The sequence below is a fragment of the Diadema antillarum genome, unplaced genomic scaffold (genome assembly GCF_040938485.1).
Source record: "Diadema antillarum isolate AM-2024a unplaced genomic scaffold, OU_Dant_1.0 seq00000455_RagTag, whole genome shotgun sequence".
Lineage (NCBI taxonomy): Eukaryota > Metazoa > Echinodermata > Echinoidea > Diadematoida > Diadematidae > Diadema > Diadema antillarum.
Genome location: NW_027271427.1, coordinates 565150 through 637238, shown reverse-complemented (window position 1 = coordinate 637238; position 72089 = coordinate 565150). Strand labels below are relative to the sequence as shown.

The following is a 72089-nucleotide window of genomic DNA, read 5'->3' as shown; positions in this document are numbered from 1 at the left end:
GAACAAAATAAACATTACCTCCCACGGGGATGAGATGTCATTTCCCGAGACACCAGCAACCGCTTTAGCCGTATAAACTCGATCTTGAAGTGCATTTTCTCGCGCTAAAAAGGTGTCTGTAAATTTATCAAAACTAAAACACACAGCCCAAATAAAGCTGTAAACAGCAATTCAACTGATTTGCGTTACTGCCACATGTAAATATAAATGTACATGTATTATATGATATACATGAACATGTATAATTATAGTGGTAACATTATGCCGATGAACAGGACGTTTGTTTATGTCATGTTTGGAACGTATTATGGGTGACACAATGATGACAAAATAATGATGTCGCAGGTTCCCGGATATATCAGCTTTATTGGTGTGCAAAATCCGCTGGAATTATGTATAGGAATAAACAGACGGAGGGGTATGGGATAGGATGGAATATGAAGTGAGATAACAAGCTATGGAATAAATAAAATGAAAATTGGAATGGACGCGATTGAGCCTAACAATTCTGAAACATATTTCAAGATTACAAAATATGTATTGATGGAAGATGCATCTCAAGAAGACACAATATAGCACCTTTTGACGATTATATAATAATGAAATGATGGAGGATATACCTAAAGTAAACAACATATAACACAGTGTAACCAACCAGCGGAAATAAACTTCATGTTTCTTTGTGTAATTGACTAAGTACAGTGTACTTGATTGGCAGATGGGCATGATGGGTGTGTGTTATTTTATTTTTTATTATATTTTTATATATTATATATATATATATATTTTTTTTTTCTTTGTGGTGAGGCTAACTGTTAGTTCGTATAGATTAAGCTTTCGGCCCGAATCCCTCGACGGGGTCTGACACTAAAAATACAATGTCTTGTGACAGTGATATTTTCAGTAACGTCTACGCAACAAGTATGCCATTCATAGTGTATATAATAATTAAAAAAAAAAAGATGAAGAACACACGCATTCGGATAGTGTAATGTAGAAAGTCATACTTGCATGTTGTGATGACCTGCGTTGGGTTAGGCTATTGGCCATCCGTGGCGTGTGGTTAAGCTGATAAGTGTCTGCTTTGTGTTGTGTTAGGGTGGAGAGAGAGAGAGAGAGAGAGAGAGAGAGTGTGTGTATGTGTGTGTGTGTATGTGTGTGTTATATACAGCATATATATATATATATATATATATATATATATATACACACACTTGGTGATTCTATCCTTCTATGAAGTGCTCGATATCCTCAAAGGTATAGCTTTAGACAGAAGTATTGGAACAAGTTCACTCGGTTGAATCTGCTGTCAACCGAGTGAACTTGTTCCAATACTTCTGTCTATATATGAAGAGTTTGTTTGCAAAAACCGACAAGTCCATTTGTGAGAATTTTGAAGTATGGTCTCTGTCATAAAGTACAAAATAATACCTTTGAAATGATATATTGGTCACTACACATAAAAGTAAATTTTTGAAGTTATGGTAAAAGGAAGCACACATTTTCTTATTATTCTCTTTATTTTTCTTGACCTTTAATCGCAAATATCTCCATTTGGCAAATATGGACTTAACGGTTTTTGCGAACAAACTCTTCATATATATATATATATATATATATATATATATATATATATATATATATGCACTTGCCTAAATGGACCTATACATATATCAATATAGGGACCTAAACAAGCTCAGCTTTTTAGGAGGTCCGTCACATTTCATGTTTGTAAAATTGTCTTCTCTTATATTCTTTGTCAACGACGCTATGTCTCGTCTTATGTTCAATCGATTGTATCATGTTATTTGAGTTTGAGATGTGGAACAATAAAATTAAATCAATCAAAGGTCAGCGAATAAAAAAAATACATGTGCCCGCTGAATCTAGTTACGCCTACCGCTCCTCTAAACTTACGTCTATATGAGGATTGTATTTTATATTTGACATTACTACTGAACAATGCAAAAGACACATTCGAAATAATAACACACATAGGGAAACATAAAATGTGGCTATGCACATCATGTGATTTGTTTATTTTGTATTTCCACTAAGCTAATAATCATTATCAATCACTAATCATTCATGACATTAAAGTGAAAGAAATGATAACGTATTGAAATGTCAAAAGCACAATTAAGATATACAGTCATGTACGTGTAAAGGAAAAATTATTTACACATGTTCTGTAAAGAATGCAAGGGGCTGTTTCTTAATTCATCCAAACGGAAACAGATACACACATGCACACGCGGTTTTATTTGCCACTTAAACTTACATCAAAGAAGTAAAACCAAGAGAGCAAGAACTTAATTTGATGGCCTATAGGCTGACTTTAATTCACATGTTGCATTAACAAAAATTATGAAGAGTTACAACTTACAAGATTCCTTTTTTTCCAAATAGATGGATAGTATTACACACTGCATGATATTTCCAGATAAAGTACATGACTATGTACATGTATTGTATGCGCTGTAATCAATCATACCGAGAATATAGAGATTGCTGATTCAAATTAAAGATCTTTGATCAGCATTCAGTAATGTACACTGACAAGTGTGAGTCTTACTTCCAAAAGAGACTTGAGCGTGGCTGTTTTTACAGCTGAGGTTTCAGTGATTGTATGGATAGCTATACACAATACCATAAACACAGTAAATAGACTGGTAGACTGATTATGTATACAGAAGTCAAAGACAAAACAAGAACACACTGGCTGCATTCTTGGTTTACAAAATATAGAAAAAATCATTGAACAATATAAAAAAAAACTGAATCGGTTAAATCAAAACCAGTTGACCACAACATAATTATGTGCAAAAGATGTATTACTACATGCTACTACGGTATACTCCATTGGATAATGGGATTATACAGTTTCAATTTTCCCCAACATACGATCAAAGTGAAATGCACTCAATAATGTAATCTACACAAATAATATGCGCGATATATCAGGAAACTATTCTCCTGTTACAATGTACAATGGTTACAGTATGACGACAAAAAAAGACCACGTGATACTCAGTACAGTAACCTATATTCGCATAGGAGGGAAATTCGTAAAATGCTATTCCAGTTTGTTAACGTATGTTGATAAACAGTCATGACTATACGTTTGATTGAAATTCCTTACACGGGATCAAGTCCGTCATTGGAAGGCGTCCTGTGTGTTTCCATCCAGGGTATAATAAGGCACTTCATAGTCACGTCTTTGTCAAGCTATAAAAACACGTTCCTGCCCCTCCATCAGATATCGAATTTGCATTGATTGTATCACAGTGGCTACCATATAAAAATGGGTGAACAAACCACAGTGTATACTGCACATTAGTTGAATGTTAGCATCGTTCCCTCGTGGTGTCATCCTATATCGTAGAGGGAATTAGCTGGAGCACTCATGTTTAGACAATGAGCTTGGAGATTTCGTATATGTATTGGGGGAAATGTATTGAATTGCACTATCTACTTTTAATTCAGTCATTCCACTGTTCCCTAGTAAAATAATTGTTCTACATGACTATAATGGCACAAAAATCCGATTATTATGCATTTAATGATAAAATACGTTTGTATACGAATGATCATACAATGGCTATTTTACATGCTATCAACACAAAGCTATAACACACAGAATAGAAATCTATAATGCACTATACTACAAACGTGTAGAAAATATTCAATCAAGTATACAACATACAAAAATTATGTTTCATAATTGTTTTCGGCTGAGATATTATTGACGTTTGATGCCATTCATCAACATTGTTTTTATTTACAATTTGGAATCATGCAAAAATACACTACAATAAGCCTCACGTGATGGTAGAAGTTAGGCTATGTGTTTACATTGGTTACATTGCTTAAAATCTGATTAAATAATGTTTCACCCTTATGAGGATTTTCACAAACCATTTTGACTCACAAGCAATTCACCAAATCAAAATTCGTTTACATTCTTCATTCTGTAATATACCTCGTTAACAACACACGGAGAGATATTTTCAGCATGATGTACAACAGCGCTAAAACATCAAAATTAGTCACATCATACATCAAATTTAAGTCACATCATATTTACATAATGCAATTACAACATAGTCCTCACCTAAACAAGAAGGAAATAACAGCATTAATCATAATTTCACAAGCACACTTCTGTTTAAATTTCTAGTAAGAAAGTAATCAAGTGCAACGTTTCCATTCCTTCCTACAAAAATAATTATCTTCTCTAAAAAAGTTCATGTTAACGATTTCAAAAGTACAATGCATCATCTCTGATATTCTATCACAGCCTGAAATATGAAATCTACACATACACCATGCAAATAAAACTATTATATTGAATATGAACAAGAGAGCATTGCTAGCTATGGTTTTTTACCAAATGAAGTCCGCATCAATCAGTCCTAATTCACAGACAATTCACATTTGCATTACGTCTTTCCTTTGTCCTCCTATTCGGCGGACTTCTATATTCATACTCATATCGCTAAATGACCACAAATAGAAATGTGTTGACCGCCTAACGATGCATTATGTATCACAAGCTAGTAAATTAGACAAAGAACAACATATTCATTCCATGTTACAATGGTGTTACGATTAGCTGCACTTTCGAGTTGCTCTGTTGTCATATTCTTCATGTTCATCACGTTATACATTTTCTCTCACCACATTCCCCTTGCTGTCTAAAGAGAGAGGAAGTCATACAAATTAGATAACAAATTACGTTCAAAACCTTAACAGAAAATTGTTCTATTTACACATTTTGATATAAAAATTACAAAATGTTTCCACTATACATGTATATGAGTATACCGAATAGACAATAAGAAGGTAATTACAACTTGCAAAAAGACCGCATTCCACCTTTCACTTCAATTTCAACTGATATATAGTCATTGCAGATTGATATCAGTTACTGAAATCTATTGTTTTCACTTTTGAATCATACAAAATACATTATATCAACATCATGAAAGTGGAAAACATATTCAAAAAACCCTAGGCATAATCATGCTTACATTGTGTAGAAGAATGTGAAATTCTAGGGGCTATAATTTCTCAGTGTTTGATTATCAGCTTAGTGAGTCAGAACTTTAACCAAAATCTGTAGATCACAATTTACAAGTGTCAGCCACATCACCAGTTTGACTTTATAAAATACACTGTCTAGTGCAAAAACCTACATTTACTTGCACCAAAGGGGGAGATATTCTAAACATATTCAATGGTGTCTTTAACTTGACACATGTTCAGTTGTAACTATATAACATTATTTGCATAACAAAGAGAAATAGCAAAACATATTATACATGTACAAGTGACTCAAATAGACCATAATGAAATGATCTCCAATTTCATGCATAATGCATTAGACACTTTGGATTGACAGAGCAGCAGAGATGTGAGAGAGTCATTATTAACACAAACAGTGAGATTACGTACAGTGTACCTCCAATAATCACATGCAGCCACTTTCAATATCCATCCATTCATCCAAATAACACACAGTACAGTAATAAGTGCATTGAAATAAACATTTCTGTAGAAGTAGAGATATCGGTATATTGTAATGAATGATTGTTTATGTATTGCGGCCATGACGCTTTTAGAAATTTACACCTATACTTAAGTATAAGTCTGAGTTTTACTTTCAAATAACACTTGAGCATAGCTGTTTTAACTAGTGAGTTTTCAGTGATTGTATGAATAGCTATGCACAATACCATAAACACAGTAAATAGACTGGTAGACTGATTATGTATACAGAAGTCATAGACAAAACAAGAACACATTGGCTACATTCTTGGTTTACAAAATATAGAGAAAGTCATAAAACAATAATATCACGGGAAAAAAAAACTGATTCGGTTAATAATCAAAACCAGTTGACACAACATATATGATCAAAAGATTTATTACTACGAGCTACTACGCTACATTCTCTTGAATAATGGGAGTATGCATTTTCATCGTTTTCACAACATACGATCAAAGTGACTACATGTATAAATGTACTCAATTTGTAATACCCAAATATGCGCGATACATATATAAGGACATAATATCTCCTGTTACAATGAAAAATGGTTACAGTATGTCGATAAAAAGTGATAAATTCAGTCATATTCGCATACAAGGGAAATTCCTAAAATGCTAACCAGTTTGTTGAAGTATACTGATAAACAGTCATAATGAACGTGTTTGAGTTAAATTCTTTATACGGGATTAAGTCCGTCTTTGCAGGGCGTCCTGTGTGTTTCTATCCATGGCATAATAAGGCATGCACTTCATATTCATACGTTTGTCAAACTATTAAAACACCCTCCTGCCCCTCCATCAGATATCGAGCTTGAATTGAATGTATCACCATGGCTACTATAAAATAGTGGTTGAACAAACCATACACATTGGTTTAATATCCGCATCGTTCACTCATGGTGTCATCCCACACGTATATCGTAGAGATGCTACGAAGGTAATTAGCTGGAGCAGTCTTGTTTAATGAGCTTAGCGATTGCGTATTACTACATGTACTGGGAAAATGTATTATTGAATTGTATTATTTACTCTTGATTTAGTCATTCTACTGTTCCCTATTGAAATAATTATTACACATGACTATGACTGAAAAAAACCCCGATTATAATGCGTTCAATGATAGAACTTTTTTATATACGAATGAGCATACAATGGCTATTTTAGATGCTATCAACACAAAGCGATGAACATGCAAAATAGAAATCTATAGTGTACTACTTTACAAACGTGTAGAAAATTATTCAATCAATTACAGCAATATATATACAAAAAGGATGTTTCATTCTGTTTTCGGCTGAGATATAATCATTGACATTTGATATCACTTATCAACATTGTTTTTGTTTACAATTTAGAATCATGTAAAATACACTACAATGAACCTCATGTGATGGAACAAGGTAGGCTAAGTTTACATTGGATACATTGCTTAAATTCATTTGATAATTGCTTACCCTTGTGAAGATTTTCACAAAACACTTTAACTCATAACAAGTAATTTACAACATCAAAATTCATTTACATTTTTTTGATATACCTCTTTAAACTAGCAGACACAAGGAGAGATATTTTCAACATGATGTCCGATTGTTCTATAACATCAAACTACACGTAACTTCACATTTACATAATATACAACACAGTCCTCGCCTGTACAAGAAGGAAATGACGGCATTAATCATTATTTCCATAACACATTCTGCTTAAATTTCTAGGAAGACTGTAATAAAGTGCAACGTTTCCATTCTATCCTTCAAGTACAATTATCTTCTCTTGCTAAAAGCTCATGGTAACGATTTAACGAGTACAATGCATCACCTCTGATATTCTATCACAGCCAGAAATATGAAATCTACGAAAAAAATATGAAAAAAATGTGTTATTAAAAGTAAGCAAGAGGACATTACGAGCTCTGGGTTTTACCAAATGAATTCAGGATCAGTCAGCTGTCCTAGAAGTCACAAACACTAAGTTCACATTTGCATTACGTCTTTCCTGTGTCCTCCTATTCGACGGACTTCTAAATTCAATCCCATATCGCTAAATGATCACAAATAAAAATGTGTATACCGCCAAATGATACATGTATGTATCACAACCTGGTATTATACAAAGAAGAATAACTTAATTCCATGTTACAATGGTGTTACGATTACCTCCACTTCAGAGTTGGTATTATTGTCGCATACTTCAATTTCTTGCACTTTCTATTACCACATTTCCCTCTTGCTGTCGTTGAGAGAGAGAAAGTTATACAAATTGTATTACAAATTACATTCACTCAAGCGACATTAATCAAAATCTTTTACAGTAGATTAATATGCTATTTACACATTTTGATGTAAACTTACAAACTACTTCCACTATATATGATAACAACGCATAGACAATGAGAAGACAATAACAACTTCCGAAAAGAGCATGTTTCACTTCTCAGCTCAGTTTTTACTGATACATATTCATTGCAGATTAATATCAGTTATTGATATTTTTAGTTTTGAATCATACAAAATGCATTATATCAACATCATGAAAATGGAAAACCTATTCAAATAACCCTAGGCATATCATGCTTACATTGTGTAGAAGAATGTGAAATTCTATGGGCTATAATTTCTCAGTGTTTGCTTATCAGCTTCGTGCGTCAGAACTTTCACCAAAATTTACCATATTAACTTTATAAGACCCACTGTCTGATAACTATTGTGCAAAACATACAATTACTTGTACCAAAGAAGAAGATATTCCTAACATATGCAATAGTGTCTTTAACTTGCCATTTAGATTATGCATAACTATAGTATTATTTGCACACACAAAAAAATAACGAAACACATTACTCAAAATAGACCATAGTCAAATGATCTCCAATTCCATGCATAATGCATTAGACACTCTGGATTGACAGAGCAGCAGAGATGTGAGAGAGTGGCAAGATTCTGTCTACGTCGTTGATTTTCACCATCACGACTACGGGAGCTCTGAATCTTTGGATTGTAGCAAAATGAAAATGATTAGAGGTGTTCCAACATGTTATAACAGTATGCACATATATAAAAACAACAACAAACAAACAAACAAACAAACAAACTTAAAAGTCTGCATACAATTTGTAGCCAGTAGCGGATCCAAAGGGGCGCACCTGGCACGCTCCACCTCTGTGTTTGTTGTTAAATCTACAGAAATAAAAAGAAAAGAAAATGAAATGAAACCCGGAAGTAGCATCAGATAAAATTGTTTGCGCCCCCAACCCCCACCCCCTCTACGTAATGCCTGGATCCACCCCCTGTATATCTGAGATTGGAGCACAATTTTGTATACAATTTCACCCACAATCTCCATAAATTTTTGTCTAGCAATCTTATTAGCAGAATTTGCATTGGGGTTAAAATCAGAGACTAATGAACCCAAGGGCTGAATAAACGGACAATACAAAGAGATTCAAAATATGGTCTGCAGGGGGAAAGAATTAAGTCTTCTTTGAGAACCTATGATCTATTGAGGGCATTCAGGGCTTTTTACAAATTGTCTTTATGTGGATGCTTCATAGATCATACCTAAACCTGATGGTGAGCCCTGAATGATTTCTAGCGGGCGCGCGCACACACAGACACACACACACACACACACACACAGACACACACACACACACACACACACACACACACACACGGATTCGCTTGGTTACGTTAGAATTTAGACTGAATACAGCAGCACAAAGCAAACACATAAATATTCTAAATTTGTTTGATATCCCACTTGCACCTGTATTTTTCTGATGCAGTACTGAATTGCATGGTGATGACAGTTAGTCTGCGATATCAACATTAGATGAAAGCACCTGAGTCATTGTATCCTGAAGTCTGACTTCTTTATCAATATTTTTATTAATGCTGACACTTTCTACTCAGCAGTTACAGAAGACATTGAAAAAAAAAATCATTTGGGCAATTCCATGAGATTGGTGTCATGGGGTGAAAAAATAAATTGTTACGTTGAAACTTGCCACCTATTTTATCTTGTTCAGTATACGTCTGGGCATGTGGAACAGCCATTTTTTACACTAATATACCTCCAGAATGGCAGATATTACACTTTAAAGTCAAATTACATTTTCATTGAGAATTGCATTGGAAATGTACTTGAATGATTAAGTTGAATCCATAGAATATAAAAGAATGGTATGTAATTGATTTGTTGATTTTTATGATGTATTGGGTATCAGTTACTAGTTGTCAGTGAGGAAAAAATGATCCGTATCCCCATGAATTGGTAGAATGCATACTGCCAAACTGCTAAAACTAATGTAACATGAGTAACGAAAATACTCAAATAGTTTCATATCTTAATATTCCCTTGGATTTAAAATGTGCCAATGGAAATTCTCTTCATACTGCCTCTACCTAATATGAAAAATGGTGAAAGAGTTGTGTACATGCAGTTGTATTATAATGAGAGAGGTTCAAAAATTGTAACGTGAGTAACAATGTAACGTGAGTAACAAGGGTGTAGCGTGAGTAACGACAAAAAAATCACGAAATACAAATATATTTCTACACCAATGACAGCAAAATTTTTTTGTGTGTGACTTGAGTAAGCTGAGGGAGCATAAAGAGAGTATGGTCTTGTAAATAACCTTACATGACCTTGCTTGAATTGGTTGTTATCTAATAGGCTAAACACAATTGCTATCCAAAGAAAATCTTGATTGGCAAACTAAACAAACCAGATGTGGCTAATAATCATGGAAATCATTATTTTTTTGATAAGTTCTAAGCCTTACATTATATCGTTTCAGATATCAGCTATGGATAACTTTAAATCCCTTTTAGAGCCAACTTGATTTTTTTTTAATGCTTAAGGTTGTAATTTGTACAATTTGGGAAATTGGTTAGTGGAGCAATCATAAGACAAATGGGAATTAATGTTGCATCTCGATGCAATTTACAAATGAATTGTAAGCATAATAGATTAACAAAAATCTGTTATATCTGATGTAACTTTGAGCAAGAGTTGGCATTGTCTCTTTTTACAATGCCATTTTCATTTTTTTTTGAGTGGGGGGGGGTTAACAATAATCATTTTCTGGCAGTTGGTAAATACACATACAGTTTTGTACATGTGTGTCTAAGACATTTACGAGAATTGTCAGTGTTACAGCTTTTTATACATTATTCTCTGGGATTATCAACCCCAAATAATGACAATTGCTTAACTACAATAACCTACTCAAAGTTAGAATTCACCATTACCAGAAGATACAATAATATTTTTGGGTTAAGAGGTAGATCAGTTATTAAGACTGTACATAGCAGGGCTGCCAACCTAGAGTGAGAATTTGGAGTGTAGTGTGAGTAAGCAAGCGACTAATCGAAGTGACAGTGGTGGGGAGGGGGTTGGGGATGGTGTGGAAGGGGGTTGTCTCCCCTCCCCCCTTTTCACTGGAGTGAACTTCATCAATTTTGCATTTTAACTGGTGGATTTGGTGGATACTCTAGTAAAGATTTCAACACATGCCATAGAGAAGATTTGCCTGTGGGAAAATCTCGAAAGTTTGGGCATGGGCATAATTGCATGTTCGGATAATCAGGAATTTTAGGGACATTACTTTTTTTTCTTTTTACATGCTGTTTTGGGGGTTAAGTGTGAGAATTCTTTTATCAGAGATAGTTAATATTTGATGAATTGCGTGAGTCTCATGCTAATTGCACGAGAGTTGGCAGCCCTGACATAGAGAGGAAAGTCCACACTGGTAACAGTAGCTGGATGAAATTTGTAGACATATGTACTGTACATATTTCTAAAGTAGTTTACAATTCATGAAATCAAGTGTTCCACTCATGATTAAAACTACTTACATTTAAGTTCCTGTGAAAGGGAATAGAAGGATAATATTTTAATTCACTGCATGAACTAGTATCTACTACTTTATATGTGACAGTGCACCTCAAAACAAACAAAAAGTCGCCAGACATGAATTTTTAGTTAAGACCATATTCTAAAAGAGCAGACTTTAAGCTTTAAAATGATGTATAACTAAAATCAAATGGACTCTCCTAACCTATCTTAATATTGGAAAGAAAGCACAACCTCAGAAAAAGTGTGAACTGAGAAAAGAGGCTCTGAAGTACAGTGTCTATTCAAGCGCTTAATCTTTACCAAACCGTGCTGGCTGTGCGATGAATGGGACAAAAAACAGGAAGTAAACCACTGGAGTAACAACAATGAAGAGATTATCAGATTAAACTGAAATTAAGCATGCCTCATTAACACAATCTGTCCACAATTAATGCCAACTTTCAAAGCAGTAGCACTATCCTTTCAAAAGTCATTAGAGTTGAAAGTGAAGAGTGTGGACAAGGTTTTTCAGAAATGAAAAAGGGATTCTGAAGACACACCTAATCACACTATTCTATCAAAAATGTTCGAGATAAACTGCTAAAAAACACACTTTCCTGCCCGTTTTATGATACCAAATTTTAGCATAATGTAAAAGAAGACCTGCTCTATCAGAAAATATGAAAAAGTCAAGTTCGGCTATGTTGACCCATTTCACTTGTTTTCAGTCCTCACGCAAAATCAGTGTGTGCGACTTTATGTTCGTTTTGAGGTGCACGGTCACATTATTTTCTTGCATTCGGTTTATAGTGGTTACTCGGATTCTGATAAAAGTAAAGTATGCGGAATATATGACCGTATGATAGTGGGAAAAGTATAAAAGAGTGCCAATATTGTTTTATTTTAGGGACAAAATATCTGTAAAGGTTAGATATATCAAAAGTATTTAGTTTCCAGCTAATTCTCGTGGTCAGTTATGTGGTAGTGATTATGAGCTAATATGTAACATGAGTAACGTGTAACGTGAGTAACGACGATTTTGCTATCGCTGTCAAATATTTCCAATGCTCTCAAAATTTTGACCCCCTATATTTGAGTACCCCAACATGAGTTATATAAATCATACAACAGTTGTTTGAAATACTGCACAGTATGAGGACACTTTTTGAATAAAAGCATGTTGGCTTTTTATGTCGTCCCAAAAAGTGTAACGTGAGTAACGAAAGTATTTTGTCTTTATTTCCGGTATGGATGTGGTTAGCAAAATTCTATTAATATTGCATGGTAGACTAAGGACTTGTGCATCTATTGTACAACAGAGAGTATGTCAAACCTTCCAGTATAAAAAATATGACAATTACAATATGCAGAGACGCCTAAAAAGTGTAACGTGAGTAACGTGGAATTGCCCATTTGCATAAAGCTCTCTATGATTTTTTTTTTTTTTTGTGACAACACATTAAAAAACAAATCCTCAAATAGACCAAAGTTTTAGCTGGCACATGTCATGACTAAAACAATTTGTGCTCTTTTTTTTTTTTACTGTATGCCCGAGTACACAAATGCACACACACAAACATGTAACTGAGTATCTGAATATAAGAATGACCCAAGTTCATGGAAGGCTATTTCGAGTAAACTTTAAAAAAGAAAAAAAAAAAAAACCTTCATATCTTTTCTATTTGTCCAATAATATTCTATTCAACTGTGATGGAAAGGCAACATTGTATATACAAATTAGAACATATACAATTATCATTATGGCAATTAACATTTACATTAATTGTGGAGAGGTCACTTCGTGCGATACAGGATAGGCTGCTATATGAGATGAGAGAAGCGATGAGAGAGGGCGCTATATTAATATAAAATTTCACTCATTCATTTCAGGCACTTCCGGGGGTAATTAGGATTTATCACTCATACACAAGATGAATCCATGCATAAGCTACAATTTCCCATGTCAAACTGAATTTGACCAAAAATTGCACTTGGGTCGTTCTTATATACAGGTCTTCACTTGCATGCATACACATTTACATTTAGGGGAGTGGTTTTGTGAATATCTAAATCAGTTTGCCTGAAGGACGCAGATATGATGAGGAAAAATAGTTCGAAGATGATGATAAATACAGATTGCACAGAATTGCATTTGGTATAATACTACATCTACAGAGCGTATAGAAAAAAGTAGTCACCCAGCTTGGGAGGGCTCCCATTTCATAATTGTCACCAATCGAGAGTGCAGTGGTGGTTGTGGAGAAAGAAGAAGTCTTCCTCTTACCTGGGGGTGTTTCATAAAGCTGTTCGTAAAGTTACGAACAACTTACGAGTGACTGGTGATCAGTTCTTGTGCTGAATTATGGAAATTCTGATAAATGTAGCACATCAGAACTGATCACCAGTCGCTCGTAAGTTGTTCGTAACTTTACGAACAGCTTTATGAAACAGGGCCCAGGTTATGTTGACAAATGCCTTGAGTGACTGAGCACATGAACTTTAGAGACAACAATGACAAATTGCACTTTTCCAAGTTTGAGTGTCACATGAAGGAATAATGAAGTCTCATTTATGAATAGATGAGATCTGTCAATAAAAGTTACCAAATTAACAGGCCGGCCTGTATGAATGCCGGCCTGAACCGGTTCTAAACTTTTATGGTCCATAACCTCCAACATGGCCACCGTTATTGATAACTTGGTCACTCTCACAAAGGCTAACTCATTATCCATTATCTCTCTTCATATTTAAGACATGGTTTGTGCGGCAAGGTATAAGTTGAATATGAACAGAGAAAAATGGACTGTGTTGGTTGGCCTAAGTGGGAGTAACGACGTTATTGGACAGGTGGCCATGTTAAAGGTTGTGGACCACAAAAATAAAAACATGTTAGAAGGAACACTAAACACAAACCTGCATTCGGACAGGCAGGCCTGTTTACTTGGTAACTTTCATTGACAGATCTCATCCATTCAGTGAGACTTGCATTGTTTTTTCATGTGGCACTCAAACTTGGAAAAAGAGCAATTTGTCATTATTGGCTTTAAAGGTCATGTGCTCGTCATGCATGACATTTGTCAACATAGTTAGGTATCAATGGAAAGAGGAAGAATTCCTCTTTCCTCACAATTAACATTATGCTCTCCATAACTGACACGTATGAAATGGTAGCCGTCCAAAGTTGGATTAACTTTTTTATATACACATTGTATATTTGCTGGGATGCATACTTGGTTCTCCGTGCTCAACTGAAATGAGAAGCCTCCCTTCTGCGTTGACTTCTCTGCAGAATGGGTCAAGATCCTCAGATGTATCACACCTGATCAGCCTGAAGTAAGACAAACAAAGAAACAAACAACAAAAGCAATGTGTACATTGATCCGTGTGATGCTGGGTATTTATGATAAGCAAACAGTATCTACATGTAGCCAGCGAGTCAATATTGATGCGCTCGTTTAACTGCTTCGTAACAATACATGCATCACAAACATATATCAATATTCAATGGCAATCCCTCTTCGTTCATGTATGCTCTTTTCTTTCTTGTTTGTTACAACATTTTTTTTTAATGCGAAAACCAATCTCTTCCCAAAAAGACGAACAAAAGTTCACACCTTTCCAGCTATATGTGTCTTGATTAAAGGAATCCTATTCTAAAGGAACACATGCACCATTGCGTTTTCTCTGTATTTTTTTTTTTACTTCCTAAAATATATGTGAGAATGTAATATGAATTCTGACTTCTTACACCCTATATATTCCCTTGATCGTTTCTCAACAGAAAGTGACATACTCCATTCAAAATGAAGTAACACAGAATTCTCTGGAGCATAATACATAAAATTTGTGTTTAATTTTCAGATCAGATTTCAAAAGTGGAATTGATATCTATCATATCAAGTGATATCCAACGAAGCAGGTTTGTGCAAATGGAAATGGTTTGAGGAATACAACTTTAACAAAGATATATCACGTATACATATTTCTTGGAAATTGACAAATTGATATCATTTGCGTAATGCATGCTCTGTATTTCATTTCACCCTTCTGTGGGATGGAAAGTAATTACAGTTGAAGTCAAGTGAATAAACTGCATGAAAGTAAGCTTGAGATACTAGGTTTTATTAAAACTTACGATACATGCTTGAGATGAGGGTAAGAGCTCAGAGATCTGATCAACTCCTTGGCTTTTTCATTGCCCACATATAACTCGTCCGTCACAGACAGCCTAATTACTGTAGGTGGTGCGAGTAAGGAATGGCTTAAGTAACCGTTGCTTAGAAACTCTGATATGTCACCCTGCAGGTTGAGCTCTAAGTTGTGAGAATAGAGCGGCCACGCATTGTCTATAGGGAAGGAAGAGCTTCCTTCTTCTATGTAAACAGAGACCTTCTCCACATTGGGGCACAGGGAGACCACATTTAACTGATTGAGAAGTGAGAGGGATTTGAGATCTCCACCAAGATGAACGATAGGACTCCTCACTAAGCCACTCTGAAGAAAAGTAAGGAAAAAAGATGAGAAGAATGGATGCGTTTACATGCACTCACTGCTGCTTTAGTCACAGGTCTCATAATGAGATGACAGTTAGAACGATTTTTTGAATTGTATACATTTATAGTCGTAAATTTTGTCATTTCAAAGAAAATGTGAAGAAAACAATGTAAGCATTGCATACATCCCTAGCCTATTCGAATCGTATCAATTCGATTCGACGCAAACAAAATTGCATGCTCCCATAAAACTTATGTCACAATTGTTTGTGTCTACACCTCGAACTAAAAATGACAAGAAATTACAACCTTTACCCACAGTGCTTAAATAGTCATAGGAAAACAAAGCAAATTACGGTCTATAAAAACATGTATATTATACAAAATGCCAGTTATCTTCACCATCCTAACAGTGATACATGCGGGTTGTATGAGAGGCATCATCGATCATTATTTTCTCACTCTATCAATCCTGCTTTATTCTGTTTGGTCGCTCATCTATCAATGCAGTAGACATGCTTTGGTGTTATAACATATTGTAAACACGCACAAAGAAATACACAGATATGTTAATAATATATCACATTCAATTCAAGAGAGAACTTTATTTGGCTTGCTATATCTACATATCCCCCTCCACTTTTTTTTCAGTAGGTCTAGATACTGTAGACATAAAGTGCCCAAATAACAACATTTTTCAGCTGCAGCCCAATGTCACTGAAATCTTACATTGTAACTAGGAAGAGTGTAGTATGACAAATAACTGACTACATAGTTTTTGCCTATCCTTGATAATTACCTGCAAATCAAATGAGATTCACAGAAAACGTTGGAGGAAGACCTAACAGTGAACTGTTTATCATTTTTATAAAAGAAAAAGTATGAAAAGTATAAGTTATGAAAGTGGGGATACCACGTTACCAATCCTTCCCAACCTGACCTTCTCATTCCCTTATTGAGGAATTTCGCAAGTATATCCGCAAATGATCACGAAATGGGCACTCATGTTTCAAATACTATGAATAACAAATCATTCAGATCCACATAGAATTCTTCAATGTGATAATACATGTATTTGCAAACTCTTTTGTTTTCAGCGCTGTGCTTGAATAGCAAAAAATGGAATATTCATACAATCCAGACATCCTGCATTTCCCGTCATAAATACTTCTGTATGAAGTGCACATACAATCTTTCAAACACATATTTACGTAATAAAACGTATTTAATGGGTAGTAATTGTCATTAAATTCCTTGTAATGACTGTCTGTTCCTGCTCTATATTCATCTCACCCTTTGCACACCAGCGTTATATGGATGGTTATCACAAAAGAGAAATGATTCCTTTCTTCCTCACTAATGACAGTATATTGCCTTCATCACAGAATTTATATTTGTTAAAAGTCAAAGGTAAACACATCTATTTTCCTGATCTTTGTTAAGGCGCATGGGAGCAGCATTGATATATACGTAGATAAAGTCCCGTTTTGGAAAAGTGCATGCAAGATTCTAGTTGTCGTTTTTAAGGAAGAAGAGAAAGAGAGAAAATTCTAGAACAAACCTCATTTTCAGCTTTTTCCTTGTTGCTTCCAAGACGTGATATGGAAATCTGAAGTTCAAGCTAAAGTAGCAAAATCATTGTTCTCACATTAACAGCAGTCAAATTAAAATACCGTCAGCTAAAGTATATATATAATGTTGATTTTATCACAACCAGACAATCAAAATATTATAAACAGTGTTGCAATACCTGATAGATTGAGCAACAACTCTGTTTAGGGAAAAGGTGAAGATGGAGCAGGGAAAGGAAGAGACAAATAAGAGGAAAGAGAAGAAGAGATACGAACAGCTACCGAGTGGGATGGAAGGTCGACGAACATCTCCTTACATTACCATTGTAGTAGCAAAAAAAAATGAGGACAAATAACATAATCAGGCAATAAGGAATAACATTGGCACTTGAATCTCATTATCTGAACCAATCATTTATATATAATATAAAAGTTAATTTAGACCCCCCACTTTAATTCATGCACTTTTACAGAAAGCAGCTAACCTTCAAGTAAACTGATGCTGAAATACCATACGCTGAAGTATTTAAGTAGTAAAGACTATTACATTATACAACAAAGCACACATGAATATCACTGCTGTATCAAACTAGCTTGAGTGGCCTTCTTGGCGATGGCTAACTATGAATCTATTTCGCTATGTCCCTTCTTGGGAAAATCACAGAATCTAGCTTAGTAAACTACATTTGACAATACTCTCTTGCACCTATCAGTGTCGAAAGTGAAGTATGGTGGGCAACAAATAAGCTTGCATGATTCTGTCAATAGTGCCAGGGTATTGTGTACAATTACTCAGACACGACTAGACGCGCGTCTTGGTACTGATTTAGTAGCATTCAATCCGTTGGGAAGCATTCAATCCTACAAATACCTAGGTGTCACAATTACCAATGACCTGAGTTGGGGTGTACACACACAGAAAACCCAGGCTAAGGCCTCCAGAACCCTTGGCATCATTCGGAGAACTCTAGACAAATGTGACAAGAAGGTGAAGGTAGCTGCATACAACCAACTAGTCAGACCTCAGCTTGAGTACGCAACCTGCACCTGGAACCCACATACCCAGAAAGACAGCCAGATTTTAGAAAACATCCAGCGCCAAGCAGCCAGGTTCGTGTTCCATGATTACTCAAGGGAATCCAGTGTCACCCCTATGCTCTCTTCTCTCGGCCGGGATACACTACAGCATCGTCGCATCCTCCATCAAAGCGAGATGTTGTACAAGATCCACTATGGTTTTGTCAACATAGCCATGCCAGAAGAAATCAGGATAGCACAAAATAACACAAGGAACCACAACCTGTCATATCTCCAACCATACTCCAGAGTCAACTGCCACCTCTACAGTTTTTACCCAGAGCCATAAGAATTTGGAACACTCTCCCTGCCAAAGTAGTAAAATCAGGTACTTTGATGACCTTTAGGAGTGCAGCCCTCCCTGTCATTAGACAGATGGCGCCGCCCCCTACTCTTAAGATGCTGTAATGAGAGGCACACCCGCACCAAGGAGGTACAAGAGAATGGAGTCACAACTGTCGTATTTCCTTTGAAGTCACGTTTGATGCCGCCACTCGAAAGTATTTGAAGCATGTGGCAAACTGGATCTGCCGCGCAGATAGGAAGACAATTGACTCATGTCTCATTGCATAATCATCAGCCACTTTCTAACGAAAATATGTCTTTGTGATGGTAATTACTTTTCGCCATCCCTACTTATAAAAGATAGGTGGTATATAGTGGTAAAGACACGGGGATGCGCGAATAGAAATTGCGCAAAAAATGATGAAATGAAAATGAAAATTACTCGACTGGCCGTGCCCGGCCACTAATCTGATATATCTATTAATATACACTGTAAAAACATCGGTGTTAGATTTAACACCACGGGTGTTAAATCTAACACCGATCAAACTTCAATAAAGGACCACACCCACAGGTGTTAAAATGCACTGTGATGGTGTTGAAAAGTGTTCACCTGACACTTCGTGGTGTTAATTTGACACTGTACTTGGTGTTATTTTGACACTGTACTGGTGTTAATTCAAAAATGACACCACATAGTGTTGATTTGATATTTGCTGGTGTTAATATCAATGGTTTAACACCCGTCCAGCTTCAATAAGGGACCACACCAGCTGGTGTTACTTTGGTGTAAATTAATTTTTACATGTTTTCAAAAATTTAGTATTTTAATGTAAAATTCTTGATCGTCTCGTTTACATTATAAATCAACAAGAAGTGCAGTTACTAAGAAACTCTTTAAAAAAAACAGTTTAAAATTTGGAAATGACACCCGTAGGTGTTAATTTAACACCATCATGAGCACCGAAAATTTAACACCAACTCGGTGTTCACTATTTAACACCGGACTTTTTGCAGTGTGGAATTATACTCGAAGATTATTCCATATCAGTTTTATTTGGAGGAATTAAGTGGAAAAGTGATAAAACCGGCTTTCCGGGAGGGTACAGTTTTAAACACTTTCACATGATACAGCTCTGATTTACACTTTTGCACATATTTCTTGAAGGGATTGACCTTTGTTCAATGAGCTTTATCATTAAGTGAGATTTCGTTTCATTTAATAGATAAACAAGCAAAATATAGCCAACATTATGTTCACGTTCAAAATGAATCTTCAGATTGCTCAGCAAGACGGCGGCATCAAACCCCGCCACCAAAGGCACAGATGCACCTGTGGAATTCTTTTGTACATCAATAGAAAAGTGACAACTGTTTGAATAATTACAGCCAGTTGGAACTCCATCTCTTAAACCTCCTTGCCCGCACCGAGCACCTGCACCTGTATATAGATGCACCTGAGCTCAGGTCACCACAGGCACATGCTACAGCACGCCGCACAGCACAGCCCTCTCCAGGACAGCGTCTTCGCTTTTGGGAGAGTACTCATTCAAGGTTCAAGGTTCAAGGTCTTTTAAATTGTGAACATCTTCACCCAGTAAACTATTGGTTCATGCAAAATTCAAAAGAACATTTAAGAGTGAGCAGGATAGTCATTTTCCTCCACAGTTGAAGTACAAGACAGTGAAGTAGAGGTGAAGTACAAATGTAGCTGCACCTCCTTCGAAATCTTTAAGAAGAAGTTGCAGCTCATAAAGCTCCGATGAGTTTCTGTTTTGTTTTTAGCTGCACATACAAAATTGTAGAGGATTTTCAACTGCATACTGAGCATTTGGCACTTGACAAACATAAGGTACGATAATACGCCAGCGGCGGACTGTACCAGACGGAAAGAAGAAGAAGAAGAAGAAGAAGAAGAAGAAGAAGAAGAAGAAGAGAAGAAGAAGTACTTGGAAAATGAACATTGTTCATAAAGCTATAATAAATTATTTACATGTTAAAGAAACATTGCCAGTCCAGCTACAGTCACAAAAGGTCCGACGAATATCTCACTGCAGATGGATCTCACGGCCTGAAGCAAACCCGATTTCCTTGTACAATTTCTTCAAACTTACCTCGTTCCTAATATCTCGAACAGTAAGGGAACTCAGACATGGTAGATGTAAAACGGAGTGAAGAATACTAGCCGACATGGAAGCTCCGAGCAGTTCCATTCGCTGGATCTAATTAAGGATCAAAATCGATGTAGTGCTGATCGTGTAAGAAGTTACTGCCAGTAAAATCTCGATTACATAATAGGAAAGTAATTTGGTACTTTGTGGTGCTTGATAATTCCACAGATGATACCTTATATTTTACTCATATTCTGGTATTTTCCTTTGCACTAGAAAAAAAAAGCAGTACAACTGAATAAGTCTTTAATATTTGTCTCATTTTATGTTTTATTCTAAAAAGCAGGGGAAATGTTACGTCGGCCACAGAAATATATGAGGAAGAAAAATGATATTATGGGAAAAGATTAATATATCCTTTTGATTCCGACAGAATTGCACATATTTGGTTAGAGATTGCAAGAGGAGGGTACGAACATTTTTAACACTTGATTCTGGGGGCAGTGGGCTTTTAAGGCAAAAAACAAAAAACAAAAACCAAAAAAGAGAATCTGACATGCTACCTCATCCAATTACGTCATTGTCTATGATACAACTGTTCTGAAAACTAGGAAAACATTTGGAAGAAATGAGCTGAAGTAAAAAAAAAAAAATTCGTGAGAGTAGTGATAACAAACAATCATCTTTAGTGTCATTAGCTTCCCTTCATCCCTGAGAGTTAAATACATTGCGTAGACTATGAGATGGGTGATACACTTTAGGCTGAGATGGGTCTAGAGGTTTCCAACGTCTTTTCGATGATTATTTTTTGAGATAATAAGAAACCTCCTATAAAATATGAAAGAGTGTAGCGACTCTGATGCAGCAGGGGAGATGTCAGGTATCTCCTGGTGTGTTATTGATTGAAGCTTTGCAGCAACATAATATAAGGAATAAATTAATGATATGACCATTACAAAAAGATATGACCACATTACTCTGACCAGTTCTCCTATTCCCTCAAAGGCTCCCCAAACATAAACGTATCAGCTTTAAAAATCCTCCTTATTGTTTACAAGATATATAATAATCTTGCCAATCTTTTCTTAAAGATTATTTTGATTTCCTTCTGCTCATCAACTTCAACCCGTTCTCTCCGTTCTTCCTTCACTCTCCAGTTATCACATGGCCCCCGCACCTATACCCGCAGCGGCTACGGCAATAATAAATGTCCTTTTTTTCTGTTATTTCCCAACCTCTTTGCAATAAACTTCCTATCTATATTCGTAATGTAAGTGTTCACAATTTCATATCATTCTTGGAAACTTATCTGTTCACTCAATTCTAATTTTGTTGTTGTTGTTGCTGCTGTTGTTACATCATATGCACATAATGCTGTACCTTACCTCATTTCCCCCCGGATTATTGTGCTTAAAAACATCAGTATTACGCACCATACAAGGAATCAACTTTAGTGTCATTACTAATCTAGTATCTACTTATCTAGTACTTTCCTAAGACTATGTAATATGGCAATGCATTTAGAGAAACAAATTATTCTTTATAATCCAACAGGGCGAAAACATCGTTTTGCCTCGCAGTCATGCCTGTGTTTGTTCTTTTGTTTTTTCTGTGTGTGTGTGTTTTATATTGCAGAAATATTTCCCAGTCATTGGAAATCAAGCGAAGAAAGAACAAAGCTTTGCTCCTGCTGCTGATGTATCAAGGGCGAAAAAGAAATCGTCTGCTATCTTGACATGGTTAAGCTTTAACGTCTGAAGGTTTGGCATGGTGCAGATACTCTTGGCGTAAGCCTCTGATGCAGCAGGGGAGATGTCAGGTCCTTCTCAGTGATCTATTGATTGAAGCTTTGCAGCAACATAATATAAGGAATACATTATTGATATGACCATTCATAAATATATATATATAATAATCTTGCTCATATTTTCTTAAAGATTTGATTTCCTTCTGCTCATCCACTTCAATCCGTTCTCTTCGTTCTTCCTTCACTCTCCAGTTATCACGTGATCCCCGCACCTATACCCGCAGCGGCTACATAGTATTAAGGTGATAGGGCTTTTTAGGTTACTGTACAGTATTTCCCCATCTTTTTGCAATAAACTCCCTATCTATATTCGTAACGGAAGTGTTGACCAAGTTCAAACCATTGTTGAAAACTTATCTGTTTACTCAATCCTAATTATGTTATTGTTGTTGTTGCTGTTGCTGTTATGTCATGTGCACATAATGCTGTATCTGTCCTCATTTATTTTTCCGGATTAATGCACTTAGAAACATCAGTATTACGCGCTATGGAATCAACTTTAGTGTCATCAATAATAAATGCTACATTCATAAAGCTTATCATAACGCATGCTTTTATGTGCGCTCTATATCATTCAATGGATATAAAAAATATAAACAAACAAATGAAGAACAAGTATAACAATCAATCTAATACATACAATAATTAACAAAAAGGGTTATGAATATTTATCTTCATGATGGAAAACTGAAAAAACGGGTTTTTTTCCATCCCTTCATCATCTCATTTGCAGTACGTGATCGTGTCCTATATAAACCTGTCATAAACGTAGAAAGGTAAAAAGTATAAACATAAAATACTATGCTAAAACTATGCAACATGGAAAGAAACAAACTATTCTTTTTAGTCCGACACGGCGAAAATATCGCTTAATATCTCAATCATCTGTTTGTTTGTTTGTTTGTTTGTTTTTGTGTTGTTGTTTTTCTATTGCAGGAAGGTTTCAACATGCACTGAAAACCAAATGAAGCAAAGAAGATACATATACCTTCGATCCTGCTGCTGATGTACAGAGGGCAAGAAAGAAATCGTCTGCTATCTCGACATAGGAAAGCTCTAACCTCTGAAGGTTTGGCATGGTGCAGATACTCTTGGCGTAAGCCTCTGATGCAGCAGGGGAGATGTCAGGTCCTCCCCAGTGTTTTATTGATTGAAGCTTTGCAGCAACATAATATAAGGAATACATTATTGATATGACCATTGAAATATATATATATATATATATATATATATATATATATATATATATATATATATATATAATAATCTTGCTCATATTTTCTTAAAGATTCGATTTCCTTCTGCTCATTAACTTCAACCCGTTCTCTCCGTTCTTCCTTCACTCTCCAGTTATCATGTGATCCCCGCACCTATACCCGCAGCGGCTACATAGTATTAAGGTGATAGGGCTTTTTAGGTTACTGTACAGTATTTCCCCATCTCTTTGCAATAAACTCCCTATCTTTATTCGTAACGGAAGTGTTGACCAAGTTCAAACCATTGTTGAAAACTTATCTGTTTACTCAATCCTAATTATGTTATTGTTGTTGTTGCTGTTGCTGTTATGTCATGTGCACATAATGCTGTATCTGTCCTCATTTATTTTTCCGGATTAATGCACTTAGAAACATCAGTATTACGCGCTAAGGAATCAACTTTAATGTCATCAATAATAAATGCTACATTCATAAAGCTTATCATAACGCATGCTTTTATGTGCGCTTTTATTTGCAAGAAAAAAAACTTCCTATCCATATTCGTAGTTAAGGTGTTGCCCTTAGAAACATCAGTATTACGCGATAAGGAATCAACTTTAGTGTCATCAATAATAAATGCTGCATTCATAAAGCTTATCATAACGCATGCTTTTATGTGCGCTCTATATCATTCAATGGATATAAAAAATATAAACAAACAAATGAATAACAAGTATAACAATCACTCTAATACATAAAATAATTAACAAAAAGGGTTATGAATATTTATCTTCATGATGGAAAACGGAAAAAACGGGTTTTCTTTCCATCCCTTCATCATCTCATTTGCATTACGTGATCGTGTCCAATATGAACCTGTCATAAATGTAGAAAGGTGAAAACTATAAACATAAAATACTATGCTAAAACTATGCAACATGGAAAGAAACAAACTATTCTTTTTAGTCCGACACGGCGAAAATATCGCTTAATATCTCAATCATCTGTTTGTTTGTTTGTTTTTGTGTTGTTGTTTTTCTATTGCAGGAAGGTTTCAACATGCATTGAAAACCAAATGAAGCAAAGAAGATACATATACCTTCAATCCTGCTGCTGATGTACAGAGGGCAAGAAAGAAATCGTCTGCTATCTTGACATCGTGAAGCTCTAACGTCTGAAGGTTTGGCATGGTGCAGATACTCTTGGCGTAAGCCTCTGATGCAGCAGGGGAGATGTCAGGTCCTCCCCAGTGTTTTATTGATTGAAGCTTTGCAGCAACATAATATAAGGAATACATTATTGATATGACCATTGAAATATATATATGTATATATATATATATATATATATATATATATATATATATAATTTTGCCCATATTTTCTTAAAGATTTGATTTCCTTCTGCTCATCCACTTCAACCCGTTCTCTCCGTTCTTCCTTCACTCTCCAGTTATCACGTGATCCCCGCACCTATACCCACAGCGGTTACATACAGTGATAGGGCTTTTTTGGTTACTCCAGTATTTCCCCATCTCCGCGCAATAAACTCCCTATATCTATATTCGTAATGGAAGTGTTGACCAAGTTCAAACCATTGTTGAAAAATTATCTGTGTACTCAATCCTAATTTTGTTATTGTTATTGATGTTGTTGCTGTTATATCATATGAAAATAATGCTGTATCTGTCCTCATTTTTTCCGGATTAATGCACTTAGAAACATCAGTATTACGCGCTAAGGAATCAACTTTAGTGTCATCAATAATAAATGATACATTCATAAAGCTTATCATAACGCATGCTTTTATGTGCACTGTACAATGGAGATACAAAATATAAACAAGCAAATGAATAACAAGTATAACAATCAATCTAATACATACAATAATTAACAAAAAGGGTTATAAATATTTATCTTCACGATGGAAAACGGAAAAAAACGGGTTTTCCATCCCTTCATCATCTCATTTGCATAACGTGATCGTGTCTTATATCAACCTGTCATGAATATAGAAAGGTGAAAACTATATATACAATAATATGCTAAAACTATGTAACATGGACAAAAACAAACTATTCTTTTTAGTCCAACATGGCGAAAACATCGTTTAGTATATCAATCACGTGTTTGTTTGTTTGCTTGTTTTTTTAATTACAGGAAGGTTTCCAATGCATTGGAAAATAAATGAGGCAAAGAAGATAACTTCGCTCCTGCTGCTGATGTAACAAGGGCAAGAAAAAAAAAACATCTGCTATTTTGACTTTGTATAGGTGTAACGTCTGAAGGTTTGGCATGGTGCAGATAGTCTTGGGGTAGGACTCTGATACAACATGCAGGGTAGATGTCAAGACCGCAAAGGTGTGTTATTGATTGAAGCTTTGCAGCAACAACATTTTAACGAATACATTAATGATATGACCCTTACAACAAGATATGACCACATTACTCCATGCACTTCTCCAATTCCCCTATTTGCTCCCCATATATCAACGTATCAGCTTTAAAGTCCTGCTTATTGTTTACAAGACATGAAATAATCTTGCTCCATCTTTTCTTAAAGATTGATTTCCTTCTGCTCATCCACTTCAACCTGTTCTCTCCGTTCTTCCTCCAGTCTCCCGTTATCACGAGGCCCCCGCACTTATACCCGTAGCGGCTAAGGCGATATGATTTTTTCTTTCTTTTTTTTTTATTTCCCCATCTCTTTGCAAGAAAAAACTTCCTATCCATATTCGTAATTAAGGTGTTGCCCTTAGAAACATCAGTATTACGCGATAAGGAATCAACTTTAGTGTCATCAATAATAAATGCTACATTCATAAAGCTTATCATAACGCATGCTTTTATGTGCGCTCTATATCATTCAATGGATATAAAAAAATATAAACAAACAAATGAATAACAAGTATAACAATCACTCTAATACATAAAATAATTAACAAAAAGGGTTATGAATATTTATCTTCATGATGGAAAACGGAAAAAACGGGTTTTCTTTCCATCCCTTCATCATCTCATTTGCATTACGTGATTGTGTCCAATATGAACCTGTCATAAATGTAGAAAGGTGAAAACTATAAACATAAAATACTATGCTAAAACTATGCAACATGGAAAGAAACAAACTATTCTTTTTAGTCCAACACGGTGAAAACATCGCTTAGTATCTCAATCATCTGTTTGTTTGTTTGTTTGTTTGTTTTTGTGTTGTTGTTTTTTATTGCAGGAAGGTTTACCATGCATTGGAAACAAAATGAAGCAAAGAAGAAACATATACCTTCGATCCTGCTGCTGATATACAGAGGGCAAGAAAGAAATCGTCTGCTATCTTGAAATTGTAAAGCGTTAACCTCTGAAGGTTTGGCATGGTGCAGATACTCTTGGCGTAAGCCTCTGATGCAGCAGGGGAGATGTCAGGTCCACAACCGTGTTCTATTGATTGAAGCTTTGCAGCAACATAATATAAAGAATACGTTATTGACATGACCGTTAAATATATATATATATATAAATAAATATATATATATATATATATATATATATATATATATATATATATAATTTTGCCCATATTTTCTTAAAGATTTGATTTCCTTCTGCTCATCCACTTCAACCCGTTCTCTCCGTTCTTCCTTCACTCTCCAGTTATCACGTGATCCCCGCACCTATACCCACAGCGGTTACATACAGTGATAGGGCTTTTTTGGTTACTCCAGTATTTCCCCATCTCCGCGCAATAAACTCCCTATATCTATATTCGTAATGGAAGTGTTGACCAAGTTCAAACAATAGTTGAAAAATTATCTGTGTACTCAATCCTAATGTTGTTATTGTTATTGATTTGTTGCTGTTATATCATATGAAAATAATGCTGTATCTGTCCTCATTTTCTCCGGATTAATGCACTTAGAAACATCAGTATTACGCGATAAGGAATCAACTTTAGTGTCATCAATGATAAATGCTACATTCATAAAGCTTATCATAACGCATGCTTTTATGTGCGCTGTACAATGGAGATACAAAATATAAACAAACAAATGAATAACAAGTATAACAATCAATCTAATACATACAATAATTAACAAAAAGGGTTATAAATATTTATCTTCATGATGGAAAACGGAAAAAACGGGTTTTCCATCCCTTCATCATCTCATTTGCATAACTTGATCGTGTCCTATATCAACCTGTCATAAATATAGAAAGGTGAAAACTATACATACAATAATATGCTAAAACTATGTAACATGGACAAAAACAAACTATTCTTTTTAGTCCAACATGGCGAAAACATCGTTTAGTATATCAATCACGTGTTTGTTTGTTTGCTTGTTTTTTTAATTACAGGAAGGTTTCCAATGCATTGGAAACTAAATGAGGCAAAGAAGATACCTTCGCTCCTGCTGCTGATGTAACAAGGGCAAGAAAAAAAACATCTGCTATTTTGACTTTGTATAGGTGTAACGTCTGAAGGTTTGGCATGGTGCAGATAGTCTTGGGGTAGGACTCTGATACAACATGCAGGGGAGATGTCAAGACCGCAAAGGTGTGTTATTGATTGAAGCTTTGCAGCAACAACATTTAAGGAATACATTAATGATATGACCCTTACAACAAGATATGACCACATTACTCCATGCACTTCTCCAATCCCCCTATTTGCTCCCCATATATCAACGTATCAGCTTTAAAGTCCTGCTTATTGTTTACAAGACATGAAATAATCTTGCTCCATCTTTTCTTAAAGATTGATTTCCTTCTGCTCATCCACTTCAACCTGTTCTCTCCGTTCTTCCTCCAGTCTCCCGTTATCACGAGGCCCCCGCACTTATACCCGTAGCGGCTAAGGCGATATGATTTTTTCTTTCTTTTTTTTTTTTATTTCCCCATCTCTTTGCAAGAAAAAACTTCCTATCCATATTCGTAATTAAGGTGTTGCCCTTAGAAACATCAGTATTACGCGATAAGGAATCAACTTTAGTGTCATCAATAATAAATGCTACATTCATAAAGCTTATCATAACGCATGCTTTTATGTGCGCTCTATATCATTCAATGGATATAAAAAATATAAAAAAACAAATGAATAACAAGTATAACAATCACTCTAATACATAAAATAATTAACAAAAAGGGTTATGAATATTTATCTTCATGATGGAAAACGGAAAAAAACGGGTTTTCTTTCCATCCCTTCATCATCTCATTTGCATTACGTGATTGTGTCCAATATGAACCTGTCATAAATGTAGAAAGGTGAAAACTATAAACATAAAATACTATGCTAAAACTATGCAACATGGAAAGAAACAAACTATTCTGTTTAGTCCAACACGGTGAAAACATCGCTTAGTATCTCAATCATCTGTTTGTTTGTTTGTTTGTTTGTTTTTGTGTTGTTGTTTTTTATTGCAGTAAGGTTTACCATGCATTGAAAACCAAATGGAGCAAAGAAGATATATATACCTTCGATCCTGCTGCTGATGTACAGAGGGCAAGAAAGAAATCGTCTGCTATCTTGACATCGTGAAGCTCTAACGTCTGAAGGTTTGGCATGGTGCAGATACTCTTGGCGTAAGCCTCCGATGCAGCAGGGGAGATGTCAGGTCCTCCCCTGTGTTCTATTGATTGAAGCTTTGCAGCAACATAATATAAGGAATACGTTATTGATATGACCATTAAATATATATATATATATATATATATATATATATATATATATATATATATATATATAATTTTGCCCATATTTTCTTAAAGATTTGATTTCCTTCTGCTCATCCACTTCAACCCGTTCTCTCCGTTCTTCCTTCACTCTCCAGTTATCACGTGATCCCCGCACCTATACCCACAGCGGTTACATACAGTGATAGGGCTTTTTTGGTTACTCCAGTATTTCCCCATCTCCGCGCAATAAACTCCCTATATCTATATTCGTAATGGAAGTGTTGACCAAGTTCAAACAATAGTTGAAAAATTATCTGTGTACTCAATCCTAATTTTGTTATTGTTATTGATGTTGTTGCTGTTATATCATATGAAAATAATGCTGTATCTGTCCTCATTTTCTCCGGATTAATGCACTTAGAAACATCAGTATTACGCGCTAAGGAATCAACTTTAGTGTCATCAATAATAAATGCTACATTCATAAAGCTTATCATAACGCATGCTTTTATGTGCGCTGTACAATGGAGATACAAAATATAAACAAACAAATGAATAACAAGTATAACAATCAATCTAATACATACAATAATTAACAAAAAGGGTTATAAATATTTATCTTCATGATGGAAAGCGGAAAAAAACGGGTTTTCCATCCCTTCATCATCTCATTTGCATAACTTGATCGTGTCCTATATCAACCTGTCATAAATATAGAAAGGTGAAAACTATACATACAATAATATGCTAAAACTATGTAACATGGACAAAAACAAACTATTCTTTTTAGTCCAACATGGCGAAAACATCGTTTAGTATATCAATCACGTGTTTGTTTGTTTGCTTGTTTTTTTAATTACAGGAAGGTTTCCAATGCATTGGAAACTAAATGAGGCAAAGAAGATACCTTCGCTCCTGCTGCTGATGTAACAAGGGCAAGAAAAAAAACATCTGCTATTTTGACTTTGTATAGGTGTAACGTCTGAAGGTTTGGCATGGTGCAGATAGTCTTGGGGTAGGACTCTGATACAACATGCAGGGGAGATGTCAAGACCGCAAAGGTGTGTTATTGATTGAAGCTTTGCAGCAACAACATTTAAGGAATACATTAATGATATGACCCTTACAACAAGATATGACCACATTACTCCATGCACTTCTCCAATCCCCCTATTTGCTCCCCATATATCAACGTATCAGCTTTAAAGTCCTGCTTATTGTTTACAAGACATGAAATAATCTTGCTCCATCTTTTCTTAAAGATTGATTTCCTTCTGCTCATCCACTTCAACCTGTTCTCTCCGTTCTTCCTCCAGTCTCCCGTTATCACGAGGCCCCCGCACTTATACCCGTAGCGGCTAAGGCGATATGATTTTTTCTTTCTTTTTTTTTATTTCCCCATCTCTTTGCAAGAAAAAACTTCCTATCCATATTCGTAATTAAGGTGTTGCCCTTAGAAACATCAGTATTACGCGATAAGGAATCAACTTTAGTGTCATCAATAATAAATTATTAGTGGAAAAGTGAGCAAAGAAAATGGGATTCCATCGGGATTCGAACTCGAGACCTCCGGATTGCCAGACCGGTGCTCTACCGACTGAGCTATAGAAAGCCCTAGTGCAGTGTTCGTCCCAGAAACCCTTAATTCTCAATGCTCGGGTGGTCAGAAGCTATAGCAGTGTGTTTGTGTGTGACACACACGCACACACTTGAACCTGGCATAAACCCGAAGGATAATTCAACTTGGGGATAAATGCGAGGGATCACCGAAGTGATGCAGCTTTTTGAGTTTGTAACAAATAAAGACAGAATGAACTGACCACTTTTCCACTAATAATTTGTGACCCTGCACCTCAAAACAAACAAAAAGTCGCCAGACATTAATTCTCAGTTAAGACCATATTCTGAAAGAGCAGACTTTTAGCTTTAAAATGATGTATAACTCAAATCAAATGGACTCTCCTAACCTATCTAAATATTGGAAAGAAAGTACAAGCTCAGGAAAAGTGTGAACTGAGGAAAGAGGCTCTGAAGTACAGCGTCTATTCAAGCGCTTAATCTTTACCAAACCGTGCTGGGTGTGCGATGAATGGAACAAAAAACAGGAAGTAAACCACCAGAGTAACAACAATGAAGGGATTATTAGATAACACTGAAATTAAGCATGCCTCATTAACACATTCTGTCCATAATTAATGCCAACTTTCAAAGCAATAGCACTATCCTTTCAAAAGTTATTAGAGTTGAAAGTGAAGAGTGTTAACAAGGTTTTTCAGAAATGAAAAAGGAATTCTAAAGACACACCTAATCACACTATTCTACCAAAAATGTTCGAGATAAACTGCTAGAAAAACACACTTTCCTGCCCATTTTATGATACCAAATTTTAGCATAATGTAAAAGAAGACCCGCTCTTTCAGAAAATATAAAAAAGTCAAGTTCGGCTAGGTTGACCCATTTCACTTATTTTCACTCCTCACGCAAAATCAGTGTGTGCGACTTTATGTTCGTTTTGAGGTGCACGGTCACATTTATATTCTTTCTGGTCAGTTCATTCTGTCTTTATTTGTGTGTGACACACACGCACACACTTGAACCTGGCATAAACCCGAAGGATAATTCAACTTGGGGATAAATGCGAGGGATCACCGAAGTGATGCAGCTTTTTGAGTTTGTAACAAATAAAGACAGAATGAACTGACCACTTTTCCACTAATAATTTATATTCTTTCTGGTCAGTTCATTCTGTCTTTATTTGTTACAAACTCAAAAAGCTGCATCACTTCGGTGATCCCTCGCATTTATCCCCAAGTTGAATTATCCTTCGGGTTTATGCCAGGTTCAAGTGTGTGCGTGTGTGTCACACACAGACACACTGCTATAGCTTCTGACCACCCGAGCATTGAGAATTAAGGGTTTCTGGGACGAACACTGCACTAGGGCTTTCTATAGCTCAGTCGGTAGAGCACCGGTCTGGCAATCCGGAGGTCTCGGGTTCGAATCCCGATGGAATCCCATTTTCTTTGCTCACTTTTCCACTAATAATTTATATTCTTTCTGGTCAGTTCATTCTGTCTTTATTTATCAATAATAAATGCTACATTCATAAAGCTTATCATAACGCATGCTTTTATGTGCGCTCTATATCATTCAATGGATATAAAAAATATAAACAAACAAATGAATAACAAGTATAACAATCACTCTAATACATAAAATAATTAACAAAAAGGGTTATGAATATTTATCTTCATGATGGAAAACGGAAAAAACGGGTTTTCTTTCCATCCCTTCATCTCATTTGCATTACGTGATCGTGTCCAATATGAACCTGTCATAAATGTAGAAAGGTAAAAACTATAAACATAAAATACTATGCTAAAACTATGCAACATGGAAAGAAACAAACAACCATTCTTTTTAGTCCAACACGGTGAAAACATCGTTTAGTATATCAATCATCTGTTTGTTTGTTTGTTTGTTTGTTTGTTTGTTTTTGTGTTGTTGTTTTTTATTGCAGGAAGGTTTACCATGCATTGAAAACCAAATGAAGCAAAGAAGATACATAATAATTACCTTCGATCCTGCTGCTGATGTACAGAGGGCAAGAAAGAAATCGTCTGCTATCTTGACATCGCCAAGCTCTAACCTCTGAAGGTTTGGCATGGTGCAGATACTCTTGGCGTAAGCCTCTGATGCAGCAGGGGAGATGTCAGGTCCTCCCTCGTGGTATATTGATTGAAGCTTTGCAGCAACATAATATAAGGAATACATTATTGATATGACCATTAATAAATATATATATATATAATAATCTTGCTCGTATTTTCATTAAGATTTGATTCCCTTCTGCTAATCCACTTCAACCCGTTCTCTCCGTTCTTCCTTCACTCTCCAGTTATCACGTGATCCCCGCACCTATACCCGCAGCGGCTACATGTACGGTGATAGGGCATTTTCGGTTACTACAGTATTTCCCCATCTCTTTGCAATAAACTCCCTATCTATATTCGTAAAGGAAGTGTTGACCAAGTTCAAACCATTGTTGAAAACTTATCTGTTTACTCAATCCTAATTATGTTATTGTTGTTGTTGTTGCTGCTGTTATGTCATGTGCACATAATGCTGTATCTGTCCTCATTTATTTTTCCGTATTAATGCACTTAGAAACATCAGTATTACGCGCTAAGGAATCAACTTTAGTGTCATCAATAATAAATGCTACATTCATAATAATAATAATTATAATAATAATAATAATAATAATAATAATAATAATAATAATAATAATAATAATAATAATAATAATAAGGTCTTATTTACCCAGGGTTACCTCTTCAGTGTTGCCACTGCTCTACCAGAGGGCCCTGCTATTATTATTACCCTAGCGTTGCCAGGTACCCATTTGTACACCTGGGTTGAGAGGGACATTGTGGGTAAAAACATCTTGTCCAAGGATGTAAGCACTGGGCGGGATTCGAACTCGCGGTCCTCCGTTCGGGAGTCGGGAGTCTTATCCACTATGCCACAGCGCCCCCATAAAGCTTATTATAACGCATGGTTTAATGTGCGCTGTACAATGGAGATTCAAAATATAAACAAACAAATGAATAACAAGTATAACAATCAATCTAAGATATACAATGATTAACAAAACTTGTTATGGATATTGATCTTCATGATGGAAAACGGAAAAAACGGGTTTTCTTTCCATCCCTTCATCATCTCATTTGCAGTACGTGATCGTGTCCTATATCAACCTGTCATAAATGTAGAAAGGTAAAAAGTATAAACATAAAATACTATGCTAAAACTATGCAACATGGAAAGAAACAAACTATTCTTTTTAGTCCGACACGGCGAAAATATCGTTTAGTATCTCAATCATCTGTTTGTTTGTTTGTTTGTTTGTTTTTGTGTTGATGTTTTTTTATTGCAGGAAGGTTTCAACATGCATTGAAAACCAAATGAAGCAAAGAAGATACATATGGGTCAGAATTTTGATCGATGTACAATTGAGCCAAAACAAGGCAAAATTTAAAAAGTAGGAAATTCTCCAAATCATTCATCTTACCTGAAAGAATATAACTCAAGCTTTAATATGAACCCAATTATACTAGGATTTTCCCAGAGGAACAAGTTTTTATTCACCGCTGAAGTTTACCATGTCCAGAGCAGCGAACGTCCGTGAGGAATAGTACTGCACATACATTTGAATACCATTTAACATAGTTTGCAAAGATCTTATTCAGTTCAAAATCCTAACGAAATATTTTAAGGGACATGTGTACGTGCTTGCAGAATATCAAACTTGTACTCTTAACCTGTACGTAATGGTAGACAACTGATGATTTAACTAAATTCGTCATTTCTGTTGAAATATTGCTCTCCCGCTAAACACTTTCTCCACTTTAAGCGCATTTTACAGAAACTCAATATTTTGACCTCTTATTTCACTATCCCATACTTTAATCCTCACTCCCAAATAATAACATACCTTTTTAAGATGTATCTGATCTAGGCAGTCTCTATAACCCAACAAACATGGCATAGTTTTCATCACGGAGGTTGGCACGTAGCTCACGGACGTTCGGAACAAGCAAGATATTGAACAATGCAGCTCTCTTGAGTTGGAAACGCATTCTACTCACAACAAACAGCAATTTCATGTCGAGAACAAACTCCTCTGCAAAATCCTGAATAGATATTACCAATTCTCAATTATATAAGCTTGTTGATCTTCTCATACTAAGGAATCAAAGAAACAATTTTTCCATCTCTCGTAAATGAACGTACAAACGTACGTGTAATCTCAGTGACGTAATCCATCCTTGAGAACGAATATATTTATGGAAATCTCGTAATTATGAAGTAAAGATTCAGGTCCTAAACTTGTTATATAAAGTCTACAATGCAAAATTTGCTGATAACGTACATGGTCACAGCTAGAATTATGACAAAGAATAAACATAGAAAAACAACAGAAATGTGCTCCGTTATAGAAATACGAAGTTTAGCTGCATGGGGAGGGCAAACGAACACGTTAGGAAGAAATCCCTCTGTGTTTGCTCCTTGAGTTACACACTGTACCGAGGAGAATTTGTGTTATTATATTAGTCAGAAATGATAATAGGTTCCATATTGCGAAGTTTCGTCATAACAAGACACAATAAGTCCATATAACTAGGATGGATGTTTGTGACTTCGATATTATACAAAATGGTTTGTTATAACAAACATTTTGTAGCGCGTCATTTCGGAGGCTCGTTATTCATACAGTTTGTCAATACGAAAATTGATAGAGTTCGTATAATTATGAAGCTTTTTTATTCGGTAAATGATAGGAATCTCCGAAGGTTAATCGAAAGGTTTATTAATTGGAACATGAAAAATCATGTTCGCTTATCCAAATGTGGAGAAACAAATTAACAACTAAAATCCTCCAAATTTCAAAATCTCATAATAACCGCTTTCACCTAAACGAATATCAGGCCCATTCCACTTTTAGAAGAACAGACCTAGAAATAGTGATCCTTAATAGGCCTATCTATTTTTCGGACTAACAAACTTTCGGAATAAGAACATTTTTAATAACAAACCTCCTGAATTACCTACAAACATTTTTTTTTTTCATTTTCGGAATAACAAACCTTTGGACATCGGAGTAACGAATCTCTGGAAGAGCGAGCGTATCAAAGTGCAACCTTAAACCTATTCTTAATCATTACTTTTTTAACACGTGTTTTCAAAGTAAGCACAAAAGCACAAACAAATTGACGATCTCTCTGTCTTTTAAATGTAAAATGAAAAAAAAAATCTTGGAAAGAATTACAAATGAACATTGCTTTTCAGTGATGAGTATAAAATAACACCATGTGATGATAAGCGGAGTATTAATTGTATACTGCATTATTTTTGTTCACTTGTGACGGCATTTCGATGAATAAAAAACATAAACAAACAAACAAAAACTTCTCCAGAGGAATTTGGTATAACGGGAGTGCACTGGCAATTCTCTTCTCTGTGTGTTGGAGCTCGATCCCTTCTCTGTTTCTCAGTCATTTTCATTCAACTGTTTCCACGTCCTTTTGAAACTTTTCCGTTTCTTATTCAACACATGCCCATTACAGACTTCTTCCGTCATTATCCTGAATGTGATTGCGTAGCACTTTTCAGATTTGTTTTCGTTTGTTTTGTTTTGTTTTTGTTTTCTGTTTGGTCGCAGCATGTTCAGGCTATTGAGGGAATGAGAGAAAAATCGTCATGAAGAGAAAAATAAGAATGAATTAAGGCATTTAATATCATGACAATTACAGCGAACGTCCGTTATGGAGACCAAAACTAGATGTGTTCTGTTTGAGACGGCAGATACCATACTCAAAAGATAAACACTTGGAGCACCTGTCACTAAAAAGTGGCACTGATCCTCTTTCTCCTACTATGTAATCCACTGACTTATTCTACCAACGAACATCCGTGACCAAAACGTTTTCCGTTTGTTATTACAGGTAAATTGAGTGATGAACGTTATTCACTTTTGGGTAAGAGCGGCTCCGTGATTTGGTAATATTTTCAACTAACATTAACTTTATGTGCAGTGATGTATTTGTAATTATCAGAAATTTCCTTTCTCGGACAGAACGTCCGTGAGCGAAACTTTCAGAACCTGTAACAGTTCAAATTGTCTCCAGAACCTCATTAGAAAGAAATTTAAATGGACAGAAATTACAGATTACGCAAAATTCCATTTTCCTATAACTTTGTTTTCAGTGTTTAGCTGTTTTTGTATAATTAGAGGGAAAACAAGCGTAAAATTGTGAGTAAATTGTCAACTATTTGTTCCTCATGATCACATAACGCCTTAAAAATTCTGAATCTACTGCTCTAAACTTTTTGTTTACTTTGTAAAACTTTATTTGTCGCTATTGGAGCCAAAGGTTTTAAAGAATATAGGACACTTTCGGGACAAGTTATCCCTATCGGAGGGATTGCATACGTCACGGACGTTCGCTGGAATTGTCACGGACGTTCGTTCTACTACTAGGGTCATGTTCCAGGACTGATAACTAATCGGCAGAGAGTACCTAGCCTTCCTAACTCTTTCAAAAATTTGAAAAGGTATTGTCAATGCAAATTATAAGAAATTTGACATCCTTACAACATATGTATTGCTCGGAGGGAGATCAGGGGGTGAATTTTCAGAGAAAATATTAATTATTTGTGACCGTGTACCTCGAAACGAACATAAAGTCGCACACACTGATTTTGCGTGAGGACTAAAAATAAGTGAAATGGGTCAACCTAGCCGAACTTGACTTTTTCATATTTTCTGAAAGAGCGGGTCTTCTTTTACATTATGATAACATTTGTTATCATAAAACGGGCAGGAAAGTGTGTTTTTTCAACAGTTTATCTTGAACATTTTTGGTAGAATAGTGTGATTAGGTGTGTCTTTAGAATCCTTTTTTCATTTCTGAAAAACCTTGTCCACACTCTTCACTTTCAACCTTAATAACTTTTGAAAGGATAGTGCTACTGCTTTGAAAGTTGGCATTACTTATGGACAATGTGTTAATGAGGCATGCTTAATTTCAGCTCAATCGAACAATCCCTTCATTGTTGTTACTATGGTGGTTTACTTCCTGTTTTTTGTCCCATTCATCGCACAGACAGCACGGTTTGGTAAAGATTAAGCGCTTGAATAGGCACTGTACGTTAGAGCCCCTTTTTTCAGTACACACTTTTCCTGAGTTTGTGCTTTCTTTCCAATATTTAGATAGGTTAGGAGAGTCTATTAGATTTGAGTTATACATCATTTTAAAGCTTAAAGTCTGCTCTTTTAGAATATGGTCTTAACTAAAAGTTCATGTCTGGCGACTTTTTGTTTGTTTTGAGGTGCAGGGTCACTGAAGGTTTGGCATGGTGCAGATACTCTTGGCGTAAGCCTCTGATGCAGCAGGGGGAGATGTCAGGTCCTCCCTCGTGGTGTATTGATTGAAGCTTTGCAGCAACATAATATAAGGAATACATTATTGATATGACCATTAATAAATATATATATAATAATCTTGCTCATATTTTTTTAAAGATTTGATTTCCTTTTGCTCATCCACTTCAACCCGTTCTCTCCGTTCTTCCTTCACTCTCCAGTTATCATGTGATCCCCGCACCTATACCCGCAGCGGCTACATGTACGGTGATAGGGCTTTTTCGGTTACTACAGTATTTTCCCATCTCTTTGCAATAAACTCCCTATCTATATTCGTAATGGAAGTGTTGACCAAGTTCAAACCATTGTTGAAAACTTATCTGTTTACTCAATTCTAATTTTGTTATTGTTGTTGTTGTTGTTGCTTTTAATGCACATAATGCTGTATCTGTCCTCATTTTTTTTCCGGATTAATGCACTTAAAAACATCAGTATTACGCGCTAAGGAATCAACTTTAGTGTCATCAATAATAAATGCTACATTCATAAAGCTAACGCATGTTTTATGTGCGCTGTACAATGGAGATACAAAATATAAACAAACAAATGAATAACAAGTATAACAATCAATCTAATACATACAATTATTAACAAAAAGGGTTATGAATATTTATCTTCATGATGGAAAACGGAAAAAACGGGTTTTCTTTCCATCCCTTCATCATCTCATTTGCATTACGTGATCGTGTTCTATATCAACCTGTCATAAATGTAGAAAGGTAAAAAGTATAAACATAAAATACTATGCTAAAAGTATGCAACATGAAAAGAAACAAACTATTGTTTTTAGTCCAACACGGTGAAACATCGTTTAGCATCTCAATCACGTGTTTGTTTGTTTGTTTGTTTGTTTGTTTTTAATTGCAGGAAGGTTTCCCATGCATTAGAAACTAAATGAGGCAAAGAAGATACCTTCGCTCCTCCTCTGATGTAACAAGGGCAAGAAAAAAAAAAACCATCTGCCATTTTGACTTTGTATAGGTGTAACGTCTGAAGGTTTGGCATGGTGCAGATACTCTTGGGGTAGGACTCTGATACAGCAGGGGAGATGTTAGGTCCGCAAAGGTGTGTAATTGATTGAAGCTTTGCTGAAACAAAATATAAGGAATTAAAAAAAACACGTGATTGAGATACTAAACGATATTTTCGCCGGGTTGGACTTCAAAGAATAGTCTGTTTCTTTCCATGTTACATAGCCTTAGCAAAGTATTTCATGTTTATCGTTTTCAGCTTTATACGTATATGACAGGTTGATATGGGACACAATCACTCAATGCGAATGAGATGATGAAGGGATGGAAAGAAAACCCGCTTTTTTCGTTTTCCATCATTAAGATACATATTTGTAACCCCTTACTGTTATACTTGTTATTCATTTGTTTGTTTGTATTTCTGAATTGTACAGCGCATATAGAAGCATGTGTTTTTAAAGCGCTTTATGAATGTAGCATTTATTATTGATGAAACTAAAGTTGATTCCTTATATAGCGCGTAATACTGACGTTTATAAGCGCATTAATCCGGGAAAAAAATGAGGTAAGAAACAGCATCATGTGCATATGATATAACAATAGCAACAACAAAAACAACAAAATTAGGATTGAGAGTAAACAGATAAGTTTTCAACAGTGATTTGAACTTGTCAATACTTTAATTACGAATATAGATAGGGAGGTTTTCTTTTTTGGCAGAGAGATGGGGAAATTACCGATATAAGGAATACACTAATGATATGACCCTTACAAAAATAAATTATATGACCTCATAAATCCACTTCTCCAATTCCCTCACTAACTAAGTGTGTTCTATTGATTGGAGCTTTTGCATCAATATATACATTAATGATATGACCAAGGAATACAATAATGATATGACCATTACAACCACCGTAATCGCCCTAACTATGCGATCTGCCAAGTTATATGAAAACGGTATAAGTATAAAGATTCATGCGCAGTTTTGATGCACATTGATTTAACTTAATAAACCATCGATACGTCATAATACCGTTGAAATAAATGATTCGTAAATTTCCCGGCAAAGTTTCTACATTTCCCGTCAAAACTCAATGTTTTTACAATTTCCGTCGATGCCATTTCCAAAATTTGTACATTTCCCGGGGAGGCGTTAGTTCATTTCCCTCCCGTTGTACAAATCTTCGTGTTTGTATTATACAAGGCTCCCCATGAATGAGGGCTACACACTTCATGGCAGAGGTATGAAAAAAAAAGATCATTTTGTATCTCATTTTCATTATTCAGTTGTCACTGATACCACCGTTGTGAAAACATTAAAAACTACCATTTTATATTTTTGCAGATTTTTTGCAACATTTTCATCCTTTACTTTTACACACTGCCTCGTCCTCTTTTGTTGTTGTTGTTGTTTTTTGGCAGTTAGCATTGACATGCGTTGGACATTTCCTTCAATAAAAATGAGCTCAAGTAAAAAGAAAAAAAAATCGGCAAAAAAAATAAGGCGTAGGGAGAAGAATAAATAAATGTATTGTTTTTTTCCGAAAAGAACATTCTCAGATAACTGAATTGAAGATATGGCAAAGACCTGTACACTTTTAGTGCTTTTTTTCTCTCCGGGGTTGGTATGATCTGTATATTGTGCTACAAATGAACTTTAACCTGTCTACTTAGGTTTTTCTGCTGAAAAAGATGGATAGCCGACGATTACAGACCGGATATAGCACGAATAGATTCATAGACAGTCAAATTCAATACCGCTTTTATGCCCTCTAAATTCAGCAACATTTTTTTTTTCTTTTCAAACGGATTAGATAGCATTATTTCACAACGTTCATGGGGCTCACAAGATAATAGGGTTACACATGCCCAAATCATCTGGTTTTACGGTTTTGTGATATAATAACATAGAATATTCTGTAACTCTTCTTTTCCTATCTCTCTCAACATAGGCCTAATATTTTCTATGATTATGCAGAACACCTAAAAATTTGATCTCAAGTGTACTGTAAAAAAAAAGTTACATCTTTGATATATAATTATGATGAGTTTTTTTTATTGTCTGTTGTTGTACACGTCAGTCTTGTCAGTATATGAATGATTTTAATTTTCAGTATCTTTTTTTTTCTTGCATAAACACAGACGAATTGTATGAATATAGTTTAAAGGAATGAATTATTAAGTCGGGGGGGGGGGGGGGGGAGAAGGGAATTGGGGTAAAACAACATAACCTTGTGACTGTAGTTCTTTTGAACGCAAACTACATACCACATGGAATACCAAGGAGGCAAATCCTGAGATGGTCTAAGACCATGGAACAACGAGTAAATACATATCCCCTCTTTTCATGACAAAACAAGCTTTACCGATTGTGAGCAAAATGACCTTGCATCACAAAACAAACAAAAAGTCACACACACTGATTTTGTGTGAGGACTGAAAACATCTTGACTTTTTCATATTTCTGAAAGAGCAAGTCTTCTTCTACATTATGATAAAATTTGGGATCATAAACGGGCAGAAAAGTGTGTTTTTGGCATATTATCTAATTTTCTTTTGTTTGCAAAAAGTGTGATTAAATATGGCTTTAGATTATTCTTTTCATTTCTTAAAAACCTTGTACACACTCTTCACTTTCAACTCCTGTAACTTTTGAAAGGATGATGCTGCTACTTGGAAAGTTGACATTAATTAAGGACGGAGTGTGTTGATAAGGCAAGCTTAATTTCAGTTTAATCTAATAATTCATTCGTTGCTGTTACTCTGGTGGTTTTCATCCTGTTTTTTCTCCCATTCATGGCACAGCCAGCACGGCTTGGTGAAGATAAGCGCTTGAAAAGACACGGTACTTCAGAGTCTCTTTTCTCAGTTCACACTTTTCCTGAGTGTGCGGTTTCTGTGCAATATTTAGATAGATTAGAAGAGTCCATTTGATTTGAGTTATACATCATTTTAAAGCTTAAAGGCTGCTCTTTCAGAATATGCTCTTAATTTTATGTCTGGCGATTTTCTGTTTGTTTTGTGATGCAGGGTAACAAACGATCCTCTAAGGTTGGAAAGCACGATTCTAAAACATTATGTTTTTTCTTTCATTTAATAAGGCGTCCATAAGGTTCCACTGTTTCCACAGCACATGATTCTTCTAACGTATACTTATGCATCAATCATCTTTGATCTTATAACTGTGTATCATCATCTCCTGAGTGGAAGTTAACTCAATTCTTACAAATTATTTCTACGCTGTTAAAATTAGAGAAAAAAACACATAATAATGTATCATACAAGCACTTTAATAGATTCATTCGAACCTTCTTACAGCAATCACAGCTGATGCCAAAATCGACAAAGAAAAGTAAAGAAAATAGTAATACTCTTTGAACAGAAGATTCTAACCTTTGATTGTGAGGCCATAGAAGCCATTCCTGTGTAGAACGCGTCATGCAGCTGGACGTCGTCCAGTTCCATTGACATGAGATTGGATAGTGAGCAAATGCCTCGACCAGCAAGTCGAGCAGAAGAAGCAGGACTATCGTCCTTGTCTGCTATATCACATTTATCTGAACGCTCCGATGCCTGATGATTGAAGAAGTAGAACATTAAGACATTCAGTTTTGCGTTTGTGTTACACTTGAAATGTGCAATAATCTAAACAGAAATGATGGAAAGAGGAATATTTGGTATTTTTCAGTGAAAATTGTGCTAACAACTTGCAGAGATATCAATTCTGAATGCATGATCAGTTGAATGTCACAAGTTGGGTATGCGATTGACATCCTCGTTTTCTTTTTGATCCGGCCACTCATTGTGCGTGTGTGTATGTGTGTGTGAGGCACACAAAATACAACAAATGAACTTTGACTGTAGAATTAAAACAGGTCATGAGAATTATAAGAATTAACGTATAATCATAACTCTCGTGAAAATAAAGCTATAATGATGTACCGTGCTGCTGTGTATGCGGCATAACAGTAATATAGAAACGTAGTGATGTGAAGGAAAGGTGAACAATGCTTACAGAGTAACTACAGGCCTGAAGTACATACATCCATCCAGAAGTTGTATGGTCAGAACCTCTAATCCGCAATGATGAAAGTGTGTTAAGATGAGGAATCAGAGGCTTGGCGGCATCCAGATAATTGCATTCAAACGCGACATCAATGACAAACAACAGTGCGTCCTCATCCTCAACATTTAACATCTCACATAAGAAACCTAGGACAGCCGTTCCAACATCTAGTCCTTGCGCTGCAGTGAAGTAGAGGAGGTATCGATACAACTGGTAGTCATCAATCAGCTGTTTTTTCAGCTGGTTGAACTCCTCCAGGTTGTTCTCATACAGCCATGCCAGATGTATTCCCGCTAGATACTCATGAAATAACTTGTGGGGAATTCGGTATTCAACCACAAGTTCTGTTTTTCTCTTGTTGTTTTCCAACTTTGAAACAAAACGCTTCTCTCTTGTGAGGACCCCAATATCACATGCCGTCTGTAAATCATTTTCACCTGCAGTGAGGTCTTTTCCTCTGAATACAAGTTCGTTACGAAGGAGACTATACAAAGCATCTTTGCCAAAATTCTGTAAACAGTCGCCACCTTCCTTTAATTTCTTTTGTTGGTCTTCTTGGTCAGTCACCTTACTAGCATAGTGCTCTTTAAGAAGGAGGATCAATTGGTCGAAGAGTTTGGAAAATGTCTTTAGTTCCTGAATCACACTGCGGCTTCCTTCGTTCTGCCAAATGAAACAAAGCATGCTGCAGTAAATGGGGTAGGGTGCCATATTCTCTGCTACAAGGCTGTTCTTCTCTGTCATCAATCTAATGAGACTCTCTCTGGCCTCTTCGTCGTTTTGGAAGAATTTCGAAATGTAGCAGGAAATATCACTTGGCTTGAAGCCCTCAATCTTAACAAATGCGTACTGCTTCTTCAATTTCACATCGGCTCTTATCCGATCAGCTTTCCACGGTCTAGTGGTAACAATAACTCTGGAATTTGTGAACTTCTCGCACTTGATCACTGCAGGGGTGGCATCTCTTGAATATTTTACGCTGATATCCTGACCGTACTCATCAAGACCGTCATAGAGAATCAGTACTTTCTGCTGGTTCGTTCGAATGTATTCGTCTAATTCAACCCAATCACAGTCCAGGTCGTCAGACAAATTGTTCATGATGGTATGACTAAAGCATGTACTCTCCTCGATTTCCCTAAGATGAATTAGGAAAAGGAGATCAATGGTCTGCAGACATCTTCCCAAAGCCCAGTCAAGTGCAAGTTTAGCAAGAAAAGTTGTCTTGCCAACACCCGCTTCTCCACAAACTGCAATACGTCTGGGCATACCTCTTTTAGTGCCAATCTGCTCCAAGTGTTTAATGAAATTATCATAACTGATGTCCTTTTTTTCATCGCTCTTATCATTAGAGAACATCACTAAATTTGTGTAGATATCCTGCAGCTTCACTGATGATTCCGGATAAAGAGGGGAAGTGCACACACTGCTGTACATGCTGACATAATGTTCCTGTAACTCCTTCTTGATTTGTTGAACTTTACTTGCTGGAACTGAACTTGGTGAACCTGATGAATCTGAAAGAAAGCATATTTGAGATTATCAATTCCAACTAAATCTGGAATGGACAATGCAACAAGGATTCTTCTATGTATACCAAATCAGGGATTCAGTCATCTCATTATTAGGCCAATACAACGCTAGAATGATTTCACGGATGTCACATTGTTAATCACAGACCCCCATCCTGCGGCGCAGGGAATGGGGGGGGGGGGGGATCACGGGCTACAAAATATTGCTGCCATTTCTAACACCCGTTTAACATTTTGTTGTATCATTTCCCTCCTTTGATTGATAAAAAACCCTTGAAATCCTCCAAACATCTTCTTACTGACATAGTGCAGCGTGGACACAAGAAGAAGAAGACTGTAATCTAACGTCTAAAGTCATTCACAATCATTCACTGTTTTACCATATTTTAATCATAACCATAAAAGCACATAAAAAAAAAAAAATTGGACTGGAATCAAAAACCATTTTGGCCAGTTCCGAATAAATTGATCTTTAGAGCTGTGGTCGAATGGAGCAACATTACGCTAATCCCCTTAAAAAAATCAAACAAACAAGCACATAATTGTAATGTAAATACCTTCGCACACTATGCTGCCGCAGACTTAATTCAAAGATTCAGTATCTGATTGTATGGCTACACATTTAATTTTCAATCAGATTGGAAAGCTTGCCAGCCAATTCATATTATAACATTTTTACTATGATGTAATTTCTAATCTGTAACTCCCAAATGAGTGCCAATAAATACAGTGTACTACTAAGTATACATCATTATGCAATTTTGTATCTTTGGAAAATGATATTTTAATATGAGAGATGAGAGAAATATATAGATATGTCTAACAGAGTATAAATTAAGGCGTCTGTAACAAGTGTGTGGATTCTGTCAATCGATTCCTACATTCTGGTAGTTGAAACACCCACAATGACATCCTCAAGACAAATGACAGATTACTATAATATATAGCTGAAGGCAACTGTCAAGTGATAAGCTGAAATAACACTGGCAATTTCATCTTAAGCATATGGCAATTTCATCTCTCAGCATGATTCCTTCATGCTGGGAGTTATGATACAGCTTACATTCAACCTTTGTGTTTTTTAATTAAAATTACACAAAGTTACTGCAGATGATTAGAATATTAATTGTAGTATATTGAAAGTATTCTTAATGGTATGACACGTTACCATTTTTTCCTAATATATTGCTGCAAGAATGTCTTTACTTGTCATTTAAGTTAATGCAGACAATTAAATGTTGTAGCTGAATTATAAATAAAGTCCTATCATGTTACAGTTTGAACAATTTCAAATCTCTTTCAAAATACTTGATGACAAGAGATCATGAAATATATGCATTCATACAAGTTTGGTAAGTAAAGAAATAAAATAGGGCAGAAGGATTATGAAGGTTGATTTCGGGGAATAAATTGTACAGTAAACTATTTGAAAAGTACAGAATCTAAGAGGATTGGGAGTAACCCCTATCGTGACCTATCGTCATTGCCCCTGTTACGAGTTATCCCCTCCCCTCTGATCTTTGCTCATATTGATGCTACGTAGCCACTGCGGTTATTGCCATGAAGCCAGAATATAATAATGTTGTTGTTATTGTCCCTGTACAACACAGAAAGTGGTGAATTATTTTATGAACCAATACTTGGCTCCTTCAGCAGAATGCTGCTTGTAACTGGCAGCCTGGCATTTTATTCAAGTAATTCTAGACTAAACTTTAATTGGCAGGTGGATGAGAGGAAACAGAGGGCTTGAGATGATGACATGATGCCGCAAAAAGTGCGTATATGACTATTTGTTCTCCCATGAGCTATCATTATCATTATATATTTTATTTATTGATTGATTCATTTATTCATTTGACCATATAAATAACATCTAGGCTACATAACAATAACATCGCAATCATGAAACAAAAACGACAGTGAACATAACCACACATACTCTATGCATGTAACAAAAAATGGTAGAGGAATAGATCATGACAATAATTACGGCGTACAGTCTAATCAGGACTACTCTTTTAATGATCACTATCATGTTTGTCTCCTGTATCACTCTGTCTTTAGGAAGATTACTCTATGCATCGTTTTTAGACTGCACAGTGCACACACTAATTTTCATCATTTCATCTTTAAAGTATGATGACCTACCAGAGGGTAGATGTGTCTCAGCAATCCGGACAAGATTGGCTCTCATCAGAGCTTCTCTCAATTCTGATCGAAGTGACGACGGGCTCACCCTCTCCCTCCATTTACGGAGCATGCTGACAGTTCCATTATTTGTAAATTCATGGTAACGACCGTTGGTTTTGATAAAGTCCTGGATTACTCCTAAAGGGAAACCCAATCGTTTCCCCAGGTTCTCAATGTCTCTATCGTATGAGATATCTCCTGCAATATCTGTCAGAAGGGTATCCACGTCATCTGACATCCTGTGATAAATTGAGAGGAATGGGCTCATTTTGAATTCTGTATAATTATATACATTAATTACGTGAATAATCAAGTGCCTCTATCAGTTCTGCTTGTTCAAGTTTGATGCAAATCCTATTGTATCCCTGATTGAGTCCCCTACAGTATTAAAGGGGATAAAGCCCTAAGTGAAAACAATGCATGGGTGGCAGTAAATGCATTAAATCTGTAATATTGGGTCATCAAGGATAGATTTCTGCTGCAACTGATTGACGATTGCCCTATATCGACAAAAATAAGCACTGAAATGATTAGTGTTCTAGTAGCAGCCATGATAAACAATTATGGGCGTACGTGCTCGAGCAGGATTCGAAACTAAGACCTCCTGAACTCCAGACAGGCGTCATCTCCAATAGAACATCGAGCTTTAAAAAAAAAAGAGAGAGATTTCTAATCGATAAGATTCAGTCTTTTGTTGCGGTGGGGTTACTTACATGCCTCTCAATTTACAAGGGAGATGTGTGATACAATACATCCAAGATCTGTTGTGTGAACTAAATGTATTCATTTCTGTCGTATAATCAGCTTACATTAGTGTTTCGTCAGAGTGTTATGACTGAAACATAACGAATTTAAACATCCATTTATTGTACCTTTCTAACAATTATGAGACTACAAAATCAAGGCCTACACCATCGAGTAGGCCGGTATACTCACCACAATAGACAATAGCACATCCATTTACATTGCAGTGATTAAAGGCATCACATGGTTATTTCTGTTAATGATGAGCATCTTTTGTGTGTTCGAGCTATTCATTCATTTTCATTCGGAGACTTATTGGCATTGATTGGCATGCAAGGAGGTAGTTCAGACATTTCTTTTTAAATTTCTGATCATCAATGAACCAAGTTTGTAGTTGTTGTTTTCCTTTTTAATCATTTTTTTTGTGCACTAGTACTTTGAAATGAGTAACCCTCGATGGAGGCCATAACCAGATCTTCCCTTCTTCGTGAATACCTGACAATTAGGCAATCTCCTATGTGACGAATCACAAACAGGAGAAAGTCGATGTAACGTACACAAATGGATATAGGTTTCCCAGATGCTAACCTTATCATGCAATCAAAGTAGTCGATCATTTTGTACAATGCAACACAAAGTTCGAATGGCTGAGAGAATAAAACCAGCCCTAATCCAGATGATCAGTTAAGTCTGCGAATCATTGTAATCATGAGTCGAAATGTGCCTATTGAAAACTCATGTCAATCACGGTGAAAATTCCCGACTGGTTTTCCTTTTGTGAAGCAATCATTGCAAAATGTTTTTCAACTGAACTGAACATGATTTTACAAAGGTCAGAAACATACACTTGGAACTTTCCATTCTTTTTTTTTAAGAAACCCGGTATGCAAGCTTTATCCACTATCCTGCCTGCCATCAAAACTGAAAGTCATACGGACGATTTGAAGACATTCCTATCTGATTAAAATTTCCTGTTTTGACTGTGATATGGTTTACCTCTTCTCATGAACTTGGTGTTGAAACTTGACATGTTTTTCAGCCTTAGCTGGCTGTTCTTCCTTCTCACGCTGTTTGGGCATGATTTTCAGCGAAGTATTGCCGCCCATAATGCATGAAGTCGAAATGGAGGATGGTGCAGGGTTGTAGTAGGTTTGTCCTATACTGGCGATTTCACGTCGTAAGGTGGTTAGACTGGGAGAAGTTCGTGGTTAATCGATGAACTGATCATCAGAACACCTCACCGGACTGAATTCTTAGTTCATGACCTGGAATGAAAAAGGCATATGATCACTCTTTTTGCTGTCATTGATCAGTGTACTTTATATTTGTGTAGGATAGAGAACTGTCTCCTGGGCACTGTTGCAAAAAGGTTGAGATCTTCATTAAACATAAAACATTAAACATACATAATTATCTAAGTACCAAATTCTGATTGACCAATATCTGACTTGAGTAAGATATTCTGACTTGCATTTGACTGCATGTGCTCATCCAAAAGAACGCAGAATTTAAAAAAAAAATGGATTCGAATAGTTTGATTACTATCATGATTATGAAGTCTACTTTTAGTTGTATATAGACCTACCTGCATCGTTTGTGTAAAGAAATAAACGAATAAGAAAAAAAAAAACGATCAAGAAGGCCGATTACACTCAGGAACTAATCATAGTCCCGGAGCCTTTTCTGTTTGCGTGCTGCGCTCACTTGTGTGTGTGTATGTGAGTGTGTGTTTGTGTGTGTGTGTGCATGGATGTGTTTCAGTTTCAGTTTCAGTAAGTTTTATTTATCCATTGTATAGAACAAAAATAAGTATGACAATATCACATATTCGAAAATCATGGACATATAACCAGGGGTTCGCAGTATAATTATGTAAATAATACATTCTATATTTCATGACGACAAATCTTTATTGGTATAAAGGTGGAGGAGTCCGTTTGTTAATTTATTTGTATAAAGGTGGAGGAGTCCGTTCGTCAATTATCAAATCGCTTGAATTGGACAAGGGCGCGTAAGAATTACGACTTGGAACAATTCATTTTTTTTTAACAGAAGGAACACAACACATACGTATATATAGAATATCTAACACAAAACTTTCATGTATTTTGAATGTCACTTGACCGAAAAGGACAACACGAGGTGGAAAATACAAAAGGAAAAATAAGAAAAACGAGAATAAGGGACAAGAATAAGAGGGTACTCAAATAGCAAAAGTAAAGAGAAGAGGAAAGAAGGGAAGGGGAAGAAAACGTATTTAATGTTCAGGAGTTGGGAGCTAAAAACGGCATATTTTTAATTCGAGTGATATATATATATTCTTCTGCGCTGCAAAAGCTTCTGATGTGTTTGATGATAACGAACAGTTAAATGAAAAGATGTGCTTTGAGCCGTAAATTAAAGACTGCTATTATGACGGTTGGGGATTTCCGGACTTCTATTGGTAGAGCTGCACAGGCTGCACAGGCAAATGCTCTGTCTCCCAGTGTAACTTTTGTTTTACATGTTGGAATTTGTAAGAGAAGAGTGTCCTTAGAACTGCGCAAATTGTGAGTGTGTCTATGGGATTTAAATACGAATAATTCGGATATGTACCTGGGGGTTTGACCAATGAGTGACTTATATACAATCAACAAAATCTTAAACAATATTCGTTTACGAATCGGAAGCCAGTTTAAGTCTTTCAGAAGAGGAGTAATCCTTGAAAACCTGGATTTGTTACAAATAAGCCTTGCGCAGGAGTTTTGGACTCGCTGCAGGCCCCAAACTTGAGAATCAGGGAGTCCATATACAATAATCCAATTTACTAATAATACATGCTTGGACAATCATTTTCATACTATTCTCATCGAAATATTCCTATTATATTTTGGATCATAAATTTGTCTTCCATTAATTGGTTAAAAGAGCTTCACGTGATTATAGGTATTTTGAACTATTTTAGAATGTTGGTGTGTTTGACACTCCATGAAGTACTATTTGCAAAATGACGTCACTTTTATGATGACATTTTGCAAATAGTATACTATTTTGCAAATAGTATACTATTTGCAAAATGATGTCACAATCACCCTTCTTTACAATAGTGTACCCGTCCGGTCCCGAATTCTAGTGTTCAGGTTTGCAGCGGCCATACGATCGCTTGGATACATGCGACGGCCAACTCTAGCGGTGTCACGGCTACTACGTTTTTCAATTTCCGATCTCTCGCACTGTTGCGTATTGAAGGCGCTGCGCTGCCGCCGCAGTGCGGCTAAGCCTATATAATAATTTTCACTTTTTATTCAAATTTTTGATCGAAAATATAAAACAAATATACTTTGCCTAGTTTCGAGTTTCTTGTTAAAACTATGGGCCTCGGTGACTCCAAAATAGTACTATTTTGTAGTCACCTCTGCCCACAGTTTTAACAAGAAACTCGCAAGGCCAAGTATATTTGTACAATACGTATAAGATTATATGACATAATTATGGTATAATGATTTACACACATTTGTGATGTGTGCTTCCATGTTAAAGGTCCTGTTTACCTTTGGGAGCAGTGATTTAAAATATTTTCAAGATATGACATTATGCATATGTGTAGGTCTGTTGTACCACAAAACATCCTATCATATAAAGTTTGGGTGATGAAGCCTAAAATATACGATCAACGAGCGCTCTTCTATGCAAACAGGAAAGAGCTGAAGGGTACGAACATCTGTTCATGAGAGTCTCACCGGTGAAAGGCAAGGATGGCTGAACGAATATCGTACCCAGCACCAACCAACAAAGTGTGGTCACAGAATGGTAAGATAAACAACAAACTTCTGATGGTCGTGTGTAGAGCAGATCTACAAAAAGCTGAATATCAGATAGAAAATCATTGACTTCCGGAACTTTGAACCCATGCACGTTCCAATCCCAATAGTGCATAACATTTTTCTTTCTTTGCACTTCGGTAATTACTCAATCCTTGTAACCATTGTAATTGTCCTAAGAAACTCTCAATTTTCTTTATTATTTGTACCGTTTTTGTCTCGCCCACCGGAGGTGAAGGCGAGACTAAGGGATCCAAATGGCGTCCGTCCGTCGTCCGTCACAAATGTTAAAGTTTACCTGCAAGACTCTCTTATGATGCATAACATGGCAACTGTTACAGCAATGGCAGCCACACTTGGATGATAGAAGCACTAGGGGTATCTTCATGTTATGGTGTTGTCGGAGGTCATGTGATGATGTCAAAGGTCATTTGAGGTCATATATTAAAGAGTTTGTGCAAGACTCTCTTTTCTATGTTAAAGTTTACCTGCAAGGCTCTCTTTTGACAAATAACTTCACATAAGTTGCTTGGATTACAACCTAACTTGGGTCATAGATGCACTGGGGGTACCTTCATGTTATGGTGCCGTTGGAGGTCACAGGATAAGGTCAAAGGTCATTTGAGGTCATACGTTAAAGTTTACTTGCAAGACTCTCTTATCACACGTAACTCGACACATATTGCTACAATGGCAATCAAACTTGGATGATGGATGTACTGGGGGTACCTTCATGTTATGGGTGCTGTAAGAGGTCACATGATAAGGTCAAATGTCATTTGAGGTCATACGTTAAAGTTTACTTGCAAGACTCTCTTATCACATGTAACTCAGCACATGTTGCTACAATGGCAATCAAACTTGGGTGATGGTAGATGTCTCTTGGGGAGTTGAAGGTAACCACAAGGTCAAAGGTCACAGACAGGGGTCAACAAATTTTTAGGGCCCAATGTTATGTTTTTAGGGGCGTTTTGATTGTGGCTCATAACTTTTGATCCCTTTGTCCGTTTGTGACCAAACTTGGATGGTAAATGTCCCTTGGGGTGTTGAAGGTCACCACAAGGTCAAAGGTCATAAGCAGGTCAATTAACTTCTGGGAGTTATAGAAATATTAATTCCTTGTATGCGAATGGGCGAGACACAATTTGGCACTTGCCTTGTTTATGTCCGTGAGCTATAATTAAATGTAACATATGTTTGAAAGTAGTACGAAACAAGAATGATAAGTATAACGCCAATGCAAATGCGGCAATGTGTGCCATGAAAATTGTGTTTCCGACGTAGATGCCGAGAAATTGTCCTCTCGAATATGGTTATGCTCCTTCTGTATGGCAGCAGAGTTCCCAACCAGAATAGTAGATGATGATGAATTCCAGTGTACACTGAAATTTTTTTTATAGCAATGTTAACATTGATACCTCTAAACTTAGTGCCTCTATCTGTCTATTGTGAATGTCCTCTCAGTTGATGAACAGGATATTGAATCTGATTGCAATTTGGAAGATTAAGACAGTCCCTGTCACCATTACTTCAGTGACACATTTAATGCTAAAGTTTCGAATTTACAAATGCCACACACCTTTTCACTTTTTCATTTGAATGCTCGAAGTCTTGCCTCAAAATTCCACCGAGTTGAAGATCACCTCCAGACTTTAACTCATCAATTCAGTATATATGCATTCACCGAAACATGGTTTGATGAAAGTGTTGCTGCGATGTACAATTTAGCTGGATATAACTTTGTTTATAAAGCAAGAGAAAAGAGAGGCGATGGTTGTTGTCTGTATATCCAAAATGATTTCGCCTTTAAAAACCGATCGGATCTGCAGTTTGATTCGTAGAATGTTGATACCCTCTTTTTTTTTTTAGATTGAACAGGCGTCCAGAAAGGGCTTGTGCCGAAAGAGTGGGTTGGGTGGTGGCGCGTCGCGTTAATGGGAACACCACCCTTCGTCCAAAGCCCCCCCCCCCCCCCCCCGGTTTTGCCGAAAGGGTGCGTTGGGAGCGTTGGGTCGCGTCGCGTTGACTGGAACCCCACCCTTCGTCCAAACCCCCCCCCCCCCCCCCCCCCCCCCCCCGGTTTTGCCGAAAGGGTGCGTTGGTACCATAGAGATGTATACTAATAATATACTAGAGCGCGGACTGCGTGTGGCGCGTACGCAGTGCTCGTGTGCCGAGTTGAAAAGGCCGCGCGCCATCTTTGTCCGGGCAAAAACAAATACCGCGTCCGGGCAGCGCAGTAGTGGTGGACACGTAAACAAGTACACAAGCGCTCACGCATACTAGTATAATGCATATAGGCCCTACTTGTCTTTCAGCAAGAAGATGAGGGGGTCGGAGATGAGAGAAGGAAACAACTCAAAAATTGAAGTTGCTCAGCAATCTCTTATGAGTGGTAAAGAAAATGAAAATTAAACAAAGTTTTACCTTATTCTCCACGAGGTAATACTTTCAAGCCGACCGAACACGACCATGGTCCATGCAATATAAAGGGTTCTCTCGGTCGATCTCCAGACAGCCGGGTGCCCCTTGTGATATGATAATTACCGCAATTACATTAAATTGTCCTATAAGCTGCGTCAATCTTTGTATTTTTTTTTTTGCAATTATATATTTTCTGTATGAGGGGACTGCATTCTATAGTCCTGACATCTGTGTATACCAGTGTTTCATTGTATGTCTATTTTTTTTTTTTTGTTGGTGGAAATTAAATAAATCATTTCTATAAGTACGCGTAGGCATATTGGCTCCATGACATAATGTCCAAGCTCGAAATGCTAATGTTGAAGCTTACATAAACCCTAACCCAAATCATAACACCTAACCCTAATCCTAATCCTCACCCTGGGGCTGCCTTGAACCAAAAGCCCAATCATACCCATGATGCTATATAACTCTATTTTCAGAAAGATATCAATGCCGGAGCATAATATGTCCTGTCACCAGGCATAAGTTATTACGTATTCTAGCTTTTCTCACACTACCATCATAGTCAAATTAACTGCTGTATAGCAAAGGGTGGAGGAACGATTTTTTTATTTATTTATTTATTGTTTGTTTGTTTGTTTGTTTGTTTGTTTGTTTGTTTGTTTGTTTTTTTTTTGGGGGGGGGGGGGTCAAGGGCCAAATAGGGTACTTAGATAAGAGCACTTTTTAAACTTAAAAAGGGGAGTTTTTTTTAATTTTGGAAAGGGCGCAATTAATGCCCCCCCCCCCCCCGTTCCGCCGACCTTGCATATAGTTATGTACTGTATTAGCTATCTAGTAGCACTAGATCGAGAATGGCTGAGGGAGGGCGGATTGCCCCCTGATGAATTTTGCAAGACCTTTTCTTTTCTTTTTCTTTTTTTTTGTCTTGAATCAATCTGTTTAACACACACTATAAATGTCATTTTAGTTACTTGTGAAAGGAAACTCCGCTCCCCTTCTTTTCTCCTGTTTCTACATCCAAAAGCAACACATATTTTGCAACATAGATCTATGCTACTTTAAGTAGAATTTGCAAATTTAAGAACACTTTCAATTTCCAAACTCCGATGGAGACTTTGGCATAGATGCTAGCCTACTGCCGTTGCATCCCGTCGTCGATCTCCCTGCATGCTCCGCTAGCACTATACGTTATCGGTACGGTCGCTAGTCGAAATTTGCCCGGACCAAAATGGCGAACGCCTCCTTCTAGGGCTCACACCCATAAATATTTCCCCATAGGGACGTGTTTTAAAAATCAAATTTCAAAAAATTCTGTAAAATAGCTGGGAGAAATGAGGTGTTTCAGCTTCACTAACCTGGATAAGTTAGATGTACCCTTCTATAGTGAAGGTCATATTTCTCATTTGACTTTTAAACATCATAAATGTGTTTTTGATGATATTTGCACCTACATCATATGGGAAATTACACATTCTAGGGTTATAAAGCTTCTCAAAGGGACACTTTTGAAACTCACACCCTTTGAGGTTTTTTAAAGAAATAAAAATGTAGTGTTGATCAGTTCTTCATAAGATGAATACCTAGAAGCAGGCAGTAATCTTTGATTATGGGGGTGTCATCATCACATTATTGCCTACAAAATACTTGAAAAGACTTTGTTCTGTCAAACAGACTAACTTTATGAATTTTGACCTCTTCCAGTGGTAGCCAAACAAAGAAATACATTAAAATAACACAGTCATTCAAAGTTGTGTGATACTGATGACTGCTATGTACAAAGGTCTATCTATACCACAACAACACAACAACATAATAAGAAAACAAATTATAGCCAAACAGAGTTGGGGGGGGGGGGGGGTAGAGGAGAAGGGGGGGGGGGGTAGGAAGGGGAAGGGGGGAGGGAGGAAGAGATCTGACACAATACAACAACATAAACCAGCAGAATTTGTATGGGATGAATACTTCCCATAGACTTGTGTGCATTGCATGCATCCTCTATAGTGAAGGTCATATTTCTCATTTGACTTTTAAACATCATAAATGTGTTTTTGATGATATTTGCACCTACATCATATGGGAAATTACACATTCTAGGGTTATAAAGCTTCTCAAAGGGACACTTTTGAAACTCACACCCTTTGAGGTTTTTTAAAGAAATAAAAATGTAGTGTTGATCAGTTCTTCATAAGATGAATACCTAGAAGCAGGCAGTAATCTTTGATTATGGGGGTGTCATCATCACATTATTGCCTACAAAATACTTGAAAAGACTTTGTTCTGTCAAACAGACTAACTTTATGAATTTTGACCTCTTCCAGTGGTAGCCAAACAAAGAAATACATTAAAATAACACAGTCATTCAAAGTTGTGTGATACTGATGACTGCTATGTACAAAGGTCTATCTATACCACAACAACACAACAACATAATAAGAAAACAAATTATAGCCAAACAGAGTTGGGGGGGGGGGGGGGGTAGAGGAGAAGGGGGGGGGGTAGGAAGGGGAAGGGGGGAGGGAGGAAGAGATCTGACACAATACAACAACATAAACCAGCAGAATTTGTATGGGATGAATACTTCCCATAGACTTGTGTGCATTGCATGCATCCTCTATAGTGAAGGTCATATTTCTCATTTGACTTTTAAACATCATAAATGTGTTTTTGATGATATTTGCACCTACATCATATGGGAAATTACACATTCTAGGGTTATAAAGCTTCTCAAAGGGACACTTTTGAAACTCACACCCTTTGAGGTTTTTTAAAGAAATAAAAATGTAGTGTTGATCAGTTCTTCATAAGATGAATACCTAGAAGCAGGCAGTAATCTTTGATTATGGGGGTGTCATCATCACATTATTGCCTACAAAATACTTGAAAAGACTTTGTTCTGTCAAACAGACTAACTTTATGAATTTTGACCTCTTCCAGTGGTAGCCAAACAAAGAAATACATTAAAATAACACAGTCATTCAAAGTTGTGTGATACTGATGACTGCTATGTACAAAGGTCTATCTATACCACAACAACACAACAACATAATAAGAAAACAAATTATAGCCAAACAGAGTTGGGGGGGGGGGGGGGTAGAGGAGAAGGGGGGGGGGGTAGGAAGGGGAAGGGGGGAGGGAGGAAGAGATCTGACACAATACAACAACATAAACCAGCAGAATTTGTATGGGATGAATACTTCCCATAGACTTGTGTGCATTGCATGCATCCTCTATAGGGCTCACACCCATAAATATTTCCCCATAGGGACGTGTGTTAAAAATCAAATTTCAAAAAATTCTGTAAAATAGCTGGGAGAAATGAGGTGTTTCAGCTTCACTAACCTGGATAAGTTAGATGTACCCTTTCATCCATCAAATTCTCTGGGTGGATAATTCAGTTCAAATTCTGTTCAGGGGTACGAAAAGCCAGACTACGAGTTCTTGTCACTCAAAAAGTCACCCATTTTCCGTGCACGTACCCAATGAAATATAGTCCCCTCAAATTCCACCAGAAAAGCTTTCATCTTCTAACCAAAATGCAATTTCTATAGTGAAGGTCATATTTCTCATTTGACTTTTAAACATCATAAATGTGTTTTTGATGATATTTGCACCTACATCATATGGGAAATTACACATTCTAGGGTTATAAAGCTTCTCAAAGGGACACTTTTGAAACTCACACCCTTTGAGGTTTTTTAAAGAAATAAAAATGTAGTGTTGATCAGTTCTTCATAAGATGAATACCTAGAAGCAGGCAGTAATCTTTGATTATGGGGGTGTCATCATCACATTATTGCCTACAAAATACTTGAAAAGACTTTGTTCTGTCAAACAGACTAACTTTATGAATTTTGACCTCTTCCAGTGGTAGCCAAACAAAGAAATACATTAAAATAACACAGTCATTCAAAGTTGTGTGATACTGATGACTGCTATGTACAAAGGTCTATCTATACCACAACAACACAACAACATAATAAGAAAACAAATTATAGCCAAACAGAGTTGGGGGGGGGGGGGGGGGTAGAGGAGAAGGGGGGGGGGGGGTAGGAAGGGGAAGGGGGGAGGGAGGAAGAGATCTGACACAATACAACAACATAAACCAGCAGAATTTGTATGGGATGAATACTTCCCATAGACTTGTGTGCATTGCATGCATCCTCTATAGTGAAGGTCATATTTCTCATTTGACTTTTAAACATCATAAATGTGTTTTTGATGATATTTGCACCTACATCATATGGGAAATTACACATTCTAGGGTTATAAAGCTTCTCAAAGGGACACTTTTGAAACTCACACCCTTTGAGGTTTTTTAAAGAAATAAAAATGTAGTGTTGATCAGTTCTTCATAAGATGAATACCTAGAAGCAGGCAGTAATCTTTGATTATGGGGGTGTCATCATCACATTATTGCCTACAAAATACTTGAAAAGACTTTGTTCTGTCAAACAGACTAACTTTATGAATTTTGACCTCTTCCAGTGGTAGCCAAACAAAGAAATACATTAAAATAACACAGTCATTCAAAGTTGTGTGATACTGATGACTGCTATGTACAAAGGTCTATCTATACCACAACAACACAACAACATAATAAGAAAACAAATTATAGCCAAACAGAGTTGGGGGGGGGGGGGGGGGTAGAGGAGAAGGGGGGGGGGGGGGGGGTAGGAAGGGGAAGGGGGGAGGGAGGAAGAGATCTGACACAATACAACAACATAAACCAGCAGAATTTGTATGGGATGAATACTTCCCATAGACTTGTGTGCATTGCATGCATCCTCTATAGTGAAGGTCATATTTCTCATTTGACTTTTAAACATCATAAATGTGTTTTTGATGATATTTGCACCTACATCATATGGGAAATTACACATTCTAGGGTTATAAAGCTTCTCAAAGGGACACTTTTGAAACTCACACCCTTTGAGGTTTTTTAAAGAAATAAAAATGTAGTGTTGATCAGTTCTTCATAAGATGAATACCTAGAAGCAGGCAGTAATCTTTGATTATGGGGGTGTCATCATCACATTATTGCCTACAAAATACTTGAAAAGACTTTGTTCTGTCAAACAGACTAACTTTATGAATTTTGACCTCTTCCAGTGGTAGCCAAACAAAGAAATACATTAAAATAACACAGTCATTCAAAGTTGTGTGATACTGATGACTGCTATGTACAAAGGTCTATCTATACCACAACAACACAACAACATAATAAGAAAACAAATTATAGCCAAACAGAGTTGGGGGGGGGGGGGGGGTAGAGGAGAAGGGGGGGGGGGGGGGTAGGAAGGGGAAGGGGGGAGGGAGGAAGAGATCTGACACAATACAACAACATAAACCAGCAGAATTTGTATGGGATGAATACTTCCCATAGACTTGTGTGCATTGCATGCATCCTCTATAGTGAAGGTCATATTTCTCATTTGACTTTTAAACATCATAAATGTGTTTTTGATGATATTTGCACCTACATCATATGGGAAATTACACATTCTAGGGTTATAAAGCTTCTCAAAGGGACACTTTTGAAACTCACACCCTTTGAGGTTTTTTAAAGAAATAAAAATGTAGTGTTGATCAGTTCTTCATAAGATGAATACCTAGAAGCAGGCAGTAATCTTTGATTATGGGGGTGTCATCATCACATTATTGCCTACAAAATACTTGAAAAGACTTTGTTCTGTCAAACAGACTAACTTTATGAATTTTGACCTCTTCCAGTGGTAGCCAAACAAAGAAATACATTAAAATAACACAGTCATTCAAAGTTGTGTGATACTGATGACTGCTATGTACAAAGGTCTATCTATACCACAACAACACAACAACATAATAAGAAAACAAATTATAGCCAAACAGAGTTGGGGGGGGGGGGGGGGGGGTAGAGGAGAAGGGGGGGGGGGTAGGAAGGGGAAGGGGGGAGGGAGGAAGAGATCTGACACAATACAACAACATAAACCAGCAGAATTTGTATGGGATGAATACTTCCCATAGACTTGTGTGCATTGCATGCATCCTCTATAGTGAAGGTCATATTTCTCATTTGACTTTTAAACATCATAAATGTGTTTTTGATGATATTTGCACCTACATCATATGGGAAATTACACATTCTAGGGTTATAAAGCTTCTCAAAGGGACACTTTTGAAACTCACACCCTTTGAGGTTTTTTAAAGAAATAAAAATGTAGTGTTGATCAGTTCTTCATAAGATGAATACCTAGAAGCAGGCAGTAATCTTTGATTATGGGGGTGTCATCATCACATTATTGCCTACAAAATACTTGAAAAGACTTTGTTCTGTCAAACAGACTAACTTTATGAATTTTGACCTCTTCCAGTGGTAGCCAAACAAAGAAATACATTAAAATAACACAGTCATTCAAAGTTGTGTGATACTGATGACTGCTATGTACAAAGGTCTATCTATACCACAACAACACAACAACATAATAAGAAAACAAATTATAGCCAAACAGAGTTGGGGGGGGGGGGGGGGTAGAGGAGAAGGGGGGGGGGGGGTAGGAAGGGGAAGGGGGGAGGGAGGAAGAGATCTGACACAATACAACAACATAAACCAGCAGAATTTGTATGGGATGAATACTTCCCATAGACTTGTGTGCATTGCATGCATCCTCTATAGTGAAGGTCATATTTCTCATTTGACTTTTAAACATCATAAATGTGTTTTTGATGATATTTGCACCTACATCATATGGGAAATTACACATTCTAGGGTTATAAAGCTTCTCAAAGGGACACTTTTGAAACTCACACCCTTTGAGGTTTTTTAAAGAAATAAAAATGTAGTGTTGATCAGTTCTTCATAAGATGAATACCTAGAAGCAGGCAGTAATCTTTGATTATGGGGGTGTCATCATCACATTATTGCCTACAAAATACTTGAAAAGACTTTGTTCTGTCAAACAGACTAACTTTATGAATTTTGACCTCTTCCAGTGGTAGCCAAACAAAGAAATACATTAAAATAACACAGTCATTCAAAGTTGTGTGATACTGATGACTGCTATGTACAAAGGTCTATCTATACCACAACAACACAACAACATAATAAGAAAACAAATTATAGCCAAACAGAGTTGGGGGGGGGGGGGGGGGTAGAGGAGAAGGGGGGGGGGGGGTAGGAAGGGGAAGGGGGGAGGGAGGAAGAGATCTGACACAATACAACAACATAAACCAGCAGAATTTGTATGGGATGAATACTTCCCATAGACTTGTGTGCATTGCATGCATCCTCTATAGTGAAGGTCATATTTCTCATTTGACTTTTAAACATCATAAATGTGTTTTTGATGATATTTGCACCTACATCATATGGGAAATTACACATTCTAGGGTTATAAAGCTTCTCAAAGGGACACTTTTGAAACTCACACCCTTTGAGGTTTTTTAAAGAAATAAAAATGTAGTGTTGATCAGTTCTTCATAAGATGAATACCTAGAAGCAGGCAGTAATCTTTGATTATGGGGGTGTCATCATCACATTATTGCCTACAAAATACTTGAAAAGACTTTGTTCTGTCAAACAGACTAACTTTATGAATTTTGACCTCTTCCAGTGGTAGCCAAACAAAGAAATACATTAAAATAACACAGTCATTCAAAGTTGTGTGATACTGATGACTGCTATGTACAAAGGTCTATCTATACCACAACAACACAACAACATAATAAGAAAACAAATTATAGCCAAACAGAGTTGGGGGGGGGGGGGGTAGAGGAGAAGGGGGGGGGGGGGGTAGGAAGGGGAAGGGGGGAGGGAGGAAGAGATCTGACACAATACAACAACATAAACCAGCAGAATTTGTATGGGATGAATACTTCCCATAGACTTGTGTGCATTGCATGCATCCTCTATAGTGAAGGTCATATTTCTCATTTGACTTTTAAACATCATAAATGTGTTTTTGATGATATTTGCACCTACATCATATGGGAAATTACACATTCTAGGGTTATAAAGCTTCTCAAAGGGACACTTTTGAAACTCACACCCTTTGAGGTTTTTTAAAGAAATAAAAATGTAGTGTTGATCAGTTCTTCATAAGATGAATACCTAGAAGCAGGCAGTAATCTTTGATTATGGGGGTGTCATCATCACATTATTGCCTACAAAATACTTGAAAAGACTTTGTTCTGTCAAACAGACTAACTTTATGAATTTTGACCTCTTCCAGTGGTAGCCAAACAAAGAAATACATTAAAATAACACAGTCATTCAAAGTTGTGTGATACTGATGACTGCTATGTACAAAGGTCTATCTATACCACAACAACACAACAACATAATAAGAAAACAAATTATAGCCAAACAGAGTTGGGGGGGGGGGGGGGGGTAGAGGAGAAGGGGGGGGGGGGTAGGAAGGGGAAGGGGGGAGGGAGGAAGAGATCTGACACAATACAACAACATAAACCAGCAGAATTTGTATGGGATGAATACTTCCCATAGACTTGTGTGCATTGCATGCATCCTCTATAGTGAAGGTCATATTTCTCATTTGACTTTTAAACATCATAAATGTGTTTTTGATGATATTTGCACCTACATCATATGGGAAATTACACATTCTAGGGTTATAAAGCTTCTCAAAGGGACACTTTTGAAACTCACACCCTTTGAGGTTTTTTAAAGAAATAAAAATGTAGTGTTGATCAGTTCTTCATAAGATGAATACCTAGAAGCAGGCAGTAATCTTTGATTATGGGGGTGTCATCATCACATTATTGCCTACAAAATACTTGAAAAGACTTTGTTCTGTCAAACAGACTAACTTTATGAATTTTGACCTCTTCCAGTGGTAGCCAAACAAAGAAATACATTAAAATAACACAGTCATTCAAAGTTGTGTGATACTGATGACTGCTATGTACAAAGGTCTATCTATACCACAACAACACAACAACATAATAAGAAAACAAATTATAGCCAAACAGAGTTGGGGGGGGGGGGGGGGGGGTAGAGGAGAAGGGGGGGGGGGGGTAGGAAGGGGAAGGGGGGAGGGAGGAAGAGATCTGACACAATACAACAACATAAACCAGCAGAATTTGTATGGGATGAATACTTCCCATAGACTTGTGTGCATTGCATGCATCCTCTATAGCATACTCAATATCTACAGCTATTCAGTTTTTTGCCAAACTGCATCATTGATTTTTAATTAATTTTTTTCTTCATTTATTTTGGTATCTTTGGTACGAATTTGTGAAGGGGTTTCGGACATTCCATTGTATTTACGGGTGTGAGCCCTATATATAGGGCTCACACCCATAAATATTTCCCCATAGGGACGTGTGTTAAAAATCAAATTTCAAAAAATTCTGTAAAATAGCTGGGAGAAATGAGGTGTTTCAGCTTCACTAACCTGGATAAGTTAGATGTACCCTTTCATCCATCAAATTCTCTGGGTGGATAATTCAGTTCAAATTCTGTTCAGGGGTACGAAAAGCCAGACTACGAGTTCTTGTCACTCAAAAAGTCACCCATTTTCCGTGCACGTACCCAATGAAATATAGTCCCCTCAAATTCCACCAGAAAAGCTTTCATCTTCTAACCAAAATGCAATTTGTAGAGGAATTCATACTCAATATCTACAGCTATTCATGAAGGTCATATTTCTCATTTGACTTTTAAACATCATAAATGTGTTTTTGATGATATTTGCACCTACATCATATGGGAAATTACACATTCTAGGGTTATAAAGCTTCTCAAAGGGACACTTTTGAAACTCACACCCTTTGAGGTTTTTTAAAGAAATAAAAATGTAGTGTTGATCAGTTCTTCATAAGATGAATACCTAGAAGCAGGCAGTAATCTTTGATTATGGGGGTGTCATCATCACATTATTGCCTACAAAATACTTGAAAAGACTTTGTTCTGTCAAACAGACTAACTTTATGAATTTTGACCTCTTCCAGTGGTAGCCAAACAAAGAAATACATTAAAATAACACAGTCATTCAAAGTTGTGTGATACTGATGACTGCTATGTACAAAGGTCTATCTATACCACAACAACACAACAACATAATAAGAAAACAAATTATAGCCAAACAGAGTTGGGGGGGGGGGGGGGGGTAGAGGAGAAGGGGGGGGGGGGTAGGAAGGGGAAGGGGGGAGGGAGGAAGAGATCTGACACAATACAACAACATAAACCAGCAGAATTTGTATGGGATGAATACTTCCCATAGACTTGTGTGCATTGCATGCATCCTCTATAGTGAAGGTCATATTTCTCATTTGACTTTTAAACATCATAAATGTGTTTTTGATGATATTTGCACCTACATCATATGGGAAATTACACATTCTAGGGTTATAAAGCTTCTCAAAGGGACACTTTTGAAACTCACACCCTTTGAGGTTTTTTAAAGAAATAAAAATGTAGTGTTGATCAGTTCTTCATAAGATGAATACCTAGAAGCAGGCAGTAATCTTTGATTATGGGGGTGTCATCATCACATTATTGCCTACAAAATACTTGAAAAGACTTTGTTCTGTCAAACAGACTAACTTTATGAATTTTGACCTCTTCCAGTGGTAGCCAAACAAAGAAATACATTAAAATAACACAGTCATTCAAAGTTGTGTGATACTGATGACTGCTATGTACAAAGGTCTATCTATACCACAACAACACAACAACATAATAAGAAAACAAATTATAGCCAAACAGAGTTGGGGGGGGGGGGGGGGGGGGGGGGGGGTAGAGGAGAAGGGGGGGGGGGGTAGGAAGGGGAAGGGGGGAGGGAGGAAGAGATCTGACACAATACAACAACATAAACCAGCAGAATTTGTATGGGATGAATACTTCCCATAGACTTGTGTGCATTGCATGCATCCTCTATAGTGAAGGTCATATTTCTCATTTGACTTTTAAACATCATAAATGTGTTTTTGATGATATTTGCACCTACATCATATGGGAAATTACACATTCTAGGGTTATAAAGCTTCTCAAAGGGACACTTTTGAAACTCACACCCTTTGAGGTTTTTTAAAGAAATAAAAATGTAGTGTTGATCAGTTCTTCATAAGATGAATACCTAGAAGCAGGCAGTAATCTTTGATTATGGGGGTGTCATCATCACATTATTGCCTACAAAATACTTGAAAAGACTTTGTTCTGTCAAACAGACTAACTTTATGAATTTTGACCTCTTCCAGTGGTAGCCAAACAAAGAAATACATTAAAATAACACAGTCATTCAAAGTTGTGTGATACTGATGACTGCTATGTACAAAGGTCTATCTATACCACAACAACACAACAACATAATAAGAAAACAAATTATAGCCAAACAGAGTTGGGGGGGGGGGGGGGGTAGAGGAGAAGGGGGGGGGGGGGTAGGAAGGGGAAGGGGGGAGGGAGGAAGAGATCTGACACAATACAACAACATAAACCAGCAGTGTTCTTAGTATACATCTCTATGGATAGGACACACCATAGAGCTGCAGTGCTATATGGGACACACACAAAAGAAGAACAAGAGCCTTGTCCAGTGTGTTACACGAAATTTTCCTTTATTTACTGCCTGTCCCTTGACATCTTGTATTTGTCCTTCACTAAAGATTCACTGCGCATTACAGTTATTACCAACCGCAAGGTCACTACCATAATGTGAACGCCTTGTGTTATGAATATACTATGCTTACCGACTGAATGTTATTCCTGAAACTCGTTTCTAAGAGACCTACTGTGTTCTAAGTCATGAACATGTATTTCCGGTAATCAAGTTATTATTCAACTTGTGTTCGTTCACCTTTGATAACGGATGAGTTCATAAACGCTATGTTTTCTCCTGATAACGATGCAAATGATTATCAATCAGCTGCACTAAACCCCCCCCCCCCTAAATTCTTATGACAGTGAAGAAGTTGAAGATTCCGATTTTATTACTTCTTTACACACAGAAACCAAAGATCTGAAGCTTGATTTTGACACTTATGGTGCGTCTGCTCGAAATGAAAGCCAACTTTCTCACCACCACTTGGAAAAAGAAATAATTACATTTTCTCATTCACACTGCAATGAACTTTTTGTTTCACTGTTTGAACATTAGAAGAATTTCGATCAATTACTCTTATTTCTCAACGAATTACAATTTAAACACAGCATTATCGGTCTCAGTGAAACCTGGCTCAAGGAAACGTCAACTTCTTCTCTATTTACCATCGACAGTTTTAAATTAGTTACCAAAAACAGGACTTTCAAAAGTGGTGGTGTTGTAGGTTTCTACGTCACGCAAAATTTAAACCACAAACTGTTAAATGAAAATTGTATTATGTCTGAATGCCTTGAGAGTATTTTCATTGAGGTCATGACCCCAAACAAGGGGGAAATCATTTTGGGGGAAATTTATAGACCTCCACATTCCAACCTTTCTGAATTCATTGAGCTATTTCACAATCTTCTCTCTGTTGATCACTTTGACAATAAGACATGCTTCATTATGGGTAACTTCAATATAAATCTTCTAAATTGTAATGATACTTTAATCTGTCAAGACTTTCTTAATTTTTTGTTGTCAAAATCATTCATTCCTCTTATCGGGAAACCTAGTCGGATATCTGATGCTACTTCTACTCTCATCGATAATATATTCGTTAATAATCTATTTACTGATGTTACTTCTGGTATGGTAGTTTCTGATCTTACCGATCATTTCCGATATATGCGCTTGTACCACACTTTTCTACTATGAAAATGCCTACCCTTAACTAATGTTTTCGTGACACGTCCGAATGTAATCGTGGGATTGAGGTCAGTTGATTGGTCCTCTGTTTATAATCAAAGAAATGTAAATTCGTCCTTTGATGTTTTCGTGAACATCCTTATAGATACTTGTACACGTAATGCTTATATGGTCAAGTCAATCCAGATCGAATTATAAGAAAGTACCAAGACAACCGTGGATATCAAAGTCCCTACTTAAAGGGGATGGCTAGTACCTCATCAGTGGGAATCAGTGGGAATGCTGGGGGATGATTGTTCCAATCCTTGTGGGATTCATTGAAGAGTTCATTATTTATATCTATTGTTGTGTGAAAATATTATTTGCTTCAGAATGGTCTCATATTCTGGTAATGTGCAGTTTAATCGCCCTGTCACTGTACAGGCATGCTTACCTGGAAAGAATGATCCAAGTCCAGGACTTGGGCCATTCTTACATTCATATTATAGCGCCCTCTCTCATCACTCCTTGTCCAGGCCTATTCATGTATACAAAAAATGAACATGACTTGCTGGACAGTGATGAGGAGTTATGTTGGGAAAAAACAAAGGAATTAGTTAGAATGGAAGCAAAATAAGAGCAAAAGGCTTTAGAGCAGTTGGAGAAAGGTACAAAAAATGCAAAAGAACCAAGTTCCTGCCATTTGAATTACACAAAATTATTGGGGAAAAATGAAGAAATTTGTGTTTTCATTTCGCATGTTAGTTATAGGACGATGTATGGTCTGCATTTAGGAGTAACTAAAAATGTAGCAATCAAACCATTTTAGAGGATGGGGAAACTAGTGAAATGGCAGCATTTTTTACCTTACCTTTGAACAAATGGCCATACAGATTCAGAGAATTGATGTCTAGTAATACGTGTGTATTATAACTTTATGAAGTTACTTTCCCGCACTGCAGAGACACGGGGAAAATTGTGACATTTTGCAATTTAAACTTGACCAATGACTTTTGACCCTTGACCTTAGTTATGTGCAACCATGGGTTGATGGGGACAGCTTTATCCACTTATTTTAAATGCATGTGCAAATATTCAGCTGGGTACCTCTTGCGGTTCCTTAGTTATATCGTACACATATTATTCCTCATAAGAGACAGATGGAAGACATTTCCACGCATTTAACACATATACATAATACACATTATAGCTCCATGTATACACATAGACGTGCACACACACAGATGCACACACATGATGAATTATATAGTATAGAGATGAGGGACATTATACTATGGTAGACAACTACATTTTTGTATTCCATACGGACTAAAAGCTGAAAAAAGTAACAAACCTCTCTTATCTTTTGCTTAACTTTAACCATACCATTGATATAGCAGCCTATCCTGTATGAATCAAAGAACGACCCAAGTCCATATGATTCAAAGAACGACTCAAGGCCATCACGCAAACAGACCTCTCCACAATTAATGTAAATGTTAATTGTGATAGTAATATATGTACTAATTTGTATTTAAAAATGTTGCCTTCCCATCACAGTTAAATAGAATATTATTGGAGAAATAAAAAAGATATGAAGTCTTTTTTTAAGTTTTCTCGAAATGACCTTCCATTGACTTGGATCGTTCGTATATTCAGATACTCAATTCTCTACAAGCTATTCCTGATGATGTTAAGATAAATGGTATTAATCTAACCCGAGTAGAGAGTACAAAGTTTTTAGGATTTTACATCGATAACGAACTCTCCTGAAAAACAAAGCAAAACTTTGTAACGAAACACAGGAATCCTAAACAAACTGAAACATTTTTTGCCCAAACATATTTTGCAGATTATGCATGTATATTCCACCATGATTTCCCCATATCTCAACTATGGAATTCTTGCTTGCGGTAACGCCTCCAAATATTTGCCGGATTCGCTTGTTCTTCTTCTAAAGCGAGCGATCAGAATTATTAACCACGCCGGGTATTTATCTCACTCAAGCGTCACAAAATTTTGAAACTGACAGATTTGTTTGATTATAACTTAGGTATTTTTATGTATTAACTTTTCCTCAAAAGATCTTCCAGATTTGTTTTTTACAGATGTTCATAAGAATTAAGCAATTTTGTCCACCACGACTATCCAACTCGCCAAAGTGACGCTTGTCACCTTCCATGAACTCGAACAATTTTCGCTAAAAACACAATTATGTATACAGGTCCAAAATATTGGAATGATCTCCCAACAGAAGTCTTGCAAGCTGTTTGTCATTATCCTGCAAACGTAAACTCAGACAGCATGTATTGAATAGTTACGACACACAAGTGCAATAACATTCCTTTTTATCATGTTCATGCTCATGGATGCTCTGCTATATACTGCTCGGTTCCAAGTGTTGCCATGTGAACAGGCTTATGCATACGTATAGTTGCATGCTCTCTGGAGATTCCTGTCTATCGGTGTGTTTCCTTCCACTTCTGGTATAAAACCTTCGGTCACGTCACATACCGTCATAGTTTACCCTTCTTTCTTCTAACTCTTTTCATGCGGCATTGCAGCTGGCTGGTTTATCACATAATACACATTGTTAATTCATGTCTTCCATTTTCTGACTCTTTCCCAGTGTATTAATTTTTCAATGGAAGCAGGAATTTTACAACCATAGAATTATGTCGTATTCACATCATCACTCCCCTGTCAAATTGCTCTTGGAGCAAGAACTGCTATATAGTGTGCAGCATGTGGATACTTGTTCTCATTTTATATGTGAGAAGAATCGTCTGCGCCCCCTTCGTATTGATAGTCATTCTCTTTTGTTTATTCTTATTTCGGTCTTTAGTTGTACCCGTGCTCCTCATCCTGTTCTCCACACTCAGCTTTTGTTAAGACCTACGCTCAACAAGCTTTGCTTTCTAGTAGGTTAAATCGTATTTCTCTTTAGCATTCTTTTACTTTGATTGAAAATGACACATCGACCGGTATGTACAATGTTGTTGTTTTTTTTTTGTATATATCCAAGCTGGACATTTTGTATGATCATATTTTGTTATATTTTATGCATTTTCCATCGAGAAACACAAAGTGATATTGAAATTGAAATTCAAATTGAAATACATTTATATAGAAACATTGCTTTTTGCCATGCATGCATGTATGAATAACGGAAATTTTAGTCTGGGTGCCAGAGGCTGAACCTTGTATTATCGTCTACACAAATTATTTTGATGCTTTTACCCTATTTTGAGGTGCTGAATCTCAATCTGAATGATGCAACCCTTGCATCCTTGAGGGTTTGGAGATATTCAAGATGGCTGCCAATAATAGTCGCCCAAACCGGAAATTCTCATGTATTTCCTTCTAGTTGTGAGAAATTGAAAACATTTGATGGTTCTACCCTATTTCAAGGGTGCTAAATCAGAATCTGGATGATGCAACTCTTGCATCCTTGAAGGTTTTGAGATATTCAAGGCTGCCGCCAAAATTGCCGCTAAATTAGCCTCCAAAATGGCCGGAAATTGAAAATATGAATTAATTTTCACGTATTTCCTTCTAAATAGTGAGAAATTGAATGGATTTTACCCTATTACGAGGCTCGGAATCCGACTCGGGACGATGCAACACCAGATCCTTGAAGATTTTGAGATATTCAAGATGGTCGCCGAAATGGCAGCAAAAGACTGAAATTCCTGTGTATCAATTCCTTCTAAATTTTGACAATTCGAAAGCAATTGGTGGTTTGTATATATTCTATTTTGTATGTGTTTAGATAATACAGAAGGCGGCCAAAGTGACCGCCAAAAAAGAAAATTCACATGTAGGCCCCCTATTTCCGTGTAAACGATGTAAAATTGAGAAAGGTTGGTGGTTTCACCCTATTTTAAGTTTGCATAATCTGAAACTGCAGGATACAGCTCTTTCATCCTTAAGGGTTTTGAGATGATAAAGATGGCAGCCAGAATGGCCCACAAAATGGCCGTCAAAAAAGACAATTTCTACGTAAGCCCCCATTTCCTTGTAAATGGTGTAAAATAAAAAGCAATTGATGGTGTTGCGACACGGATTGTCGCCCCCGTCACGGATTGTCGCCTGGCGACAATCCGTGACGAGGGCTGGCGGCACGGATTGTCGCCCGCCCTCGAAGCACATTTTGTTTGGTAATATCGTTCTGGACATAATCATTGAAATACTAACACATAACTTACATGGCTACATCCATGCAAACATGCCATGTAAAAAGTCATGGTGAGGTTTCAAGGAAGTGTGTATGTGCGCGTGCACATGATAATTTAGTGTCCGTTTGTGCGTGTGTGTGTGTGCGTGTGTGTGTGTGTGTGTGTGTGTGTGTGTGTGTGTGATGGAAGAATGTGTTTATTATGTCAGTTTTTTGCGTATGTGTTTTTTAGCTGCGCGTGGGGAGGGATACCTAGTAAGCTGTTGCTGGCATAAACGTTGATATTGATTTTATCAGCAGCTTTGAATTTGATGAGTTTGTTTGGCAGATTTGTATATGAATTTGGAGTGGAGCTTGCGTGCGGGCGGATGCTGCTTTTCTGCATACGGTCCATTATGTCTTATTCATCAACATTGGGAAATTGTTTCATCAGGAAGGAATGTGGTATCGGTTCGCGTGTGCGTCGGTATGTGGGAATGGGGGTACATTTCGTTATTGCAAAAGTTTGTTATTCTGAAGGCTCATTCGTCCGAACGCTCAGGAGGGGGTGGTCGGGTTTTTTTATGACTGATTTCATTCTAGATTTGTGTAATGTATTTGTGTTTTTTTTATGTATATGCCCTTGTAAGTAAGAAGGTGTTCCGTGTTACATGATCCAAATCAATATATTAAAGGAATATAGGTTTGGTAGGGCCCTATACATGTCAAAACTTTCTCGTGAAGAAATTATTAGTAGGGTTGGTCTATAATCGAGTTATCTATGTTGAAGTGAGATTATTTGTGGTATAAATTGACAAATGGATTTGTTTGTGTTTCGAATTGCCATTTGTAACTTTTTTTTGTTCATGTTACTCCCAGAATGGGTGGATTCATGAATGAT

At 36.6% G+C, this 72089-nt stretch overlaps 1 protein-coding gene and 1 non-coding gene across 2 annotated transcripts; one reads left to right on the top strand and one right to left on the bottom strand.

Moving 5' to 3' along the window:
• Window positions 1-32543: 32543 nt before the first annotated feature.
• Trnaa-ggc (transfer RNA alanine (anticodon GGC)) lies at window positions 32544-32618 on the top strand. The gene has a single exon. It is a non-coding gene; the product is annotated as a tRNA-Ala (tRNA).
• Window positions 32619-39327: 6709 nt separating this feature from the next.
• Window positions 39328-47592, bottom strand: LOC139732918 (NACHT, LRR and PYD domains-containing protein 1 homolog). The gene is made up of 4 exons (XM_071643755.1): window positions 47313-47592; window positions 43582-45149; window positions 42960-43139; window positions 39328-39680 (listed from the first exon to the last, which is right to left on the bottom strand). The coding sequence occupies exons 1-4, from the start codon at window positions 47590-47592 to the stop codon at window positions 39483-39485; spliced, it is 2226 nt and encodes a 741-aa protein (XP_071499856.1). The 3' UTR covers window positions 39328-39482.
• Window positions 47593-72089: the final 24497 nt, after the last annotated feature.

What these genes read in the sequence shown, in the direction of transcription:
- LOC139732918 (XM_071643755.1), bottom strand. Translation starts at nt 47,592, where the DNA reads ATGTCAGATGACGTGGATACCCTTCTGACAGATATTGCAGGAGATATC. An exon ending in TTCAGGCCTGTAGTTACTCT is followed by an intron (nt 43,140 to 43,581) that starts GTAAGCATTGTT and finishes TTCAATCATCAG; the next exon opens with GCATCGGAGCGTTCAGATAA. An exon ending in CTATGGCCTCACAATCAAAG is followed by an intron (nt 39,681 to 42,959) that starts GTTAGAATCTTC and finishes ATTTTGTTTCAG; the next exon opens with CAAAGCTTCAATCAATTACA.